Below are 72089 nucleotides of genomic sequence, written 5' to 3'. Positions count from 1 at the left end.
ATAAATTAGTTATTATTATATTTCTTAGTTCATGATAATCGTTTATTATCCATGCTATAATTGTATTGATTGGAAACACAATACTTGTGTGGATACATAGACAAAACACTGTCCCTAGTAAGCCTCTAGTTGACTAGCTCGTTGATCAAAGATGGTCAAGGTTTCCTGGCCATAGGCAAGTGTTGTCACTTGATAACGGGATCACATCATTAGGAGAATCATGTGATGGACTAGACCCAAACTAATAGACGTAGCATGTTGATCGTGTCATTTTGTTGCTACTGTTTTCTGTGTGTCAAGTATTTGTTCCTATGACCATGAGATCATATAACTCACGGACACCGGAGGAATGCTTTGTGTGTATCAAACGTCGCAACGTAACTGGGTGACTATAAAGATGCTCTACAGGTATCTCCAAAGGTGTTCGTTGAGTTAGTATGGATCGAGACTGGGATTTGTCACTCCGTGTGACGGAGAGGTATCTCGGGGCCCACTCGGTAATACAACATCACACACAAGCCTTGCAAGCAATGTGACTTAGTGTAAGTTGCAGGATCTTGTATTACGGAACGAGTAAAGAGACTTGCCGGTAAACGAGATTGAAATAGGTATGCGGATACTAACGATCGAATGTCGGGCAAGTAACATACCGAAGGACAAAAGGAATGACATACAGGATTATATGAATCCTTGGCACTGAGGTTCAAACGATAAGATCTTCGTAGAATATGTAGGATCCAATATGGGCATCCAGGTCCCGCTATTGGATATTGACCAAGGAGTCTCTCGGGTCATGTCTACATAGTTCTCGAACCCACAGGGTCTGCACACTTAAGGTTAGACGTTGTTTTATGCATATTTGAGTTATATGGTTGGTTACCGAATGTTGTTTGGAGTCCCGGATGAGATCACGGACGTCACGAGGGTTTCCGGAATGGTCCGGAAACGAAGATTGATATATATGATGACCTCATTTGATTACCGGAAGGTTTTCGGAGTTACCGGGAATGTACCGGGAATGACGAATGGGTTCCGGGAGTTCACCGGGGGGGCCCACCCACCCCGGGGAAGCCCATAGGTGTTTGGGGTGCCGCACCAGCCCTTAGTGGGCTGGTGGGACAGCCCAAGAGAGGCCTATGCGCATTGGGAAGAAAATCAAAGAGGAAAGGAAAAAAAAAGAAGGAGGTGGGAAAGGGAAGAAGGACTCCACCTTCCAAACCAAGTGGATTTCGGTTTGGGAGGGGGAGACCTTCCCCCTTAGGTTCGGCCGACCCCTTGGGAGTCCTTGGACCCCAAGGCAAGGCTTCCCCCTCCTTCTCCTATATATAGTGGGGTTTTAGGGCTGATTTGAGACAACTTTTGCCACGGCAGCCCGACCACATATCTCCACGGTTTCACCTCTAGATCGCGTTTCTACGGAGCTCGGGCGGAGCCCTGCTGAGACAAGATCATCACCAACCTCTGGAGCGCCGTCACGCTGCCGGAGAACTCTTCTACCTCTCCGTCTCTCTTGCTGGATCAAGAAGGCCGAGATCATCGTCGAGCTGTACGTGTGCGGAACGCGGAGGTGCCGTCCGTTCGGCACTAGATCGTGGGACTGTTCGCGGGATAGTTCACGGGGCGGATCGAGGGACGTGAGGACGTTCCACTACATCAACCGCGTTCACTAACGCTTCTTCTGTACGGTCTACAAGGGTACGTAGATCATACATCCCCTCTCGTAGATGGACATCACCATGATAGGTCTTCGTGCGCGTAGGAACATTTTTGTTTCCCATGCGACGTTCCCCAACAGTGGCATCATGAGCTAGGTTCATGCGTAGATGTCTTCTCGAGTAGAACACAAAAGTTTTTGTGGGCGGTGATGTGCGTTTTGCTGCCGTCCTTAGTCTTTTCTTGATTCCGCGGTATTGTTGGATCGAAGCGGCTCGGACCGACATTACTCGTACGCTTACGAGAGACTGGTTTCATCGCTACGAGTAGCTCCGTTGCTCAAAGATGACTGGCGGGTGTCAGTTTCTCCAACTTTAGTTTAATCGGAATTGACCGAGGAGGTCCTTGGATGAGGTTAAATAGCAATTCATATATCTCCGTTGTGGTGTTTGCGTAAGTAAGATGCGATCCTACTAGATACCCATGGTCACCACGTAAAACATGCAACAACAAAATTAGAGGACGTCTAACTTGTTTTTGCAGGGTATGCTTGTGATGTGATATGACCAACGATGTGATGTGATATATTGGATGTATGAGATGATCATGTTGTAATAGTTAATATCGACTTGCACGTCGATGGTACGGCAACCGGCAGGAGCCATAGGGTTGTCTTTATAACTAACGTTTGTGCTTGCAGATGCGTTTACTATTTTGCTAGGACGTAGCTTTAGTAGTAATAGCATGAGTAGCACGACAACCCCGATGGCAACACGTTGATGGAGATTATGGCGTGACGCCGGTGACAAGAAGATCGTGCCGGTGCTTTGGTGATGGAGATCAAGAAGCACGTGATGATGGCCATATCATGTCACTTATGAATTGCATGTGATGTTAATCCTTTTTGCACCTTATCTTGCTTAGAACGACGGTAGCATTATGAGGTGATCTCTCACTAAAATTTCAAGACGAAATTGTGTTCTCCCCGACTGTGCACCGTTGCTACAGTTCGTCGTTTCGAGACACCACGTGATGATCGGGTGTGATAGACTCAACGTTCACATACAACGGGTGCAAAACAGTTGCGCATGCGGAACACTCGGGTTAAGCTTGACGAGCCTAGCATGTGCAGACATGGCCTCGGAACACATGAGACCGAAAGGTCGAGCATGAATCATATAGTTGATATGATTAGCATAGAGATGCTTACCACTGAAACTATTCTCGACTCACGTGATGATCGGACTTGAGATAGTGGATTTGGATCATGTACCACTCAAATGACTAGAGAGATGTACTTTTTGAGTGGGAGTTCTTAAGTAATATGATTAATTGAACTAATTATCATGAACATAGTCTAATGGTCATTGCGAATTACGATGTAGCTTGCGCTATAGCTCTACTGTTTTTATATGTTCCTAGAGAAAATTTAGTTGAAAATTGATAGTAGCAAACTTTGCAGACTAAGTCTGTAAAACCGAGGATTGTCCTCGTTGCTGCGTAGAAGGCTTATGTCCTTAATGCACCACTCGGTGTGCTGCACCTCGAGCGTCATCTGTGGATGCTGTGAACATCCGACATATATGTTTCTGATGACTACACGATAGTTTAGTGCAAAATACTTAATGGCTTAGAAGCAAGGCACCGAAAACGTTTTGAAACGTCGCGGAACATAAGTGATGTTCTAAAGAGATGAAATTGTGATTTCATGCTTGTGCCCTTGTTAAGAGGTACAAGACCTCCGACAAGATTCTTTGTCCACAAAGTAAAGGAGAAAGACTCAATCGTTGAGCATGTGCTCAGATTGTGTGAGTACGACAATCACTTGAATCAAGTGGGAGTTAATCTTCCAGATGAGATAGTGATGGTTCTCCAAAGTCACTGCCACCAAGCTGTGAGAGCTTCGTGATGAACTATAACATATCAAGGATAGATACAATGATCCTTGAGCGATTCGCGATGTTTTACACTGCGAAAGTGGAAATCAAGAAGGAGCATCAATAGTTGATGGTTAGTAAAACCACTAAGTTTCAAGAAAGGCGAGGGCTAGAAGGGATACTTCGTGAAACGGCAAAACAGTTGCTGCGCTAATGAAGAGACCCAAGATTAAACCCAAACCCGAGACTAAGTGCTTCTGTAATGAGGGGAACAGTCACTAAGGCGGAGCAACTCTAGATACTTGGTAGATAAGTGGGCTGGCAAAAGTCGAAAGAAGTATATTTGATATACATGATGTTGATGTGTACTTTACTAGTACTCCTAGTAGCATAAGGGTATTGGATACCGGTTCGGTTGCTAAGTGATTAGTAACACGAAATGAAAGCTACGACATAAATGGAGACTAGCTAAAGGCGAGGTGACGATACGTGTTGGAAGTGTTTCCAAGGTTGATATGATCAAACGTCGCACACTCCCTCTACCATCGGGATTGGTGTTAAACCTAAATAATCGTTATTTGGTGCTTGCGTTAAGCATGAACATGATTGGATTGTGTTTATTGCAATACGATTATTCATTTAAAGAGAATAATGGTTACTCTATTTGCTTGAATAATCACCTTCAATGGTTTATTGAATCTCGATCATAGTGTTACACATGTTCATGATATTGGTGCCAAAAGATACGAGTTAATGATGATAGTACCACTTACTTGTGGCACTGCCGCTTGAGTCATGTTAGTATAAATTGCATGAAGAGGCTCCATGCTGATGGATCTTTGTACTCACCTGATTTCGAATCACTAGTGACATGCAAATCATACCACATGAGCAAGGCCTTGTTTTCATTGAGATGAAACAAGATAGTAACTTGTTGGAAGTGATACATTTTGATGTATGCAGTCCAATGGGTGCTGAGGCACGCAGTGGATATCATTATGTTCTTACTTCAATGATGATTTGAGTAGATACTAGAGTATTTACTTAATGAATCACAAGTCTGAAATATTGAAAAGTTCAATTCTGTTTCGGAGTGAAGTTCGTCGTAACAAGAGGATAAACTGTCTACGATATGATCATAGAAATGAATATCTGAGTTACGAGTTTTGGTACGCAGTTAAGACAATGTGGAAATTGTTTCGCAGTTCATGCCTCCTGGAACATCATAGTGTGATGATGTGTCTGAACATCATAGCCACGCACTATTTGGTACGGTGCACACTAAGATGTCTCTTATCGAATTACCACTATCGTTTATGGGTTATGCATTAGAGACAACCGCATTCACTTTAAATAGGGCACCACGTATTTCCGTTGAGATGACACAGTATAGACTGAGGTTTAGAGAAATCTAAACTGTCGTTTCTTGAAAGTTTGGGGCTTCAACACTTATGTGAAAAAGTTTCAGTCTGATAAGCTCGAACCCAAAGCGGATAAATGCATCTTCATAGGATATCCAAAACAGTTGGGTACATCTCCTATCTCAGATCCGAATGCAAAGTGTTTGTTTCTAGAAACGGATCCTTTCTCGAGGAAAGGTTTCTCTCGAAAGAATTGAGTGGGAGGGTAGTAGAATTTGATGAGGTTATTGAACCATCACTTCAACTAGTGTGTAGCAGGGCGCAGGAAGTTGTTCCTGTGGTGCCTACACCAATTGAAGTGGAAGCTGATGATGGTGATCATCGAGCATCGGATCAAGTTACTACAAGTCTCGTAGGTTGACAAGGTCGCGTACTACTACAGAGTGGTACGGTAACCCTGTCTTGGAGGTCATGTTGTTGAGCAACAGTGAACCTACGAGTTATGGAGAAAGCGATGGTGGGCCCGGATTCCGACAAATGGCTGGAAGCCATGAAATCCGAGAGAGGATCCATGTATGAAAACAAAGTGTAGACTTTGGAAGAACTACTTGATGGTCAGAGGACTATTGAGTAAAGATGGATCTTTAAAGGAAGACAGACGATGATGGTGATAAATCACTATTAAGAAAAGCTCGACTTGTCGCAAAGATGTTTTCGACAAGATCAAACAGTTGACTATGATGAGACTTTCTCACTCGTAGCGATGCTAAAGGTCTGTTAGAATTATGTTAGTTGTTGATGCATTATTTATGAAATATTGCACGTAGGATGTCAAAACATTGTTTTCTCGACGGTTTCCTTGAGCAAACATTGTATGTGATACAACCAGAAGGTTTTGTCGATCCTAAAGATACTAGCAAGTATGCAAGCTCCAGTGATCCTTCAATGGACTGGTGCAAGCATCTCGGAGTTGGAATATACACTTTGATGAGATGATCAAAGATTTTGGGTTTGTACAAGGTTTATGAGAAACTTGTATTTCCAAAGAAGTGAGTGGGAGCACTATAGAATTTCTGATAAGTATATGTGGTTGACATATTGTGGATCAGAAGTAATGTAGAATTTCTATAAAGCATACAAGGTTGTTTGAAAGGAGTTTTTAAAGGAATACCTGGATTGAGCTACTTGAACGTTGAGCATCAAAGATCTATGGAGATAGATTGAAAGCGCTTAATGGAAGTTTCAACAAGATGCATGCCTTGACAAGTTTTTGAAGGAGTTCAAAATAGATCAGCAAAAAAAAGAGTTCTTGGTTGCGTTGTGAGGTGTGAATTTGAGTAAGACTCAAAACCCGACCCCGGCAGAATAAAGAGAATAGACGAAGGTCGTCTTCTATGCCTTAGCCATAGAATCTAAAGTATGCCATGCTGTGTACCGCACCTGATGTGTGCCTTGACTCAAAGTATGTTGAGAGGTACAGAGAGTGATCCATGATTGAATCAGTAGCAGCGGTCAAAATTTATCCTTAGTAACTAATGGACTAAGGAATTTTTCTCGATTATGGAGGTGGTTAAAGAGTTCGTCGTAAAGGGTTACGTCGATGCAAGCTTTGACACTAATCCGAATAACTACGAGTAGTGAAAAGGATTCTTATAGTAGAGTAGATATTTGGAGCATTTCCAAATAGCACGTAGTAGCAGCATCTATAAGATGACATAAAGATTTGTAAAGAACAGACGGATCTGAAAGTTTCAGAACCGTTGACTAAAACCTCTCTCACGAGCAAGACGTGATCAGACCCCATAACTATAAGGGTGTTGGATTCGTTGGAATCAAATGGTGATGTGAACTAGATTATTGACTCTAGTGCAAGTGGGAGACTGTTGGAAATATGCCCTAGAGGCAATAATAAATTAGTTATTATTATATTTCTTAGTTCATGATAATCGTTTATTATCCATGCTATAATTGTATTGATTGGAAACACAATACTTGTGTGGATACATAGACAAAACACTGTCCCTAGTAAGCCTCTAGTTGACTAGCTCGTTGATCAAAGATGGTCAAGGTTTCCTGGCCATAGGCAAGTGTTGTCACTTGATAACGGGATCACATCATTAGGAGAATCATGTGATGGACTAGACCCAAACTAATAGACGTAGCATGTTGATCGTGTCATTTTGTTGCTACTGTTTTCTATGTGTCAAGTATTTGTTCCTATGACCATGAGATCATATAACTCACGGACACCGGAGGAATGCTTTGTGTGTATCAAACGTCGCAACGTAACTGGGTGACTATAAAGATGCTCTACAGGTATCTCCAAAGGTGTTCGTTGAGTTAGTATGGATCGAGACTAGGATTTGTCACTCCATGTGACGGAGAGGTATCTCGGGGCCCACTCGGTAATACAACATCACACACAAGCCTTGCAAGCAATGTGACTTAGTGTAAGTTGCAGGATCTTGTATTACGGAACGAGTAAAGAGACTTGCCGGTAAACGAGATTGAAATAGGTATGCGGATACTAACGATCGAATCTCGGGCAAGTAACATACCGAAGGACAAAAGGAATGACATACAGGATTATATGAATCCTTGGCACTGAGGTTCAAACGATAAGATCTTCGTAGAATATGTAGGATACAATATGGGCATCCAGGTCCCGCTATTGGATATTGACCGAGGAGTCTCTCGGGTCATGTCTACATAGTTCTCGAACCCGCAGGGTCTGCACACTTAAGGTTAGACGTTGTTTTATGCGTATTTGAGTTATGTGGTTGGTTAGCGAATGTTGTTCGGAGTCCCGGATGAGATCACGGACGTCACGAGGGTTTACAGAATGGTCTGGAAATGAAGATTGATCTATAGGATGACCTCATTTGATTACCGGAAGGTTTTCGGAGTTACCGGGAATGTACCGGGAATGACGAATGGGTTCCGGGAGTTCACCGGGGGGGGGGGGGCACCCACCCCGGGGAAGCCCATAGGTGTTTGGGGTGCCGCACCAGCCCTTAGTGGGCTGGTGGGAGAGCCCAAGAGAGGCCTATGCGCATTGGGAAGAAAATCAAAGAGGAAAGGAAAAAAAAGAAGGTGGTGGGAAAGGGAAGAAGGACTCCACCTTCCAAACCAAGTGGATTTCGGTTTGGGAGGGGGAGACCTTCCCCCTTAGGTTCGGCCGACCCCTTGGGAGTCCTTGGACCCCAAGGCAAGGCTCCCTCCTCCTCCTCCTATATATAGTGGGGTTTTAGGGCTGATTTGAGACAACTTTTGCCACGGCAGCCCGACCACATATCTCCACGGTTTCACCTCTAGATCGCGTTTCTACGGAGCTCGGGCGGAGCCCTGCTGAGACAAGATCATCACCAACCTTCGGAGCGCCGTCACGCTGCCGGAGAACTCTTCTACCTCTCCGTCTCTCTTGCTGGATCAAGAAGGCCGAGATCATCGTCGAGCTGTAGGTGTGCAGAACGCGGAGGTGCCGTCCGTTCGGCACTAGATCGTGGGACTGTTCGCGGGATAGTTCGCGGGGCGGATCGAGGGACGTGAGCACGTTCCACTACATCAACCGCGTTCACTAACGCTTCTGCTGTACGGTCTACAAGGGTACGTAGATCACACATCCCCTCTCGTAGATGGACATCACCATGATAGGTCTTCGTGCGCGTAGGAAAATTTTTGTTTCCCATGCGACGTTCCCCAACACATAAGGGGGCAACGGCCCCGGGAGGCTAGATGGGCCAAGTGCGGGAGGGAACCAGCCCCTAGGTAGGCTTGTGCGCCCCCACACTCAGCCCAAGGCGCAGGAAGTGGAGAGTGGGGGGGGGGGGGAAACCCTAGGCGCTGGTGGGCCTAAGGCCCACCTAGGGGTGCGCCACCCCTCCCCCTTGCCTTGTCCGCCGCACCTCCCATCTGGGGGGGCTGCCGCACCACCTAGGGTGGGAACCCTAGGGGTGGCACCCCCTGTCCCCTCCTCCTATATATAGTGGGCACTTTTGGGCTTTTGGAGACACAATTTTCCCTCTCCCTCGGCGCAGCCCTGCTCTTCTTTCTCCTCCTCTCTGCCGGTGCTTGGCGAAGCCCTGCCGGGAGACCTCGTTTCTCCATCGACACCACGCCGTCGTGCTGCTGGAGATCTTCGCCAATCTCTCCCTCCTCCTTGCTGGATCAAGGTGCGGGAGATGTCACCGGGATGCACGTGTGTTGAACGCGGAGGTGCCGTAGTTCGACACTAGATCGGAATCACACCGCGATTTGAATCGCCACGAGTACGACTCCATCAACCGCGTTCTAGTAACGCTTCCGCTTAGCGATCTTCAAAGGTATGAAGATGCACTCACCCCTCTCTCGTTGCTGGTCTCTCCATAGGAAGATCTGAATATGCGTAGGAATTTTTTTTGAATTTATGCTACGTTACCCAACACACTATGGCCCCGCGGTCTACTCCACACCATATTTTCAGCCTTACACTTTTTACTTCCTTGCACTTTCCACCTTCACATCTCACTTTGCAATCAATCTTTAAGGGATTTGTAAGTGCATATAGTGCCCCTTAGTGATTTTGGTGGTTTGAAGACTTATAGGTTAAGTATCTAATGTGTTCTTGAGTGTACACAGGATCTATAAGTCACTGAGGAGTTTGAAATATTTGATGAATATCGACCCCTAAAAATGTATATCTTCGATTGAAGAATTTGGTCTGAAGCTGAAGAATTGAATCGCGAAGAATCTGCGATGAAATTGATATTCCTCATGAAGATATTGAAATTGAGGAATTCGGGGTGTCCTGAAGAAAATCATTTTGAAGACTTTGAAGCGTGAAGATTTACTCTTTCTGTTTTATTTTCTTCACACTTGAGTAATAGGAACGCCGTACTGTTAAAGGGGGTCGAAGTTACACTTTGGAATGAATTTCCTCATGATGCTCAACCCAAGCCTAATCCTACCAAAAGTCTCAAGTGAGGAATACGAGTGACATGAGGACTCTCACAGTTGAGGGTTCCAACCGTTTCGATAGCCACGCCACATCATTGGTCTTATCCACACCAACGGTCATATTATTTGAGGGCATTAGTGTCAAATCATGTCGGGATGCTCCCAGGCTATAAATAGCCGCCCCCACAACTATTAGCCGGTTGGCTGCTCCGTTAGAAACTGACACTTGTCATAAGAGCAACCCAATTCCTCAGAGTCTTCGAGAGTAATTCATCAGTGAGGAAATACCCCAAACACCAAACCACAAACATAGAACCAAGTGATTGAGCATCACTGAAGAAGTTGTTCCTGTGTGGGACTGAAGCCTTTTACCTTTGAGGACTGTGCATCCTCCAGGCGGTTAGGCGTCATGGTCTAGAGCAATCCAGGAGTCAATTGTGGATCGCCGGGTGACCAAGTTTGTGAGGGTTTGGAAGTCTGCCCTGAAGACTTACCACGAGTGTTGGGCGAGGACTGTGTGTTCTTAGCCCAAGGAGAATACGGTGGGGACTGTGTGTCCCGGGACTGTGTGTCCTTTGGTTTCAATACCAAGCCGCTCCAAACCAGATGTACAACTGTCACAGCAGTAGGAACTGGTTCATCAACTACTGTCTTCGCTGTGAAACGGGTTCTAATTCCTCAACTCCTTACTTTCCTCAGATTATGTGTTGATGACTTTCACTCTTACTGTTTGAAAAATTTGCTGAAGACTTTCTCTGAAATTCCTCAACCCCAAATTCTTCACGCTAGTTAATCCTCGTTTGTTTTCTGCGTGCCTGCTCACTGTGCAATCTGTTTTCACATTCCTCACACTGAAAAACTACTGTTGTGCAACGTTGCACTTCTGATCCTTTACTGTTTCCGCTGTAAGTTAGTCATCAGTGAGGAAATTCCTCAAAAGGAATTTCCTCAATGATGAAATTCTAAAAATCTCCTATTCACCCCCTCTAGTCGATATAACGCACTTGCAGGATTGACAACCCCTTTATAGCGTTGGGTGCAAGCTCTTTTGTGTTTGTGCAGGTACTCTGGATTTGACGAGATTCTCCTACTGGATTGATACCTTGGTTCTCAAACTGAGGGAAATACTTACTGCTCTTGTGCTGCATCGCCCTTTCCTCTTCAAGGGAAAAACCAACACAAGCTCAACACACGATAGAAGGATTTCTGGCACCATTGCTGGGGAAGAACTTTTGTTGCCGTAGCAGAATAATTTTTGGCGCCATTGCCGGGGAAGAACTTTTGTTGCCGTAGCAGAAGAATTTCTGGCACCGTTGCCGGGGAGGATCAAGTCAAGAACTCATCCAAGTAAGTGTCGCAAACTCAACTCTTGCATTTACTTTTTTTGCCTCTCGTTTTCCTCTCCCCCACTTCTGAAAAACAAAAAATTACAATTTTTTTTTGCCTTTTTTCGTTCGCCCTTTATTTCGCTCGCCTTTCCTTTGCTTGTGTGCTATGTGCCTTCAATATGCTTGCATCTTTGCTTGCTGAAAATCTAGTGATATGGATCCTCACCCACTTGCTAATCTCTTTAAGAGATCCAATTATGTTGATCCAATTGCTAGTGAGTTGAGTGCACTTGACTTTCTCTATGGAGTTTTGCTTGAGATGCATGAATTTGAAAATCGTGATGAAGAAATTCATGAAGTGATTCATGAGGGCTCCTTGAATGGAAAGCATGATTGCAATGGTTTCACTATAAATTCTATTAGTGACAATCATGCTAAAAATATGCAAAACCCTAAGCTTGGGGATGCTAGTTTCGCTATGTCCCCTACTTGTTGCAATAATCATGATTGGGGTGATGATATTTCTTATGATCTTGAAAATTTGTTTAAGCCTCATGATGAATATGATATTTGCAATAATATTGAAAGTGGGTTTGGAGAAGTCATGACTTTAGTTGATGATAATACCACTATTTTTGAAGAGCGTCAACTTAGCATGCATGTGGATCATGAAAAGAATATCCTTTGTGATAGCTATTTTGTTGAATTTGATTATGATCCCACATGTAATTGCTATGGGAGAGGAAAATATTGTGGTAGAAACTTTGATGTTACCAAATTACCTCTCGTTATGTGGAGATTGCTATTGTCTCTTTCTTCTTCCTTGCATATGGAAACTATTGGTTGTCTTGACAATCTGTTTTCCTATAAAATGCCTATGCATAGGAAGTATGTTAGACTTAGATGTGATTTTCACAAGCTTTATGATGCTCTCGTTGTGCTTCAATTCTTGTCTTTTGTGTGAGCATCATTGATTTATCAATGCCTAGCTAAGGGCGTTAAACAATAGCGCTTGTTGGGAGGCAACCCAATGAATTTATCCTTTTCTTTCTATTTTGTTGCGTCCACACCATCATAATTCTGTTGTGATTGTGTTTTTGTGTTTCTTTTTGTGTTTGAGCCAAGCAAAACCATTGTGACTAGTCTTGGTGATGGTTGTTTAATCCTGGTGGAAAAAGACAGAAACGTTTCGCTCACGAGATGATTTTTCATTTTTATTCAGAAAGAGATTTTGAGTTGATTCTTTTTGCTGCTGGTTGATATGCCTTTTTCCGGGCAGTCGTAAGTTTTCAGAATTATTGAGGTACCAGAAGTATACGAAGTATACAGATTGCTACAGACTGGTCTGTTTTTGACAGATTCTGTTTTTGTTGAGTTGGTTGCTTGTTTTGATGAAACTATGGATAGTATAGGGGGGGTACTAGCCATGGAAAAGTGAGAATACAGTAGCGCAACACCAATATAAATAGAAATCAAGATTGCCATAGTACCTAAAGTGGTGGTAGTTTGTTTTCTTGTGCTAATGTTATCACGAGTTTCTGTTTAAGTTTTGTGTTGTGAAGTTTTCAAGTTTTGGGTGATGTTCTCATGGACAAAGAGATAAGGAGTGGAAAGAGCTCAAGATTGGGGATGCCCAAGGCATCCCCAGCCAAATTCAAGGATACCAAAAAGCCTAAGCTTGGGGATGCCCCAGGAAGGCATCCCCTCTTTTGTCTTCAATCCATCGGTAACATTACTTGGAGCTATATTTTTATTCCCCACATGATATGTGTTTTTCTTGGAGCGTCTTGTATCTTAGGAGTCTTTTCTTTTTGTTGTGTCACAATCATCCTTGCTGCAGACCTTTAGAGAGAGACATGCACTCATCGTGATTTTGCTAGAATGCTCATCGTGCTTCACTTATATCTTTTGAGCTACATATTTTGCTCTATGTGCTTCACTTAGATCTTTTAGAGCACGGCGGTGCGTGACTTGCTAGTTGGCTTATGCTATGAAAGTAGTCCCAAAGGTGATAGGTACCCAAAGAGGATACAAAAACATCCATCTTCATGTGCATTGAGTAGAAAGAGAAGTTTTGATTCCTCTCAATTAGTTTTGAGACGTGGATTTGGTGATATTAAGAGCTATGTTAGTAGGGTGTTGTGAATCTAGAAATACTTGTGTTCAAGTTAGTGATTCCCGTAGCATGCACGTATGGTGAACCGCTATGTTAGGAAGTCGGAGCATAATTGATCTATTGATTGTCATCCTTTGTGTTGAGGTCGGGATCGCGCGATGGTTAACACCTACCAGCCCTTCCCCTAGGAGTATGCGTTTAACACTTTGTTTCGGTTACTAATAAAAACTTTCGCAACAAGTATGTGAGTTCTTCATGACTAATGTGAGTCCATGGTATAGACGCACTTTCACCTTCCACCATTGCTAGCCTCTCTAGTGCCGCGCAATTCTCGCCGGTACACAAACCCACCATATGCCTTCCTCAAAACAGCCACCATACCTACCTACTTTGGCATTTTCATAGCCATTCCGAGATATATTTCCATGCAACTCCCACCGTTCCGTCTCATGACTTGTGCCATCACTCTCATATTGCCATTGCATGATTGTAAGATAGCTAGCGAGATGTTTCAACGTCATACGCCAAGCTGGATCGTTGCACATCCCGGTACACTACCGGAGGCATTTCCTATAGAGTCATCATCATTTTGAGCTTTGAGCTGTGAGTAAATAAAAGTGTGATGATCATCATTATTAGAGCATTGTCCCATGTGAGGAAATAAAAAAAGAGGCCAAAGAGCCCAAATAATAAAAAAGAGAGCCCAAGAGCCCAAATAAAAAGAAGAGAGAAAAAGAGAGAAGGGACAATGCTACTATCTTTTTCCACACTTGTGCTTCATAATAGCACCATGTTCTTCATGATTGAGAGCTTCTTGCTTTGTCACTACCATATGCTAGTGGGAATCTTCATTATATAACTTGGCTTATATATTCCAATGATGGGCTTCTTCAAATTTCCCTAGGTCTTCGTGAGCAAGCAAGTTGGATGCACACCCACTAGTTCTCCTTTTGAGCTTTCACATACTTATAGCTCTAGTGCATCCCTTGTATGGCAATCCCTACTCATTCACATTGATATCTATTTATGGGCATCTCCATAGCCCTTTGATATGCCAAGTCAATGTGACCATCTCCTCCTTTTTGTCTCACAACCACCACCATACTCTATTCCACCTATAGTGTTATATCCATGGCTCACGCTCATGTATTGCGTGATAGTTAAAAAATGTTTGAGAAAGTAAGAGTGCAAAAAAAATTACTTGGCCAATACCGGGGTTGTGCATGATTTATATTAGTTGTGTGAGGATGATGGAGCATAGCCAGACTATATGATTTTGTAGGGATAACTTTCTTTGGCCTTGTTATTTTGAAAGTTCATGATTACCTTGCTAGTTTGCTTGAAGTATTATTGTTTTCATGTCAATAGCAAACTATTGTTTTGAATCTTACGGATCTGAACATCCATGTCTCATGAAAGAAGTTACAAAGGACAAATATGCTAGGTAGCATTCCACATCAAAAATTCAGTCTTTATCACTTCCCTACTCGAGGACGAGCAGGAGTTAAGCTTGGGGATGCTTGATACGTCTCCAACGTATCTATAATTTTTGATGGTTTCATGCTATTATCTTGTCAAACTTTGGATGTTTTATATTCCTTTTATATCTTTTTTGGGACTAACTTATTAACTCAGTGCCAAGTGCCAGTTCCTGTTTTTTCCGTGTTTTTGACCCTTTTCAGAGGAAGATTTGAAACGAGGTCCAAACGGAATAAAATCCACGAAAAGATTTTTTCCGAAACAGAAGAAGATCGGGAGACTTGAGAACCAAGGCAGGGGTCCCAAGGGACACCACATGCCCCCTAGCCCCGACCAGGGGGGAGGCCGGGCCTCCCAAGCTTGTGGCCCCCCTGGACCTCCTCTGCCCTAGGTTTTGCGCCTATATATTCCCTAAAATCCCAGAAACAATTAGGAGATCATCGAAAATACTTTTCCGCCGCCACAAGCTTATGTCTCCGCAAGATCCCTGTCACATCCCTAACCCTTAACCAAGATAGCATTGTGCTCATGTCTTCTTTGCATTTGCATCCAAGAAGTTTCAACAAAAACAACAAAGTGGCAAAGGAAAAACTCAAAAACCCTAGCCACCATTTCAATTAAAGGAAATTTCAACTAGTTCAAAATCAATGAACCCAAAATGGCCTCAAGAAATGTTCAAACTTTCGGATAAATCATGAAAGTAAATGAGCGTTGGAGAAAACTATTTTCTTGACACTTTAAGCATTTTAAATAAATGCAAAAGCCACTGGTTTCAAATTTAAATTTTTTTGAAATCAGAAACTATAATTTTCCAAAAATGTTGAAAGTCTTGGAAATGAGTGGGGATATTATAACAAATATTTCAGGAGGTCAAAATTAGTTTTTACTTTTTGTTTTGGAGCTGAAATAATTAGCAAAGCAATAAATAGCAAAACAGAAAAACCAAAAAAGAGAAAATGGGAAAAAGCTTACCTGTCGCCCAAGCCAGGCCCGGCCCATCTCGCCGCTCGTCCCCTTCCCCGCGCCAGTAGGCAGCAGGAGGTGGCCGCCGCCTCCTCCGGCGCGGCCACGCACCTGCGTGCCTGCCTGGTCGCCGGTTCGCGCTGGCGATGACGGGGATAAGCTCCCCAAAGCTTCCCCTATCCATTCCTCGCCTCGGTTCTTCCCCTCCTCCCGGATCCCCTCCTTCTCCCTGCTGCCGCCATTAGAGCCGAGCTCGAGCTCGAGCTGGCCGTGCCCCTGGCCACAGGAACCCCTCCCCGAGCACGCCATTAGATCCGCCTCGTCGCCCTGGTCGTCTCTGCAGAAGGCGAAGCCCCCTCGAGCCCTGCAACCCCCGCAACACCGTCGTCTTCCTCCTCCGGCCGCCGGACCTCTTCCGTCGATTCGTCGCCCTCAGGCCTTCCCCGAGCCGTCTGAGCTCTTCTCTGCACCCCCTGTGAGCATGCGGTGGTTTTCTCTAAGCTTTCCCCGTCGATCCCCTCCTCTAGCCCTAGTTTCACCGGAGCCCGACGAGCACCGCCGCTGCCGCTCGTCGCCGGTAGCCCTCCGATGTCCAGCTCGTCCTCCCGAGAGCACCAGCAGCTCCAGGACGATGCGTAGATGCCGTAGCAGGTAAGAACTAAGCGTGGATCCCTCTGATTCAAAGCCCCCGACGACGCCCGAGCTTCGGCCTCTGCTCCGGCTCGTCGCCGACGCCTCTTCCGGCGACCCTAGCCTCCCCAGTTGGTCCTGCCAGATCGGCCACTTCGCGAGCTTGCTGTAGCTGCCAACCGCGTGCGTTTTCGTGCTGTGCAGCGCCGTCTAGGTCGCCTCCGGCGAGCCCTCCGCCGCGGGTTTGGTCGCGGCGACCACCCTCCGGTGGCCGTCGACGTGGCCGACCATTAGGGCGTAATCGCCCTCCCCTCAGTCGCTGACAGAGGGCCCCACGCCTGGTCAAACCCCAATTAGGGGCTGGTCAGCGCGGGATTAGCCCCAGAGAGGCTGACCAGTGGGGCCCCCCTGTCAGGTTTGACCTGAACAGGTCGGCTGACCTGCTGACGTCAGCCTGATGCAATAAATGGAATTTCCAGTATAAAAATAATTCAGGAAATTGCTAAAAATTGCAAAAATCATAGAAATTAATCTGTAACTCCAATGAAAATAATTTATATATGAAAAAGTATCAGAAAAATTCAAGGATTCTGATTATGCTATTTTCAGCTATGTTTGAAAAAGTTACAGAACCCTAAATTGTGGAATAAGGAATAATTCAATTCTTTTAATCACTTTATAAATGGAATTTGCAAAAATATCCAAATTTCATTATAAATACAATGATCACACACTGCCCTAGAGGTAAATCAGTACCATAACATGACATTTCATGCATGTTAACATTAGGTTGATCTGAGCATCAGGTCGAATCAATTAAACCGGTATCCGAGAATACCCGTTTGAATTGCTATTCGAATGTGATTCAAATCAACTCTAAACCTAAAACATCTGGATTATAATAACTTATCACTTGCATTCTCATGCCATGCTCATGCATCATTATGATTGCATATGATTGTTATTGAATGTTGCCATTCATTTCGGTAGGCTCCGCACCCCCGGATTCCACCGAATATCCGTCCGACGGATATCGTTCCTCCTCTGAGAAACAAGGCAAGCAACCCTTTTGATCATCCGGATAACTCCTATGTTCTTGCTCCTGCACCTATTCATTGCATTAGGATCAAATGCTTCAACTGCTTTTGCCACGATAGTTGGACCCACTTCCTTGCATGACTTAACCTTGTCACAGTAAATAGCCGAACCTTGCAACCTAGCATACCTCGTAGTTGCTTGAGCTATGATGTGCCTTATCCTGCTATGCATGCTATGCTTAGAGTTGTGTATGGTCTGTCATCTGGGAGATGAACAGAAATGTGGAATGTGTTCGGTAAGCAAAGGTCGTGTGTTGAACTTGATTTGGTAAAGGTACCGGTGAAAGGCTGTATAGGAGTACATGGCGGGTTGTTTCATTGGAACCATTCTTAGGAACTGAGTTCCGTGTATGTAATACAAGACTAGATACTACCACATGCTGGGCCGTGAAATATGACCCCGCTCGGCCTATTAATCGCGTAGTACTCGGTCCAGGAATTGCAAGTAGTTTCTGGTGTTTATAGTAATGCTGGAGGCCGTGCATGGTGCTGACCTGAGAGGTGGACCGTGATGCGGTAGGCAGTGGCACGGTGTACCAAGTGGCACCCGGATGGTGGGCTTGGGAACCCTGCGCACATCGTTTGAGGCCGTGGCGGAAACCTCGGCCGGACTTCCGTACGGGTTACTCTCAGATAGGCGATAAACCTGGACTAGGTACTAGTGTGGTTAACGGTCGTGGCCGACTCCCTCGCTGGGGTTCTGCTTGAAGGTTGCCGAGGTGCATGACGTGCACATGGCGATAAGTGGCGGGAGTGTGTGTGACGAAGTACACCCCTGCAGGGTTATGATCTATTCGAATAGCCGCGTCCGCGGATATGGACTACTTGGAGACATATGTTGTTCATAGATAACTTCAATGGCTACTCATAAAATTGTCAAGGTAAGCGTGAGTGTCGTGGACAGCATTTCCGTATGGAGACGGAATGATTCCACGATAGTGTATTGTTGTGGTGTTAGTGGACTCGTGTGCGAGAAATCAAGTTGTCAAAACTAATTTCAAAAAGCAAGTTGTCTAGCCACGAGTCAAATGCTGGCTTTCCGCATGAAACCCCACAACACCTTCTTGATACCTTGCATGAGTAGTTAGTCATCCTAAAGTCTTGCTGAGTACCTTCGTACTCATGTTTGCTTAATAAATGTTGCAGAGGTTGCTAATGACCCTAATGGAGGGTTCTTCGTAGACATCGACGACGACAAGTAGCTGGTGTCCCAGCTATGATCTGGCCCTACGTCGGCTCTGTAGTATAGTCAGGCCATGTGCCTTCTAGTTGCTCTGTCTGTACCCAGACAGTTTATAACTCTTCCGCTGGTTTGTATTTGTATGACTGCTATTATGGGTCGAGAGAGCCTTAATGTGTAATATTATGTGTGTGTGGCTCTTCCGAGCCTCTTAAATAAAGCTTGTATGTTTATGGTTATGTTGTGATGCCATCGATGTATCTATACATATCGGTATGCCATGCGTACGTGTGTCTTACTTGATATGTATGGGGTTCGAATACCTAGTCGTGAACTTTAGTAGTACTCCTTACAAGGAAATGCCCCTTTGTGATCCAACGAGCCTTGGTAGTTCGCTACTGCTCCGGACACATTGGTTGACCGGCATGTGTCCTTCTTAGCTGTTGTGTCTGTCCCCTTTGGGGAAATGTCACGCGACGTAATGGAGTCCTTGTAGCTTGCTACGACTCGTCTACGTTCGTTGATGACCGACACCTGCTTTGTTGGGTCATGTATGCCTGTCCTTGTGCGGAACTGCCACTTTGGTTTATGACTAGACATGTCGATCCGGGTTCTTTGACATTGGATTGCTAGCGACACTATCACATACGTGAGTCGAAAGACGCAAATGGTCCCGGCTAAGGTAAGGCTGCAGCCGTGGAGTTAACCGTGCGTGAGACCACAAAGGGATGCGATGTGTTACAGGCTGGATTCCTATGGCTTAGGATCGGGGTCCCGACAGCGTTGGTATCAGAGCCTGACTGACTGTAGGATTACTAAGCCAAACTGGTCGAAGTTGAGTCTAGAATTGCTTTAGTTATATATAAGGGAATTGTTTGTGGAAGGGAACGTAACACTCTTGATCTCTTCTCAAGATATTCTATTCTGGTCATCCTCGTCTTTTCTGCGGGAATTAAGGACTAGGTTACTCATCTTCTCCTAGGCTCGGATTTTTGATCGGTAGATTATAGGACTACGGGTCGAGAGATATTGGGTTTCTTTTATTCCTAGGAAGCAGGAAGTAAGTTTGATGATCAGAGAGTTGAACTTGATAGTTGAGTGGTGACGCTATTTCATTTTGGGTTGTCTCAAAATTTGTTTTGAGCATTTACAGCCGTTATGCTGCCCAATTTTGCATTCAGAGCTCTAATGCTTTTTTGCATTACTCTCTATTTACAGATGCCTGGCCGTCCTTCTCGTCAGGTGGTACGTCTGACCAGGTGCATTGATGTACCGGGTCATACGGCCATGCTGGTCAGGATGATGTCGGTGTGCGGTTACCGCTGGTACCCCGAGTACACAGTGGAGGAACAGTACCGAGACTTCAACCAGAGCCAGTACATCTGCACTGTTAGGGTATTTCCAGACCACCCTGGAGCGGAGAAGCCAATCCATTGGTCCTATGGGTTGGGAGTCACTGTTGACATGGCAGTACAAGATGCTGCCTATTCAATGCTGACTATTATGAGAGCGAGACATGCACTGCTGCAGAATTCAGAGTTCTCTATGTTCCGGCCTCTCAGTCCGGTGAAGAGGGATACCTCAGTGGAGTCTATTTTGATTCTTCCATGGAGGATCCACTTCTGCAGTCCACTGTTGAGATGCTAGAGAACAGAGACAAGGATGCTCGTGCTCTCCGCATGAAGCTTTATGCTACCCGTGCCCGTCTGTGGACAGCTTTGACGCAGCTGGCACCGGTAGTCCAGACAGGGTATGGAGAGATGGAGATGCTGAACCCTGTTAGGACCCATCTTCCGGCCCACGTTGACTGGCCAGCTATAGGAGGAGTCACACCTCTTCGGGGACCCCTCTTACCACCAGTCAGGGGACCAAGGCCACATCCATGTCCTTATGGATCCCAGGAATCTCAGGCTAGAGTGTTTCCTGATCCGCAGGTTGAGCTTCCAGGTCATGGAGGTAATCTCTATGAGATGTTCTATGCGGCTGCCTGAGCTGTGTGCGGAAGGATAGTATGGTAGTAGCAGTACGTTCACAGTCCTGTGTGACTTGTGCAGTATGGTAGTAATGTGAAACGAATTCCGGAGGCCTAGATAAATAATGTATAGGAAGCTTGTAAGCCTCTGATGAGTAGTTCCACCATTTCAGTAGTTTGCTCTTCAGGTAAGTTTGTACTAAACTATGTAAGGGTGTGTATGAACCATGGTGTATAATAGCAGTTGCTTGTTACCATGTTATTCGGATATTCATTTCCGCATTCCGTGTGTTCAGTACATTCTTAATCCATAGTTAGTATTGATATGATATTGGTCTAAGCTATGAGTTTGTTTGTCAGGATGGTGTTCACCAGGTTGAACCGTGCCCCTGCTCATGAGCAAGGTGAGGGTAGTCAAGCGTCGCAGGAAGACCTGCCTCACCCACCTTCTCTGGTAGAAGTGATGCTTGAGGCAGAAAGAAACAAAAGGGAGACCAACCGACTGCTAGAGCGTATTGAGCAGAATACGGCTCGACAGCCTAGGAATGCTGCAGTGTCCCTCAATGATTTTGTGAAGCTGAATCCTCCAAAGTTTCATCATTCCGTCGATCCCCTCGACGCTGATGACTGGCTGTGCAGCATTTCACGCAAGATTCGCTCTGCGAATGTGTCTGAGGCCGACAAGGTGACCTTTGCGGCGTATTTCCTGGAGGGACCCGCCAATCTGTGGTGGGAGAATTTTGAAGCTATGCGTCCCGCTGAACCAGTGGCCACATGGGCAGACTTCAGTGCAGCTTTTCGTCTGCACCATATTCCAGAGGGCCTGATGGACAGAAAGAGAGAGGAGTTTTGTGCCTTCACTCAGGGAAAGTTGTCTGTGGATGCCTATAGCCGCGAGTTCGGTAATCTCGCCCGCTATGCAGCAGAGGAGGTGTCTACTGACGCCAAGAAGCAAGCAAGATTCCGTAAGGGTCTGAGCCCTGAGCTCCGTCGTGATCTGCGCCTCCATGAGTGTGCAAGTTTTCAAGCACTAGTCAACAAAGCGATCAGTGCGGAGACTGGTCATTCTGACTTCGAAGCCACAAGGAAGCATTCCCGTGAATTTGGCTCGTCTTCTGGTTCCGCGTTTCCAAAACGCAGGCTGTGGGTTCCAAACAGTTCTCTGCCGCCAAGATACACTCCGAGGCCATCCTACGTGGCGCCTCAGACGAATCAGGCCAACCCTCTTCCGGAACTTGAAGACATTCCAGTAGTCCGTGACTTCCCGGATGTTTTTCCAGAGGAACTGCCAGGAATTCCACCTGACAGAGATGTAGAGTTTGTGATAGATCTTGTTCCGGGAACTGTCCCAATAGCCAGAAGACCTTATAAGATGGCACCCCTGGAGCTAGCCGAACTTAAGAAGCAATTAGATGAGGCCTTGAACAAGGGTTTCATTCGTCCTAGCTCTTCTCCTTGGGCTTGTCCCGTCCTCTTCGTCAAGAAGAAAGACGGAACGGATCGGATGGTTGTAGATTACCGACCAGTTAACCTGGTCACCATAAAGAACAAGTATCCGCTCCCCAGGATCAACGATCTGTACGATCAGCTCGCTGGATCCTCAGTCTTCTCCAAAATGGATGAAAAAGTTACAGAACCCTAAATTGTGAAATAAGGAATAATTCAATTCTTTTAATCACTTTATAAATGGAATTTGCAAAAATATCCAAATTTCATTATAAATACAATGATCACACACTGCCCTAGAGGTAAATCAGTACCATAACATGACATTTCATGCATGTTAACATTAGGTTGATCTGAGCATCAGGTCGAATCAATTAAACCGGTATCCGAGAATACCCGTTTGAATTGCTATTCGAATGTGATTCAAATCAACTCTAAACCTAAAACATCTTGATTATAATAACTTATCACTTGCATTCTCATGCCATGCTCATGCATCATTCTGATTGCATATGATTGTTATTGAATGTTGCCATTCATTTCGGTAGGCTCCGCACCCCCGGATTCCACCGAATATCCGTCCGACGGATATCGTTCCTCCTCTGAGCAACAAGGCAAGCAACCCTTTTGATCATCCCGATAACTCCTATGTTCTTGCTCCTGCACCTATTCATTGCATTAGGATCAAATGCTTCAACTGCTTTTGCCACGATAGTTGGACCCACTTCCTTGCATGACTTAACCTTGTCACAGTAAATAGCCGAACCTTGCAACCTAGCATACCTGGTAGTTGCTTGAGCTATGATGTGCCTTATCCTGCTATGCATGCTATGCTTAGAGTTGTGTATGGTCTGTCATCTGGGAGATGAACAGAAATGTGGAATGTGTTCGGTGAGCAAAGGTCGTGTGTTGAACTTGATTTGGTAAAGGTACCGGTGAAAGGCTGTGTAGGAGTACATGGCGGGTTGTTTCATTGGAACCATCCTTAGGAACTGAGTTCCGTGTATGTAATCCAAGACTAGATACTACCACATGCTGGGCCATGAAATATGACCCCGCTCGGCCTATTAATCGCGTAGTACTCGGTCCAGGAATTGCAAGTAGTTTCTGGTGTTTATAGTAATGCTGGAGGCCGTGCATGGTGCTGACCTGAGAGGTGGACCGTGATGCGGTAGGCAGTGGCACGGTGTACCAAGTGGCACCCGGATGGTGGGCTTGGGAACCCTGCGCACATCGTTTGAGGCCGTGGCGGAAACCTCGGCCGGACTTCCGTATGGGTTACTCTCAGATAGGCGATAAACCTGGACTAGGTACTAGTGTGGTTAACGGTCGTGGCCGACTCCCTCGCTGGGCTTCTGCTTGAAGGTTGCCGAGGTGCATGACGTGCACATGGCGATAAGTGGCGGGAGCGTGTGTGACGAAGTACACCCCTGCAGGGTTATGATCTATTCGAATAGCCGCGTCCGCGGATATGGACTACTTGGAGACATATGTTGTTCATAGATAACTTCAATGGCTACTCATAAAATTGTCAAGGTAAGCGTGAGTGTCATGGACGGCATTTCCGTATGGAGATGGAATGATTCCACGATAGTGTATTGTTGTGGTGTTAGTGGACTCGTGTGCGAGAAATCAAGTTGTCAAAACTAATTTCAAAAAGCAAGTTGTCTAGCCATGAGTCAAATGCTGGCTTTCTGCATGAAACCCCACAACACCTTCTTGATACCTTGCATGAGTAGTTAGTCATCCTAAAGTCTTGCTGAGTACCTTCGTACTCATGTTTGCTTAATAAATGTTGCAGAGGTTGCTAATGACCCTAATGGAGGGTTCTTCGTAGACATCGACGACGATGAGTAGCTGGTGTCCCAGCTACGATCTGGCCCTACGTCAGCTCTGTAGTATAGTCAGGCCATGTGCCTTCTAGTTGCTCTGTCTGTACCCAGACAGTTTATAACTCTTCCGCTGGTTTGTATTTGTATGACTGCTATTATGGGTCGAGAGACCCTTAATGTGTAATATTATGTGTGTGGCTCTTCCGAGCCTCTTAAATAAAGCTTGTATGTTTATGGTTATGTTGTGATGCCATTGATGTATCTATACATATCGGTATGCCATGCGTACGTGTGTCTTACTTGATATGTATGGGGTTCGAATACCTAGTCGTGAACTTCAGTAGTACTCCTTACAAGGAAATGCCCCTTTGTGATCCAACGAGCCTTGGTAGTTCGCTACTGCTCCGGACACATTGGTTGACCGGCATGTGTCCTTCTTAGCTGCTGTGTCTGTCCCCTTTGGGGAAATGTCACGCGACGTAATGGAGTCCTTGTAGCTTGCTACGACTCGTCTACGTTCGTTGATGACCGACACCTGCTTTGTTGGGTCATGTATGCCTGTCCTTGTGCGGAACTGCCACTTTGGTTTATGACTAGACATGTCGATCCGGGTTCTTTGACATTGGATTGCTAGCGACACTATCGCATACGTGAGTCAAAAGACGCAAACGGTCCCGGCTAAGGTAAGGCTGCAGCCGTGGAGTTAACCGTGCGTGAGACCACAAAGGGATGCGATGTGTTACAGGCTGGATTCCTATGGCTTAGGATCGGGGTCCCGACAATCCCATTTGGGGCACGTTCTGGTGCCCTACCGGAGGGGGGATTCGGATACAAAGGGCTTCTTCATTAACACCATGACCTCTCCGATGATGCGTGAGTAGTTCACCATAGACCTACGGGTCCATAGCTAGTAGCTAGATGGCTTCTTCTCTCTCTTGGATCTTCAATACAAAGTTCTCCATGATCTTCATGGAGATCTATCCGATGTAATATTCTTTTGCGGTGTGTTTGTCGAGATCCGATGAATTGTGGATTTATGATCAGATTATCTATGAATCTTATTTGAGTTTCTTCTGATCTCTCTTATGCATGATTTCATATCCTTGTAATTCTCTTCGAGTTGTGGGTTTTGTTTGGCCACCTAGAGCTATGATTCTTGAAATGGGAGAAGTGCTTGGTTTTGGGTACATACCGTGTGGTGACCTCACCCAGTGACAGAAGGGGTAGCGAGGAACGCTTCATGTTGTTGCCATCAAGGGTAAAAAGATGGGGTTTTCATCATTGGTTTGAGATTATCCCTCTACATCATGTCATCTTTCTTAAGGCGTTACTCTGTTCGTCATGAACTCAATACACTAGATGCATGCTGGATAGCGGTCGATGTGTTGAGTAATAGTAGTAGATGCAGAAAGTATCAGTCTACTTGTCTCGGACGTGATGCCTATATGTATGATCATTGGCTTAGATATCGTCATGACTTTGCGCGGTTCTATCAATTTCTCGACAGTAATTTGTTCACCCACCGTAATACTTGCTATTTTGAGAGAAGCCTCTAGTGAACACTATGGCCCCCGGGTCTACTCCACACCATATTTTCAGCCTTACACTTTTTACTTCCTTGCACTTTCCGCCTTCACATCTCACTTTGCAATCAATCTTGAAGGGATTGACAACCCCTTTATAGTGTTGGGTGCAAGCTCTTGTGTGTTTGCGCAGGTACACTGGACTTGACGAGATTCTCCTATTGGATTGATACCTTGGTTCTCAAACTGAGGGAAATACTTAATGCTCCTGTGCTGCATCGCCCTTTCCTCTTCAAGGGAAAAACCAACGCAAGCTCAAGAGACGACAGAAGGATTTCTAGCTCCATTGCCGTGGAAGAACTTTTGTTGTCGTAATAGTCATCATCATCTTCATCTTCATCTTCTTCTGGGTCTTCAAACATAGAAGTCTTTCTGCCAATAAGATGGATAGTTCTCTTCCTGGGCCTCTTTACAGCAGCCTTTTTTGCAGGTGCTTCCTTGGCAGTAGCTTTGCCCGTCATGACATACTTAGGTGCTCTCTGTTCAGCAGCACTGGTAGATACCTTCCTGACAGCTTTCCTTGGAGGAGCCTTAGGAGGGGATGAAATTTCTTCACGCATAAAATCTACATCTTCCTCATCAGAAATTGTCTTCCTCCTTTGCCTGGTGGCTGCCTTGGCTAAGCCATGGGAACTGGAAGAACTAGGATCTGAAGCAGACCTCTCTGGACTAGTGCCAGCTTCCAAGTCAACACTCTGCTCTCTGAAATCATTCTGACTGTCATCTGATCCTGACATACTCACAGACAAGCACAACAACAAACAACAGAACCCGTGAAGTGGATGTAGGAGAGACAGAATGGATGAGCATCACAAAATTCAGATATTTTTGAAAATTTGAAGTCTAAAACTCAGAATATGATCTTCTACACGATGTAAATTGGTGGCACCGAGTTGGCATTTTTGGAGTCACCGAGAAAACAGACTCGCTTAATAGAAACTTGGCAGTCATTTTTGGCGGCACCGAAAATAGGTGCTCAGTATCACCGAGTTGCTTCTCAGGAACCCTAAAACAGAAATCGGGGGAACCGATTTTACAAACTCGGTATCACCGAGTTGCATTCTGCGACAGATCAGATCCGAAATTTCCTACTTCTTCTACTCTACGAGATTTATCTGGTGGGCAGGAGGTTTGCACAAAGTGGAAAGAAGAAAAAAATATGTCCCAATGCATAAGAATCAGATGGGGAACGCAAGGGATATCGAACCATACCCTAGCTTGGTGGCGGTTCGGCTACGGCGACGATGGCGGGGCACATTGCGTCGATGGCGGTGAATCCCAGCGGCGGCGGTGCTCAGGGAGTCAAGGCGATGACCTGGGGTCTCTAGGGCAGCGAGGGTTTGAGGAACGAACCGTTTTGAAGTAGGGAAATCAAAAGGTCCGGTCCGCAGGTATATATACCCGTGCGCTGTCGGTGTCACCGAGATGGCAAAATCAGTGTCACCGAGATGGCAAAATCAGTGTCACCGAGTTCCTCAACTACCAGTAGACACGGAAACTCGATGGAATCGAGTTGGCGATTCAGGTGGTACCGAGATGAGAAAACCTAATCTACTTTGGAAAATCGGTGGCTCCGAGTTTGTGGAGTTGGTCACACCGAGTTTTTCAAAGAGGTTTTGGAAGGCAGCCTTTAACGATACTGAACTCCGGTGCACCTTCACACAGAGGGATCGACAAGTGCTTGTTCAAGTTTTGTGATGAAGCATGAATATAACTTGAGATGAGATAGCATAGATAGCTAGAGAAGGGTCCTAGGCATTCTTGTCCATCCAATTGGCAAAAGATAAAACAAAAGCCAAATAACAACAATTGGATGTCCTCGGATGATTAAATTCATGCAGACCAACATGCTCACACAATAAGAATGATGATACAAACATTGTGAACATGCACAAACATCCCAGCAGCTATCAAGCACTTGGGCGATGACAAAGTCATCTATATATGAGTATATTGACATAGGAGCCAAGTAAGAATACTTGATCATAGGTCATTGTGACGCCCTCGATTTGATCGTACGCTAAGCATACACGCAAATGCGTACGACCAAGATCAAGGACTCACGGGAAGATATCACAACACAACACTAGACACAAATAAAACAAACAAGCTTCATATTACAAGCCAGGGGCCTCGAGGGCTAGAATACAGAAGCTCGAGAAACACACAAGTCAGCGGAAGCAACAATATATGACTACAGACATTAAACATGGGGTGCCTTTGAGAAGGCTAGCACAAAGATACAATGATCAAACGAGGCGAGGCCTCCTACCTGGGAACCTCCTAAATACTACTGATCTTCAGCGGCCTCCACATAGTAGTAGGCACCGTCGGGGTAGCAGTCGTCATCGGCGGGATACTCCATCTCATGGGCTCCATCACGTGGTTGCATCAATGAATCAGGGGGAAAAGGGGGAGCAAAGCAACGGTGAGTACTCATCCAAAGTACTGGCAAGACTTATATCAGAACTATGCTAAGTATGCATCAGTATCAAAGGAAGGGGTTCATGTGGACTGACTACAGCAATGCGTGAAATGGAGAGAGAAGGCTAGTTCTATCGAAGACTAGCATCTTCAGGGGGTCTTGCAGCAACAGACGAGAGTAGAACAGGGGGTAACACAATTAATAGTCATATTGTTGCAGCAATATTAAAATGAGGTCACGCCCAGAGATTCTTCCTCGACTCCCTACGAGGAAGAAATCCCGGAGCAACATTGCAGTTAAGTAACAGTTGTAGTTGTATAAGATCAAGGCACAACTCCAAGTCGTCCTGTAACCGTGGGCACGACTATCCGAATAGTTAATTTTCCTCCATGCAGGGGTGCACCAAGTTTCCTATCACGCTCGATAAAATCTAGCAGGACACACTTTGCTGGGTCATGCCCGGTCTCGGAACATCGACACGTCGCAGCCCCACCTAGACTCAACAGAGAGGCTAGCCCGCCGGTCTAAATACTAAGCGCGCAGGGGTCATGGGCCCATCACCCTTTGCACTCCTGCATGATGCGTGGGCGGCCGATGTCAGTCCTAGCACCCCTTATTACAAGCGCGATGCCTATCGAGACCACTCGGGCGCGTGCTGCTCCATTGCTGACGTCTGAAGAGCTTCGGGTGATACCACGACGCCGAGTACCCATAACTTCTCCGGCATAGCCGGTTAGTGTGAAAAGGTCTCCGACCAACACAGATCAAATACCCAAATCCATTAACATTTATTTAACTCATCGACACATCCACGCGGGAATCCACCCACCTAACATTTATTCATCAATGTTCCCAGTAACACGGTCAAGTAACTATGTGGTTGTAACATCAGGGGGATCCGAGGCATCACCCTTGTTGGATTCCGAATGATGTAACCATCAAGGCGGACTTAGAGGAATCACCCTCAATGGTCTCACACTTGAGGGGTTGTACGACAGAGTCATCGCCGAGAGTGGTGAAGGAGGAATCACCCTCGATAACCACGACCGACTAGCTGCACTACAGAGATAGCATCATGGGTACTTCGCAAGGTGTCATCCTCGGTACTCGATAGTAGCTCTGCAGCGTCGTACAACTAAGAGCGGTGTAATTCCCGTGTCGGATCTTGGCTCATCGATCAGAGATCGAGACTCAACAATAAAGCGGGGCAACTGGACTATAGGGTCAGAGGGGATGACTGCTCCACCTATACTAAGTAGTTTAAAGGTGCGGTACTGAAAGTAGCTATTAGTCAAAATCAGGCTATGCATCAGATATAGGAGCTAACTACGACAGTAGCAAAAAATTCTAATGCAAGCAGGAGGGAGAAAGAAATGGGCGATATAGGGATGATCAAGGGGGGTTTGCTTGCCTTGTTGCTCTACGGCAAAGGGCTGGTCGTCAGGAGGGTAGATGTACCCGGCAGCAGCGTCAGTCTCGGGGTCTACCAGTTAGAAGAAGGGGAAGAAACAATAAATACAAACACATATGCAAACACTAAGCATGACATGTCAAAGCAGGGGTTAGGCATGAGGTAACGCAGTGCTATCCGTCATAGACAGGTCAGAAGAATATCTGACGATATTTCCCGGGTCTGTGTCTACTACCGGTCAGACAAAAACGGTGGGAAAGTTCCACGTTTGCTATGCTTGGGACGCGTGACAAATGAATGTACCGTGTATCCCGGTTCATCTCGTTTTGCACAAGAACTTTCATGTTCAAAATATTTTCATCTGACTTATGGTTTATTTTATATTAATTTTTAAAGTTTTATTAATTATTTAGGAATTTACTGATTTAATTATATTAGATAATTAAATATGACATCGTAGTGATGTCAGCATGACATCATCAGTCAACAGGGGTTGACTGGTCAATATGACAAGTGTCAAAGGCATATTTATTTTTAGAGTTTAAGCAACTATTTAACCAAGTTAATTAGTGGGGTGGGACCCACGTGTCATTACTATCTAAAACAAATAATTAACCAAATTAATTATCCGTTTCACTAATTAATCTATTAATCTTAATCGTCATATTAACTAATGAGTTCACTAATTAATTAATTAACTAATTAAATATTTAACTAATTAAACTATTTATTAATTATTATTTAAATGTTTTTATTTCAACATGGGGTGTGTGGGGCTCTTGTCAGTGGGGGTAGGGGGGGGGGGCTTGGCCCCACATGCCAGTGGCCAACCGGCCACACACACCTACACAACACACACACACACACATTTTGTACACAAGTTTTATACATACACACATATACATGCCTACATATACATACATATCCACATACACCTGCATACATACATTTTTTATATATCCATTTTCTTTTTCTTTTTCTTTTCTTTTCTCTAAACAACTACAGGGCTAATCCTCTCCTAACAGGAAGGGCCAGGGGCGCGGTGGAGGCCGCCGGCCACGTTGCGGAGCGAGTAGCAGGCGCGGCTGAAGCCGGGGGTTCGCCGGAGTTGCGGGGGAAACGGAGTGGAGGGGGGAGCCCGAGGGCTCATCACGGATGTAGTGGAAGCAGCGGCTTGGGGAAGGTCGGGGAGGCCGACGGGGTGGTCCGTCGTCGTCGTGGCCAGCACGGGGGAGCTCTGGTGATGAAGGTGGCGCGGGGTTGGTGCGGGCTGTGGATCCGGCAAGGAGGAGGCGCAGGGGTGCCGGATCCGGTGCGGAGAGGTAGCCGGCGAGGCGGTGAAGATGGACGGTGAGGTAGGTGACGTTGAAGGAGGCCGGTGCTGGCGCAGGAGGCTCGACCGGATGCAAGGGAGGCGCCGGAGGAAGGCTGCCGGTGGTGTCTGGCCGGTAGTGGCCGGTGCCGGAGTGGGGGGAGGGGGACCTAGCGCGAGGGCGAGGGAACCGGCGAGGGAGCTGGGGGCGACGTGGGAAGGAGAGGCCGAGCGGGGGGAGGCGCTAGGACGATCTGGCGATGGGGTGACGAGCGCTCGCGAGCGGAGGGTGGGGCGAGGTGGAGCAAGGTCCAGGGGCGTGCGAGAGGCTGCTGGCGAGGCAGCGAGCGTGGGCTGGCGATGGGGTGAGCGCTGGCTGGCTCGCTGGGGGGAGAGAGAGAACGAGGGAGCAGGGGGCGATGGGGTGGGGTGTTGGGAGAACAATGAGTGGGCGACGGGGTGGGGGACGAGGGGCTCGTTCCCCTCGTGGAAAGAGTGGCGGCGCAAGTGGGAGGGAGGAGTGGTGAGGCTAGGGTTTGGGGTTTTATACCCCCCCCAAATTAGATGGGCTAGTGGGTTGGGCTGGCTGGGCCAATTGGCCCAGTTTGGCGAGGGAGGTTTTTTTCCTTTTTTTAAATTCTTTCCAATTTATTTTTTATGTTTTATTTTATTTTAGTGAACTTAAATACTTCTAAACTAAAGATTCCTAAATGACAATTCTCCTAGGTAATATTTGACACACCCGAACATTTTTATTTTGACACTGAAAAAGTTTTATTGTTTGAATTTATTTCAAGTTTGAATTTGAAATGGTATTCGAACTAACGCGAGATTATCAATAGTAATCACGGTGACATGGCATCATTAGCATAGGATAATTGTAGTTTAATTACAGAGATCACTATAGCAAAAGCTGAGGATGTCACAGTCATACTCATCGTTAAGCACAAGTGGGGTTACCACTTTTACATAAGCATTAATGTGTTCATATCCTTAGGAGATGCTTATACTCAAGTCTTAGAGTAAAGCTCCCCCTTGATATGATATCCCCACAAAGAGGGATCAACTAACCTTGGGTTTTGTCGTGGAAGACTGCAAGTAGGTGAAGTAGTGGTGGATGCTCAAATTTGATGAAGATCATCTTGAGTTGGGAGCAATCCTTGTTGTTTTCATACTCTTCTCACCTACATGGGTTAGTCCCAAAGCAAAAAAGGAACACATGCAAGTATATCTATGGACATAGAGTGAAGCACGAATGGGATGATGTCCAAAGATGCATTGATTACCTAGTTCCTTGCTTACCTTTGAGGGAATGTGTGACTCATTGAACTAATGCATAAGGTTGAGGTTGATTGCATATAGTTCTTATCAAAATGAATACGAGTGAATTTCATTGGCAGAGTCACCCCTAAAGAACTTCTAGTTCTTCCTCTTGGGAATCCACACCAAATTGATGGGGATCCTGGGAGTTGTTGTAGCACTTGTTGAGGTAGAGCTAGTAGTATCCTTGGGAACCCACTTGACCTTGGCTTGGGGTTCTTCTTCAAGTAGGTCAATGTCATCTTGAAGCTTTCCCTTGCCTTTGTGGTCTTGTGGTGGAAGGTCATCCTGTGAGCTTGTTCCTTCGGAAAGAGTGGACTTCTCCTCTTGGGGAACAAACTTGGGAGTGGGATATGGACCTTCTTCTCAAACATCTCCATTGACGTTGAAATAGCCAATACCTTGTTCCTTCCGATGTCCTCCTTGGTTGCGCACAATTTCCTCGAATTGCTTACTTCCGAGAAGACTCTTTAAGATACCTCTGTCTATAACCCCTTTCAATAAATCATTTTATTGCTCAAGTGTAACTTGGCTGAAACAATCGTTAGTGGAATCAATAGAGTTACTAGCAACAACATTATTGGATTTAGCTTTAGCATTGTTGTTACTCGATGAAGAAACCTTCTTACCTTTGTTACTAGTGTTCTTAGGCTTAACTTGTGGAAGAAAATTAGACAAGAGCAATCGTTTGGCTAGATAAGAAGAACTCTTCTTTCGAAGATCATCATTGATTGCTTTTAAGAACTGATGCTCTTGCTCCAACTTGAGCTTCTTGAAGCATAGCTTCTCATGGGTTCTTGCAAGCTCTCTATGATCTTCTAGAGTGATCTCATGAGCTATATTAAGAGTTTTTAATTCTTGAGTTAGTCGTTCAATCTCTTTCTTATCGTCATCATTCGACTTCTCTTGACTAGCATGATAAATAGCAAGTTCATTTTCAGTGCATTCACTAGCTTTATCTAGAAGCAAGTCATCTTCTCCTAACAAGTCATCCTCATAACTATTGAAATCAAGATACTCGGGGTGTGATACCTTGGGGCCTTTAGCCATGAAGAAGTTTCCGACTCCCCTCATTTGGTGAATCAAATAAGTCATAGGAGTTGGAGGAAATAAGTTGAATGTCGGCAACACCTTCATCTTGACTATAGTCGGAGTGGGAGTGATAGCTTCTCTCAGACTGGTGATCAGACTCGGAGCCTTCATCTTTAGGGTATTTGTCCTTCTTCTCCGATTCCTTGCCTCTCCATGAGTGTTTTTGTTCATAGTAATCTTATCTACTCCTTATCTCCCTGCGAGTTGACTCATCTCTTGAGCTTCGTCTTCGAGGTGACTCTTCTCTTCTTTTGTAGGGAGGCGAGCACTCATTTGAGTAGTGTCCGGGTTTCCCATAATTGTAGCAATTTTGGTCATGACTGGACGAACGCTTCTCATCATGTCTTAAACTTGAGCTTCTATCTTTGCTTCTACTCTTGTAGAACTTGTTGAATTTTCTGACCATGAGGCTTATCTCTTCATCAATGACAAGATTGTATTTTGAAGTAGCGGGAGCAGCGCATGAAGCTTTATAAGCACAGCTTGACTTGTTGTGCAACTCATCTTTGTCTTTGAGTGACATCTCACGAGCAACATTCCTACGAATGACTTCAGTTGGCTTGAGATCTTTGTAATTTGGCATCATTTGGATCAATGTGCACACTGCGTCATACTTGCCATCAAGAGCTCTAAGTATCCTCTTGATGATGAATTTGTCGGTAATCTCTTCGGTTCCTAAGCCAGCAATCTCATTGGTGATGAGATCTAGCCTAGAGTACATTTCAGCAACTCCTTCACCATCCTTCATCTTGAACTTGTCAAGATGACTTTGAAGCACATCCAACTAAGATTCTCTGACAGAATCAGTACCTTCGTGCATATCAACCAAAGTATCCCAAATCTCTTTTGCATTCTCAAGACGACTGATTTTGTTGAATTCTTCGGGGAAAAGGCAGTTTAAGATGATATCGCGGGCTTGAGCATTAAGTTGCAACATTTTAGTTCATCAGCTATCGCTTCACGATCAGGTTCATGCCCTTCTCCAAAGAAGTTACCTTGCACACCAATACGAATGACAGCCCAAACATGAGGATTAAAGCCAAGTATATGCATTTTGATTTTATGCTTCCAACAAGCAAAATTAGTACCATCAAAGTAAGGACACCTACGATGATAATTTCCCTCACTACATGCCGTACTCTCCTAGGTTGCTAAACCAATGAAATGGAGACCAAAGCTTTGATACCACTTGTAGGATCAAAAGTATGTCTAGAGGGGGGTGATTACACTACTTGACAAGATAACTTTTTTTGCCTTTCCCAATTTTACTTGAGAGATAGCTATGAAAGTTATAACAGGTCAAGTACACCCTACACATGTAGTTCTAATAGTATTACTGCGGAAAGTTAAACATGCAAGTGTAAAGTAGAGGAGTAAGGTAGGGAGCTCAAACGCATGAGGTTGAGATGGCGATTTTTGGCATGGTTCCGATAGGTGGCGCTATCATACGTCCATGTTAGTGGAGACTTCAACCCACGGAGGGTAACGACTGCGAGAGTCCAGGAAGGGCTCCACCCACGGAGGGTCGACAAATAAGCAGCCTTGTCTATCCCACCACGGCTTACGTCCACGGAGGACTAGCCTTACTCACGGTATATCTTCACGAAGTAGGCAATCTCCTTGCCCTTACAAACATCTTGCTTCAACTCCACAACACGAAGTAGGAGGATCCCAAGCGATGCCTAACCAATCTAGCAGGCACCACCCTCCGAAAGGTAATAGATGGGGTAGATCAATGAACTCCTTGCTCTTGTGCTTCTAAAGATAGTCTCCTCAACACAAATCTCTCTCTCATAGAATATGCATGGGTAGGAGAGGTTGATCTGGTGGAAAGCAGTTTGGGGAGGCTAGAGGTCAAGTTTCAAATGATTGGATTGGAATATCTTGGTGTGAATACATGAGTAGGTGGTTCCCTCTGAGAAAATGGATCTCGAAATGAACTCTGTGTTCCGAGTGCTTCTCCCATGAATGAGTGCTGGGTGAAGGGGTATATATAGGCAGCAGCCAAAATCCAACCGTTACACACAAAAGTGCAAACTCGGTGGTACCGATTAGCTCAAAGGTGTAAACTTTTGAATCTCGGTGAGACCGATATATAGAACTTGGTGGCACCGAAAAGGTGACTAACGTCAGATGACCAAACTCGGTGGCACCGATACACAAACTCAGAAATTCCGATTTTGTTTATCTTGGCAACGGAATGTTCGTCACCCAAACTCGGTAGCACAGATGCAGTTTCGGTTGCATCGATTTGGTGGGAATGGCTAGGGTTCTGTCTTAGGTTCAAACTCGGTGGGTCCGATGTGGCAATGTTGGTGACACCAAATTTTTATATGTGGAACTTGGCAGAGTGGATATGTGGGAAAAAATTACTGAGTGTTTTGGTGTCTAACTTTGAGCATTTGAGCAACCAGTTCATTTTACTACCTCACCCCTTTTGATAGCATTGTCTTTCCTATGGACTAAAAAGTGATTTCTCACAAATATAAAATGAAGAGTCTTCTAGCTTGAAGCTTGAGCCAATATTATTCCTTTCTTGCATCCAGGGGCATCTCCACATAAACCTTAAGCCATATCAGCTTTTGAACTTTTCTGAAATAAACATGGAAAACACATTAGTCCAATGATGCATATGTTGTGATCAATTATCAAAACCACCTTAGGGAGAAATTGTGCTTTCAGTATCTATTGTAAATTTTGCATTGTATAGTTAAAATGTTATAGAATTTGTATTGCTTTATAGAGGGTATCCTTTTAGTGAACCAAGGGCAACAACAAATCTAGCTACATATGGTGTCAGGACATGGGAGGCCTGCTGCTTGGGTAACGTGAAATGGCCTTGCTGCTCCCCCCTCACGGTCGACCCGAAAGACATGAACGCGGACGTGGCCCTAGCCCTGCCAGTGAAGGATCAATCCATGGGCAGTACTCTGATATGTCTTCAATGTATTGATATTTTTTGATTGTTCCATGCTATTATACTATCAATCCTGGATGCTTTATATGCACTTATATGCTATTTTGTATCATTTTGGGAACTAACCTATTAACCTAGTGCTAAGTGCCAGTTGTTGTTTTTGTTTTCTAGGAAATGAGTACCAAATGAAGTACAAACACTATGAAACCTTTTGACAAAAAATCCCTTGACAAAAGAGGACCTCGAAGCTTCGAATGGAGGCCAAAAGACACACGAGGAGGCGACAAGGCAATAGGGCGTGCCCAGGGAGGGGGTAGGCATGCCTTGATGCCTTGTGGGCCCCTCATGGCTCTGTCTGACCTAATTCCACCTTCATAAATTCTCTAAAATTGGGAAACCAACACAGAGCCACTTGAAACACTTTTTCTACTGTTGTAAGTTTCTGTTCCGACTGGAGGCTACCTCGAGACCTTTTCTGGTGCCCTATGAGAGCGGGGATCGATCATGGAGGCCATATACATCGACCTTCCTTCCTCCATGATGATGCGTGAGTAGTCCAGCACAATCCAATGGGTTCATAGCTAGTACCTAGATGTCTTCTTCCTTATTTTTGGTCTTCAATACAAAGTTCACCGTGATTCCCATGGTGATCTATCCGATGTAATCCTCTTTTGCGGCATGTTCGTTGGGATCCGATGAATTGTGGGTTTATGATCAGATTATTCATGAATATTGATCGAGTTATCTCTAAATTCTTTATGCATAATTGTTATAGCTTCATATTTCTCTCTGATTTATCGGCTTGGTTTGACCAACTAGATTGATTTATCTTCAGTGGGAGTGGTGTGTTGTGATGGGTTCAATCTTGCGTTGCTCAATCCCAATGACAGAAAGGGGCATGCCACGTATGTTATTGTTGCCATTAAGGATAAAATGACGGGGTCTGAACATATTGCTTGTATTACTTTGTCTACATCATCTCATCTTGCTCCAAGCATTACTCTGTTTCGTACTTAATACTCTAGATGCATGCTGGATAATGGTCGATGAGTCGAGTAATATTGGTAGATGCAGCCAGGAACCGGTCTAATTGTTTATGGAAGTGATTCCGATATACATGATCATTGTTGTGAGTAACATCTAATAACTATGCGCTATTCTATCAATTGCCCAACAATAATTTTTTTACCCACCGTATGCTATGTTAGAGAGAGAAGACTTTAGCGAAAACTATGGCCACTGGGTCTACTTAAACATATTTACAAAAACTCCAAAAATACTTTGATGTAATTTATCTATCTACTAGTATTTAATCCTTGCAAGTAACGAGTTCAAGGGGCGACAACCCTATTGCACGCGTTGGGTGCAAGTGTTTGGCTCTGTGTGTTTAGGAGTTGCCAAAGGGGGTTCGTGTGATTCTCCTATTAGTTCAATAACCTTGGTTATCGGTGAAGGAATTACTTATCTCTACTATGATGCATCTCCCCTCCTCTTCGATGAAAAATCCAACATCGTTTAAATAGCAGGAAGAATTTCTTGCGCCGTTGCTCGGGAGACATCATCAAATTCTTGCGAAGTTCCTCCATAAAAATTAACATTCACTTGTTCTACTCTTTATTTGCTTACTTTAAAATATCAAAAACACAAAAATGTTTATCTTTGCGAGTTTTCTTGTTTCGCTTGTTAGTTTGCTTGCTTTGTAACTATGTCTCAAGAAAATACCAAACTGTGCGATTTCTCACATGCTAATAATAATGATTTAATTAGTACTCCGATTCCACTCGCCACTAGTGCAGAGTTTTATGATATTAATGTTGCATTGCTAAATCTTGTTATGAAAGAACAATTTGTTGGAAGTCCTAATGAGGATCCTGCTACCTCACTTCATAATACCTTTGTTGATTTTTGTGATATGCAAAAGTAAAAGGATATGTATAATGATGTGGTTAAGTCGAAATTATTTCCCTTCTCACTAAGAGATAAAGCTAAAGCATGGTTTTTATCCTTACCTCGTAATAGTATTGGAAAATGGGATAAGTGTAAGGATGCTTTTATTGCTAAGTATATTCCTCCTGCTAAGATTATTTTTCTCACAAATCAAATTACGAATTTTAAACAACATGAGTAAGAAAATGTTGCACAAGCATGAGAGATAATGAAATTGATGATTATAAATTGTCCCACCCATGGCCTAAGTTTATGGATGATAACACAAAATTTGTGTGCGGGACTAAACTTTGTGTCTAGAAATCTTCTAGATTCTGCTACAGGTGGTACATTCATGGAAGTTACATTGGAAGAAGCTACAAAACTTCTATATAATATCATGACAAATTATTCTCAACGGCATACAAAGCAAGATCGAACCGGTAAGAAGGTAAATTTTGTCAAAGAAATCGCTAGAGCGAGTAATATGATGGATGCTCTTATGAATATGTTTGATAATAAAAAAAATCTCATGTTGATCCCAATGATGTGCCAATATCCACGTTGCTTTAACAAAAGAATGCTGCTATTGATGTGAATTTCATCTCTCAAAATCATTTCAAGAGAAATGCTAATAATAATAAAAGTATGCCCTCTAATATATAGAATACCATTAAATAATTTATTAATTCTCAAAAGATTTTCAACACTATGGTAGAGGAAAAACTATATAAAGATGACAATATTGCTAGATACATGGATATGATTGCTCTTGATGCGGATACTATTAAAAGTAAAGTTTTTACACCTAAACATGATATTAATGAGTCAATCAAATATATTCAAATATCTATTGATGAAATTAAGGAGATGACCACTAAGTTTGAGAGCTAAGAGATAATTCCTAGAAAAGGCCCTTCCACCGAGTTTTTACCGTAATCATGTTGAAGATGGTAAAATGATTGGTTTTTGTCCTACTGAATCTTTATTTTAATCTTAAAATTGATGAAAAAGTGGACAAGATATGAGTCAACTTTAGCTAGAAGACGCCCCGCTTGTTTAGAGGGTGATGATCCTAATGATGAAAAAAAGTGGGAGGTCATAACTTTAGCTAGTAATGTGCCCACTATTCTGGATTACAATGACTTTAATTAGGAAAGTTATTCCTTAGTTTAATGTATTTCCTTGTTGCAATCCATAATTAGATCACCTAATGCTTATGAAAAAACAAGGCTTTTACTAAACATATCGTAGAAGCTATGATAAAAGCTCATGAGGAGAAACTTAAACTAGAGGTTTCAATACCTAGAAATTTGCATGAGGAATGGGAACCTACTATTAAAATTAAGCTTAAAGATTTTTAATGTAATGCTTTATGTGATCTTATTGCTAGTGTTTCTACTATACCTAAATCTCTTTATGATGTGCTAGGTCTCACCAATATACATGAATGTTCCCTTAATTTGCATCTTGCGGATTCCACTATTAAGAAACCTTTGGGTATAATAAATGATGTGCATATTATTGATAATATAAATTATGTTATTGTAGATTTAATTGTGCTTTATATTTAATGAAATCCATCTTATCCAATAATACTTGGTAGGCCTTTGTTATGAACTATAGGTGCTATTATTGATATGAAGGAAGGAACCATAAGATTCCAATTCCCATTAAATAAAGGGATGGAGCACTCTTCTAGTAACAAAATTAATCCATGTTATGAATCAACCATGAGGGCCACCTATGGACTAAACATTAAGGATGACAACACTTGACACTATGCATTATGCCTAGCTAGGGGCATAAAAGAATAGCGTTTGTGGGAGGCAACCGAATAGTTATCTTAATTTTTTTTTTGTTTTACTTTCTTTTTGTTGTGTTGGCATGATTATTTCTACTATAATAATTGTGTTTTTATTTCTAATTAGTGCTTCTACCAAGTAAAGATTATGGGATGATTTGGATGATAGTAGAATTGATCCTGTGCAAAAACAGAAACTTCTACGTCCAGTGCAGAATTTTTGTGATTTTACTGGAATGTCGTTTTGACCTGAATTCCGTACATGGTATTGGTATACAAATTTACTAGGATATACTATTTTTTCATAAGTAAGTATGGTTTTAGTGCTGATCACCATAGAATGTTCTATTTTAGACATATTCTGCTTTTGCTTGCATAGTATGCTTGTTTTGATGATGTTATGTATTACACCGGGGGTTATAAGTCATGCAGAAGTTAGAATATAGTTCCTTATGTAATAATTAAACTTGAATCACTTTATAACAATTTATAAAGTTTGTGATTTTCCTATTATACTAACGGATCTCACGAGGTTTCTGTTGAGTTTTGTGTGCTGAAGTTTTCTAGTTTTGGGTGAGACAACGATGTATGAAGGAATAAGGAGAGGCAAGACCCTAAGCTTGGGGATGCGAAATACACCCCAAGGTAATATGCAATGAATACCCAAGCTTCTAAGCTTGGGGATGCCCTGGAAGGCATCCCCTCTTTCATCTCCATTATATCGATATGTCACTTGGAGCTATATTTTTACTCATCACATCATATGTGTTTTGCTTGGAGAGTCCTCTATTATAGTTTGCTTTTATTTTAGTTTTCCATAATCATTGTTTTATGGACACACATTTATGAGATATGCACATGTTCATCATAATTTGTTAGAATACTCTATATGCTTCACTTATATCTTTTGAGCTAGGTAGTTGCTCTAGTGCTTCACTTATAGCTTTTAGAGCACGACAATGTTCAAATTTTATAGAAATAATTGTACTCTCGTGATCCAATTAAATGATTTTGAGAGTCTAAGAAATACTCCCTCTGTCCCAGAATAAGTGACGTAAATTTTGTAGTAAGTTAGTATAAATTTTGTACTAAAGCAGCGACACTTATTTTAGGACAGAGGGAGTAGTATTTTAATATGCACGTGTTATAATATTAGTCCAAAAAGGACAGGTATGCAAGAAGGATATAATAAAAACTTTCATGTAGCACATCATAAAAGAAACATGGGTTAATTATATTGAGTACATGATTATTTTTTAGTAGAAATATTGGTGTTAAATCATGTTATTAGTTACTTATCTAAATATTGGTTAGGGCATGATGATGATTTCTGATCATTCTTATACCTAATTGAAATCCTATCGTGTTGTTCAGGTCGGAGATGCACGATGGTTAACTCCTACCAATCTCCTCCCTAGGGGTATGCGATAGTACTTTTCTTCAACAAAGCTAATAGGCTTTGCAATAAATTTATGAGTTCTTTATGACTAATGTGAATCTATGGATATACGAACTCCCACCTTTCCATAATTGCAAGCCTCCTGGGTACCATGCATTGCCCATTCTCACCTCGAGGATTGGTACAACCTTCACCCGTGCATCCAAAGCCTATGATATAATACACTCTATCACACATAATCCACCCTATATCTTCCTCAAAACAGCCACCATAACTACCCGCCATGGCATTTCCATAGCCATTCTGAGATATATAGCACGCAACTACCACTGTTCCATCACATGACTTGTGTGTTCATCATCATATTGCTTTGCATGATCATGTAGATGACATAGTATTTGTGGCTCTCATGTAGATGTTCATCATTACCTACATGTTATTCTAGATCATTGCAAATCCTGATACACTGTTAGAGGCATTCATATAGAGTCATATTGTATAGTAGTTTTTCATATCGAGTTGTAAATAAATAAAATGCGATGATCATCATTATTAGAGCACTATCCCAGTGAGGAAAGGATGATGGGAACTATGATTTCCCCACAAGTCGGGATGAGACTCCACATGATTTTTAAAGATGAAAGGAAAAATAAAAAATAAAAAAATAAAAAATAAAAAAAGGAAAAATAAAAAGAAAATAAAATGAGAGAAAAGAGAGAATAAACAGTGCTACTATGTTTTTCCACACTTGTGCATAGAGGGAGTACCATGTTCTTCATATAGAGAGTCTCCTAAGTTGTCATTTGCATATGCGAGTGGAATTTTTTCATTATAGAACTTGGCCTGTATATTCGGATGATGGGCTTCCTCAAATGCTGGAGGTCTTCATGAGAAAGATAGTTGCATGCACACCCACTTAGCTTCCGTTGATCTTTCATACACTTATAGCTCTAGTACATCCGTTGCATGTCAATCCCTACTCCTTGGGCATCTCCATAGCCTGCTGGTCCGCCTAGTTATTGCGAGACTTTCTTTCCACCTTGAATCCATTTGATTTCTACCACCATATTCTATTCCACCCATATGCCATATTCATGGTTCACACTCATGTATTGAGTAAGGTTGAAAATGCTGAAAGCACATTAGAAGTACGATCAAATTTCGTGACTTGACAGTGAGGTGCTCATGATTTATACTTATGCGGTGAAGACACAGTAGGGAATAACATTCTTTAAGGATCATATTTTTCAATATGATTTATTATGCTTCTTATGTTTATGGATATTATTATGTTGATATCAATTAGTTCATCGTTTCTCAAGATCATACCTAAAAGAGATTACACGTTGGGTAGCATGTTGCAACAAAATTCTATTTTTATTATTTACCTACTCGAGGACGAGCAGGAATTAAGCTTGGGTATGCTCATACGTCTCCAATGTATCGATAATTTTTTATTGTTCCATGCTACTATATTATCAATCTTGGATGCTTTTTATGCACTTATATGCTATTTTATACCATTTTTGGAAACTAAACTATTAACCTAGTGCAAAGTGCTAGTTGCTATTTTTTTCTTGTTTCTGGTTTTCCAAAAAATCAGTACCAAATGAAGTCCAAATGCTATGAAACTTTTTGAAGATTTTTTTCTAGACAAAAGAGTACGTGGAAGCTTCGGAAGGAGGCACACAAGGAGATGGAAAGGCAATAGGGCACACCAAGGGGGGGGGGGTAGGCGCACCCTTATGTCTTGTGAGCCCCTCGTGGCTTTATCTGACCTAATTCCACCTCCATAAATTCTCTAAAATCAGGAAACCAATAGAGAGACACCTAAAACACTTTTTCTGCCACCGCTAGTTTCTATTCCGACGAGAGGTCATGTGGAGACCTTTTTCGGTGCCCTGTTGCAGGGGGAATCAATCGTGGAGGCCATCTACATCAACCTTGCTGCCTCCACGATGGTGTGTAGTAGTCCACTACAGACCTACGAGTTCATAGCTAGTACCTAGATGGCTTCTTCCTTTTCTTTGATCTTCAATACAGAGTTCACCATGATTCCATGGTGATCTATCAGATGTAATCCTCTTTTGCGGTGTGTATGTTGGATCTGATGTATTATGGGTTTATGATCACATCATTCTTGAATATTAATTGTGTCTTCTCTGAATTCCTTTATGCATGATTTTTTTAGCTTCTTATTTCTCTCCGATCTATTGGTTTGATTTGGCAAACTAGATTGGTTTATCTTTAGTGGGAGTGGTGTGTTGTGATGGGTTCAATCTTGCGTTTCTGAACCCAGTGACATAAAGGGACATGACACATATTGTATTCTTGCCATTAAGGATAAAACGATATGGTATGAACATATTGCTTGTCTTAGTTTATCTACATCATGTCATCTTGCTCAAAGCATTACTCTGTTTCATACTTAATACTTTAGATGTATGCTGGATAGCGGTCGATGAGTGGGGTAATAGTAGTAGATGAAGGCAGGAGTCGGTCTACTTGTGTATGGATGTGATGGATATATACATGATCATTGCCGTGAATAACATGTCATAACTATGCGCTATTCTGTCAATTTCCCAACAGTAATTTGTTTACCCATCATATACTATGTTTGAGAGAGAAGCATGTAGCAAAAACTATGGCCCCCAGGTCTACCCAAACATAATTAGAAAAACTCAAAAAATACTTTGCTGCTACATATTTAACTTTATTTATTTTTGTTATCTATCTACCAGTATTTAATCCTTGCAAGTAACGAGTTCAATATTCTTGACAACCGTCTTGCCCATGTTGGGTGGAAGTGTTTGGTTCTGTGTGTGTAAGTGTCGTCGAAGGGGGTTTGCGTGATTCTCCTATTGGTTCGATAACCTTGGTTCTCACCGAGGGAAATACTTATCTCTATTGTGCTGCATCTTCCCTCCTCTATGGGGAAAACCCAATGCAATTTACAAGTAGCATATTACTCCCCCGAAGTAAGTTGCAAATTGCACAAATTCACACAGACAATTATCAGTTAGACTCAGACAACGTGTAGCGACCAGACTCAAGACGAGTCAAGCCTCTGTGTTTCTGTGCCATCCCTGGATCAGTATGCTGGCACACACAGTACATCAATGTATATATCAAAGTGCAATGACATGTAAATAGCGTAAAACTGATATATACCTTAATTATTTCAGCGGAAGCAGTCAAGGGAGTGGAGTCCCAATAAACACCAACGGCAAGTTGAGTGTAGACCGTAACCCTGAATCGTACTCTTACTCGTCGAAGAAAAATATCTGCAACACAAGATGTTGCAGCCGTGTAGGTCAGCATATTGAATATGTCGGCAAGTCACATAAGGGAGGGGTGAAAAGTAATCATCTATACTATATGCATATATGGCACGTGGGGCTATAAGTTTTTTTAGCGAAAAGCAAGTTTTCTCCTACATCAAGAGAGGGCTAAAAGCAAAATGTTACTACATTGTTGGTTGTTAACGAGATGGTTCCGCCAACCAATTCTCGTACCCGAGTTGTCAATAATTCCCACATCAATATTATTATTTGTGTTGAGAATTTCAGATAACTTCAGTTCCTTTGGCTCAAGTTGTCCATGACCGTGGACACGGCTAATCGATTAGGTTTGAGTACTCTGCAGAGTTTTGCACACATTCCCCACAAGATTTGATCGCCTGCGTGTATGTCCTCGCACTTCAGGTTGTTTGAAGACCGGATGATCAAAACATGGTCTTTCAACGGGTCCCTCTGAATCCCTGTCGGTGCCCATCCATTCCTACCGTTCTTCTACATCTGCTAGCATCGCCTGTCCAGAGTCGCCGCGTTGTCCAACCAAGCCAGAGCCCATAATGACTTGTGGCTGTCCAGGTAAGCCTTGGGTCTTGAAAATATCCGTCCATCCCTTTGAGCCTGGGTGAAGCTTTCCGCAGGATGTCATGGCCTCTCCAGCATCCCGGGTCATCCACTGGGTTCTCCAGGGAGCCGATCAACCGTCCTTCACCCAGAGTTGCATTGCGTCCGAGGTCTTGAAAATCTTGTCTTAACCGGTCTTGATTATTTAATCAACCTCGCATCACTCGTGTTATGCACTCAACCGAAATCCCGTCTACTCAAGCATAGCAATATGAAATTTGTCGTCCCGGGGCCAAGTATCGGGGTTGTTGTGTGCCTACCACATGATACTACAATCTATACTAAATTTCCAAGTACCTACTCAGCATGCAATTGGGCATAGGATGGTAGAACTACGATGCATAAAACATAGGTGATAGTATGATCAAAGTGACTTGCCTCGTGATGTTGACGAAGAAGAATTTCTCGAGAAATAACTTGATAGACTACTCATCACTCTCCGATGAAATATATATAACAAACATATCATTCACATAAGCACTCCTACTAGCAATCATTCTAGCAATCAAAACAAAAGAGAGAGCGAATAGGAATCCGAAAGAAACTTCAAATAAGACTAGGGGGTCTTCTACTACGTCAAACACTAAATAGTTTCTGTCTAACAGAAATAATAACAAGGAACTAAGATATAAGTTTAACTAAGATAAAATAAAATATTTTTCACAAAACTATTTGAAAGTACTTCCAAACGAGATTTGAAACAGTGGGGAAACCAATTGCAAGTTACTAAGGAACTAGAATTGATTTCGTGAAAACAAATAAAAATAAAATAAAAAATTGTTGCAAAACTACTGTTAACTAACATAAACAAAACAATAATATTTCTGAAATAATAAAGAAAATATTTTAAAACAAAAATAGAAAAGGAATTATCCGAAATCCTAAAAGAGGTGAAACATAAATTGTTTCACAAGAAACAGTGAGCTAAAATACTCAAACAAATCTGAAATTTTTTCCACTGATAAATAAGATCACTAGTGATCAGTACCAAAAGGAATCAAATTAAAAGCTATTTTTAAACTCCTGGAATAGGCAAAACAAGGTTTAAACTAAATCTGATCTAATTCAAATTTGAAAATTTCAAACATAGACAAATTATATGTTTTTAAAAACTACAGGAAATTTGTGAGCTACTGGGAAAAGAATCAACATCATTGGACTTATGGATCATAAGTTATGGGCTAAACAATATTGGAACTTTTCTATTTTTGAACTAAATCTGAAAAAATAAAACAAACAGGGAATCCATGTGGCGGCTTCTGATTGGCTGATGGGTGTGCGTGGCATAGGCTAAACAGCGGATGGCCGCTAAATAGGAAAAACCCTTTTGGTTTAAAATTACTAACAGGGAACCAGTATGGTTTTATAACTAAAAACGAAGGGGTAAGTTACTCTAATCTACACCGTTGAAAATAGATCTCAGGGTAAACCAAAAAAAGAAAAAAAAAACAGGAGGAGGAGTCTTACCGTGGCTGGGAGTAGCTCCCGTGCTGGCCATGGTGGCCGATGGTGGCTGGGGTCGGGGTGGAGCTCCGGCGAGGGTGGGGAAGGGGCTGGTGGAGGAGGGGGTGCGGTGCCGGTGGAGGAGGGGTGGGGCAGCGAGGCGGAGGGAGGGTGGTGACGTGGAGGGGCCTACCGGTGGGGGGGGCGACGGGAGGAGTTCTCCCTGGTCGTGGCGATGTGGGGGAGCAGGGGGGGTGGCCGACGGGGTGGGGTGGTGGAGGGGGAGGGGGGCGAAGGGGTTGGGAGGCGCGGCAAGGGTGGGATGGGGTGCAGCGAGGTAGGGGAGGGGGTGCAGCGGCGATGTGGAGGAGCACGGCGAGCCTCTGGTGACCGACTCCGGCGATGGTGCAGGGGGAGGAGGAGGTCGGGAGAGGCGGCGGTTTCAACGGGAATGGAACGAGGAGGACCGGGGCCTTCTTATAGGGGCGACGGGAGGTGCTGGGAGGGAAAGAGCTTCGCGAATCCCGGAGGTGAAGATCTCCCTGTCCATGGCTAAGGAAAGCTCGTGTGACGTGGGGAAGAGACAGAGGAGGAATAAGATCCTCTATTGGGCCAGCAGGTGTTTCCAAATAAAAGTGATTCCTTTCCTATTTTTAAAACTAGGAAACTAAAACGATAAAAGGGGATTCAAATCAATTCGGAATAAAGAGTTTCTATATACTAAAATTATCAGAAAAATAAAATCTAAATGATGGGCATTTTTCCACGGCCAAAATAAAAACCTTAAAAAATGTTTTTCCAAAAAATCCCTAAAAGCATTATTTCTTTTTGCAATTATTTTCTCAAATTAAATTTTGGTTTTTTTCTTGGCTCAAAATATTTCAATGAATGCCCCTGGTTTTTTTGGAGGGTCATTTTCCTCCGCTCTTTCTTGCGTGCAAGAATTTTGTCGGGGCATTTTTCTCGGGGAAGAAAAATATAGAAGCAAGGGCAAATATTTTGAAAGGATTCAAATGCAAACTCTGTTCAAATTCTTTATAGTTGAAGAAGTCATGTCATCTTCTCTCTTTGCTTTTAAAAGGTTGAATTTGAATTCATCGGAGATGGGGAAAGTCATTTTATTTCCTCTCATTCAGAAGTTTTTGAAAAGTTTCAAATTTCACACAAGTTTCAATCACTCAAGCAAAGAAACAAACAATCTAATAATTATTTTAACATTCCAAAATTTGGGATGTCACAAACCTACCACACTTAAAATGAATGTCGTCCTCGAGATTCAAAGAGGCTAGAAAGAAAGGTTAGGGTTTGGGGCTCTTCTAACAAATCCAACTTCCGGCAAAGTGGGATGCTACCACACTTAAAATGAGTGCTACCGGTCCCTTAAGATTTTAACAAACCTCTGGGGTTTTTCGCATCTGACTCCTCACAGTCTTCATGTCTTCTGCTATATTCATAACGTTTCCATTAAAACGAGGGTCCTTCTGTTGATATAAGATTCTTCCTTTACTGGGTCTTCTTAACTGACAGTCTCGTGATCAATTCTAAATAACCTATCGATGATTCTCATGGTGGTCTACCATTTGTGGTTATCCTGCAGAGAGAGGGGTCTTGGTTTCATTCTCACCGTAAAATTTCCTATGCGTGACAACAAATTCCATGTACATGGGGCTTTCATCATACCATTCTAAGGCTTAAACAAAAACTTCAAAGAACGTCGTCTCTCACTATGGGTAAGTCTCTCAGATTTACCATTCCGAATAGCGAGAGAATGATAATAGTAATTCGTCATGGTGGCCAAGCCATGTCGCACTAAAATGATTACCTTGTATAAGGCTTAGTGAATCTCGTATTCTAACACTTGGGCATCCTCACAAGTGTTGCAGAATTTTTCTTGTCCACGAACGAAGTTCTGATAATCCATTGGTTCTGCAAGCTGAACAAAACATCTATCGTATCTTCACAACTCTCTGGCTTTCGTATGTTCCTAAGAAAACATTTGCTGATCCATCATAGCTTCTTCCATAAATCATATTCATTTCGTAATCAATCCTTTATTGCATCCTTGCTTCCTTCAAAATTCTAACTCAAAAGTAATTTATTACAAATGCTGCCAGCCACATGGTTCGGTATGGTCGAGCATTTCTGCCAACTTTATTCAACGGCCTCTCTTGGAGGTACTTTAGTTCCACTCGAACTTTCCGAGTTGCTCCCTGAAAGCATCCATCTTTCGCTTCATCATGGTGGTCATGAGCTTCATCTCCATCATCTCCACACGTACCTTACTCAGGTATTCCTAGGTATGACAGAGTCTTGCTTCAAGTATTTCTCCGATCTGACGTATGGCTTCCATGGCAGCTTCACGAACAACATCAAAGAAGGCTGCTCGTGGTACACGTGAAATGAAAAAGTATTGCCCCTTAGTCTTTGGACAAACTCCTTTCACATGGTGGAGGTGTACTTCCACATACCAAAGTTCTACTCCACTTTCCATGAATGGGTAGCCTTTGTAGACTGCATCTCCTTCAAGATGAATGTGCTTCATCATGTCCTTCAGGATTTTCGGGTAATCATGGTCACTGGTCAGGGTCATGATCGTTTCTGGGCCCTTGAGGAATGACTTGTAGAGAGTTGCCATCTGCAGGTGTCAGTAAATAGGTACCCAGAGGAATGTATATGTCTCCTTGGTAGTTATGGCACATTCCTACTCAGTGGATCCTGTGGGTTTACCGATTACTACCACACTTAAAATGAATTATACTCATGCCTGCGTAGACCATATTTTCTCATATCCTCATAATGTTCAGAGATATTTGCTCGTAGAGATACAACGCATACATTTTCAACATAGGCAATCATGAGAGAATAAATTCCATTTATTCATGATGTTATTACAATCTCAGGGACTTCTGTTACAAAAATTTCACTCCATGATCTCATGAAAAACAAGAGTTCTTCAGATTACACTAATTGCCATGGTCAAAGCTTAACTACTCCATTCTAGCTTTCTTCCTTTGTGGACAATCGCTGGCAAAATGTCCTGCTTCCTCGCAACAAAAGCAAATGAGTTCTGACAAGTCTCGAGGCGTCTTAGTGTTTGGCTTTGCTCCTTGGGTTCCCGGCTTCCTTCCTGAGCACATGTATTTGTGGTGGCCAAATTTCATACACTTGTAACATCTGACATGACTCAGGTCTATGTCTGCAGAGATTTGGTTCTTCCGAGGGTACTTTTTCTTCTTTCCGGACTCCTTTATTTTGGCCAGTTCTTCTATTTCAAGTGGATCAAACTCCACTTCTTCCGTCGGGAATTTTCCCAGATACTCTTGGCTTCTCTTCGTGAAGTCCTGTGAATAATGTCCTTCTTCTCCACATGAGTAACATGCATTGGAGAAAAATCTGGTCAGACCTTGTCCATCAGGGTCTTCAATATATTCGTTCATCACCGGTTCTTCTAGAATCTTCTTCTTGAGGGTTTCCTTCACTGCATCTTTCTGCTGCTTGACAACTTGTTGCACCTTGGGGTAAATGTGACACTGAGCTGGGTACTGGGTGGTTCCATCACAAAGGAAACAAGTCACCTGACTGCTAGGGCACTCCTCAGCTGGGTGATTTTCTTCACAATGAGTGCATCCATCCTTGGGTTTTTCCTGGGTGTGTCCTATTTCTCCACAGATCTTGCATGCACAAGTCTTCTCCTTGGGATTATCATAGCACTTCTGAATAAGTCGGGATCTTAACAGAGTGTACTTGAATTCGTCCCAAGTTTCTGCTCCACTAGATCCTTGTATGGCATGGTGCATTTTCCACCAGATTGCAACACTTTGTGTAAAGTACTGAAGAGCGTGTTCCACTTCATACTTCCTTGAGATCAAGTTGCTCCCGAAGTGGTTCTCCATGTTCTGAATCCATATCTCAGCTTCCAGCTGGGTCATTGGTCCAGAGACTACAAGTCCAGCTTCATACTCCATCTGGTAGGGTTGAGGTTTTGGGGATGAGACGGGTAAGAGAGGGAGGGAGATACACACAATATATTTGAGAATAGGTTTTATTTGTGGCCATCGGAAAACACACACCAATGACGGCTCACAAATCATCGCATCTAATGTGGGTATACAACAGGGGTTTGGACTTCTAATGGTCATATAAATATTCGAACGTTTCAGGGTCTTTGAATGCTTCGGGTCTTGAGAGTCTTCAATTTGTGTAGCTTCAACTCCATGATGAAATCCTCGTTACTTTGAAGTCGGAGTCAGTTGATCCTTCACGAGGTCAAAGGGGTAAGGGTATTGGGTAACTATTTGAGGTGAGAGAGAACATTTGATGAAGTCAGAAGAGATGAGAGGTAAAGAATGTTCTTGGAAATAAAATTTTAGAGAGATCCTTTCCTAAGAGATTTCCAGTTTCTAGGGTCACGTCCTACAGTCAACATGTGCTGTGATACCATTTCGGTAGCAAACCGACTCAAGACGAGTTGAGCCTCTGTGTTTCTGTGCCATCCCTGGATCAGTATGCTGGCACACACAGTACATCAATGTATATATCAAAGTGCAATCACATGTAAATAGCGTAAAACTGATATATACCTTAATTATTTCAGCGGAAGCAGTCAAGGGAGTGGAGTCCCAATAAACACCAACGGCAAGTTGAGTGTAGACCGTAACCCTGAATCCTACTCTTACTCGTCCAAGAAAAATATCTGCAACATAAGACGTTGCAGCCGTGTAGGTGAGCATATTGAATATGCCGGCAAGTCACATAAGGGAGGGGTGAAAAGTAATCATCTATACTATATGCATATATGGCAGGTGGGGCTATAAGTTTTTTTTAGCGAAAAGCAAGTTTTCTCCTACATCAAGAGAGGGCTAAAAGCAAAATGTTACTACATTGTTGGTTGTTAACGAGATGGTTCCGCCAACCAATTCTCGTACCCGAGTTATCAATAATTCCCACATCAATATTATTATATGTGTTGAGAATTTCAGATAACTTCAGTTCCTTTGCCTCAAGTTGTCCATGACCGTGGACACGGCTAATCGATTAGGTTTGAGTACTCTGCAGAGTTTTGCACACGTTCCCCACAAGATTTGATCGCCTTCGTGTATGTCCTCGCACTTCAGGATGTTTGAAGACCGGATGATCAAAACATGGTCTTTCAACGGGTCCCTCTGAATCCCTGTCGGTGCCCATCCATTCCTACTGTTCTTCTACATCTGCTAGCACCGCCTGTCCAGAGTCGCCGCGTTGTCCAACCAAGCCAGAGCCCATAATGACTTGTGGCTGTGCAGGTAAGCCTTGGGTCTTGAAAATATCCGTCCGTCTCTTTGAGCCTGGGTGAAGCTTTCTGCAGGATGTCATGGCCTCTCCAGCATCCCGGGTCATCCACTGGGTTCTCCAGGGAGCCGATCAACCGTCCTTCACCCAGAGTTGCATTGCGTCCGAGGTCTTGAAAATCTTTTCTTAACCGGTCTTGATTATTTAATCAACCTCGCATCACTCGTGTTATGCACTCAACCGAAATCCCGTCTACTCAAGCATAGCAATATGAAATTTGTCGTCCCGGGGCCAAGTATCGGGGTTGTTGTGTGCCTACCACATGATACTACAATCTATACTAAAATTTCCAAGTACCTACTCAGCATGCAATTGGGCATAGGATGGTAGAACTACGATGCATAAAACATAGGTGATAGTATGATCAAAGTGACTTGCCTGGTGATCTTGACGAAGAAGAATTTCTCGAGAAATAACTTGATAGACTACTCGTCACTCTCCGATGAAATCTATATAACAAACATATCATTTACATAAGCACTCATACTAGCAATCATTCTAGCAATCAAAACAAAAGAGAGAGCGAATAGGAATCCGAAAGAAACTTCAAATAAGATTAGGAGGTCTTCTACTACGTCAAACACTAAATAGTTTCTGTCTAACAGAAAATAATAACAAGGAACTAAGATATAAGTTTAACTAAGATAAAATAAAATATTTTTCACAAAACTATTTGAAAGTACTTCCAAACGGGATTTGAAACAATGGGGAAACCAATTGCAAGTTACTAAGGAACTAGAATTGATTTCGTGAAAACAAATAAAAATAAAATAAAAACTTGTTGCAAAACTACTGTTAACTAACATAAAGAAAACAATAATATTTCTGAAATAATAAAGAAAATATTTTGAAACAAAAATAGAAAAGGAATTAGCCGAAATCCTAAAAGAGGTGAAACAGAATTTTTTTCACAAGAAACAGTGAGCTAAAATACTCCAACAAATCTGACATTTTTACCACTGATAAATAAGATCACTAGTGATCAGTAGCAAAAGGAATCAAATTAAAAGCTATTTTTAAACTCCTGGAATAGGCAAAACAAGGTTTAAACTAAATCTGATCTAATTCAAATTTGAAAATTTCAAACATAGACAAATTATATGTTTTTAAAAACTACAGGAAAGTTGTGAGCTACTGGAAAAGGAATCGACATCATTGGACTTATGGATCAAATTTTATGGGCTAAACAAGATTGGAACTTTTCTGTTTTTGAACTAAATCTGAAAAAATAAAACAAACAGGGAATCCATGTGGCGGCTTCTGATTGGCTGATGGGTGTGCGTGGCATAGGCTAAACAGCGGATGGCCGCTAAATAAGAAAAACCCTTTCGGTTTAAAATTACTAACAGGGAACCGGTATGGTTTTATAACTAATAACGAAGGGGTAAGTTACTCTAATCTACACCGTTGAAAATAGATCTCAGGGTAAACCAAAAAAAAGAAAAAAAATTTAAAAACAGGAGGAGGAGTCTTACCGTGGGTGGGAGTAGCTCCCGTGCTGGCCATGGTGGCCGATGGTGGCTGGGGTCGGGGTGGAGCTCCGACGAGGGTGGGGAAGGGGTTGGTGGAGGAGGGGGTGCGGTGCCGAGGCGGAGGGAGGGCGGCGAGGTGGAGGGGCCTGCAGGTGGGGGGGCCGACGGGAGGAGTTCTCCCTGGTCGTGGCGATGTGGGGGAGCAGGGGGGTGGCCGACGGGGTGGGGTGGTGGTGGAGGGGGGGCGAAGGGGTGGGGAGGCGCGGCAAGGGTGGGATGGGGTGCAGCGAGGTAGGGGAGGGGGTGCAACGGCGATGTGGAGGAGCACGGCGAGTCTCTGGTGACCGACTCCGGCGATGGTGCAGGGGGAGGAGGAGGTGGGGAGAGGCGGCGGTTTCAACGGGAATGGAACGAGGAGGACTGGGGCCTTCTTATAGGGGCGACGGGAGGTGCTGGGAGGGAAAGAGCTTCGCGAATCCCGGAGGTGAAGATCTCCCTGTCCATGGCTAAGGAAAGCTCCTGTGACGTGGGGAAGAGACACAGGAGGAAGAAGTTCCTCTGTTGGGCCAAAATAGGAAAACTCTTGATGGGCCAGCAGGTGTTTCCAAATAAAAGTGATTCCTTTCCTATTTCTAAAACTAGGAAACTAAAACGATAAAAGGGGATTCAAATCAATTCGGAATAAAGAGTTTCTATATACTAAAATTATCAGAAAAATAAAATCTAAATGGTGGGCATTTTTCCACGGCCAAAATAAAAACTTAAAAAAATGTTTTTCCAAAAAATCCCTAAAAGCATTATTTCTTTTTGCAATTATTTTCTCAAATTAAAATTTGGTTTTTTTCTTGGCTGAAAATATTTCAATGAATGCCCCTGGTTTTTTTGGAGGGTCATTTTCCTCCGCTCTTTCTTGCGTGCAAGAATTTTGTCGGGGCATTTTTCTCGGGGAAGAAAAATATAGAAGCAAGGGCAAATATTTTGAAAGGATTCAAATGCAAACTCCGTTCAAATTCTTTATAGTTGAAGAAGTCATGTCATCTTCTCTCTTTGCTTTTAAAAGGTTGAACTTGAATTCATCGGAGATGGGGAAAGTCATTTTATTCCCTCTCATTCAAAAGTTTTTGAAAAGTTTCAAATTTCACACAAGTTTCAATCACTCAAGCAAACAAACAAACAATCTAATAATTATTTTAACATTCCAAAATTTGGGATGTTACACAACGTTGTACATATAGGTGGACAGATGCACATGAATCGATATAAGCATGGTTCCATTAAACTTCCCCATCCCGACAGCGAGATGGATGCTAATTGAAACCAGGAAAGCAACATGCATGGGCACATGAAAGATTTGACGTGTCTCTCCCTCCCTAGAGCCATAACCATTGCTTCCTCGAGGCGCTAACCCTCACCATCCGTGGCAAGGAAGCCACCAAAAATATTTTGGCACCCAATACCTAAGGCGTTCACTTCATTCCTAAAGAAATAATGCAGAGGAACATGAGAAGGGAAGATAATGAAAAATGAAAAAGAATTGAACCCGCCTCCACCAACGAATGAATCAGGATGCTAGACACGACATCATGGTGGTGGCACGACTGCGAGATCTAGGAATGAACATAGTAGGAAAAACAACTCGCATGCGAGGGCATGATCGTGATCTCATGGAAATCCCAAGATTCTTTATGGCAAACTTGCCGAACATGCCCAAATTGAGAAATGGGAGGAGGGCAAGGGAAGTAAGGAGCATACTTGATTCCTTTCTCGTGGCGTCATACTCGGCGGCGACACGGTGGCGCTCGAGCGACTGCTCGTGGCCTATGCGCCTTGGAAGTCCCTGCATCCAACCAACTCCGGGAAGGAGGAGCATAAGTGAGGAGAAACCATGTTCGCGGTCTTTGGTGCCATCAACTGACGGAGGAAGATGAGGGACATGAAATGGAGGTCCCATGCGCTGCACGATGGAATGAGAGTGTGATACTATAGAACCTGCAATAGTCTTAGGAGGCGCAACAACTGATTTTGATGGCAAAATGTAAACTTACCATGAGTACACAAAAATAGTTTTGGATTAACATATTTTACATCTGCAACAAAAGTCATGTCCATCCATCATCCTAATGTCCATACTAAAAACATGATAAGAAGTACCACAAGATGGGTAGAATAAGGAATCTCAAGCATCAACTACCAATATCAACCTCATAGAAGAAAAGAAAACAATAGTCAATAATTATCCTTGATAAATGTAGAAAGAAAATATTAAAAAGGGCAATGCTACACCTACAGAATGGTTGCTATGTAACCTATGTATAGTTTGGTTTGGCATATTTTTATTGGCCATTAATTAGGGGCGTGGGCCCACCCTTGCAATCAGAGGGGCGAGTATAGTTAGTGGGGAAGGAAATTTCTTAGGTTACACAGAAGTAGTACGTAGTTGTAGCATTATTGTTAAAAAAGTACATACTATTAAATGCATCATCATCACATAGCAGATAAACTACAACTGTGACCTTGCAAATACATCTTTCCGGCTAGGAGTGCCTCTCGTGCCACCAACTTCAAACATGGTAGCTTTTGTGAGTTTGTGTCACCAATTTTCTATCAGAATTGCACGCATGGAATTTATTTTCAAGACAAATGGGAAACTCATATACTATGTTGTAAAACCATTTACTAAATCTTTGATAAGATATAGTTCAAGGGAGCGACAAGATTAGCCCAGATCCTGCACGATGAACTAACACATTTCAGTGTTCTTTGTCATCGGAGAGGAGTATGGTAGGAGTCACCGCCCGTCATCGTCGCATTTGGGAAGGAGCAAGGGCGGTCATCGTGATTGGGTTGTGTTCGCCGCGACGCCGCCTTGTGGTCGTCCACATATCATGATGTCCAACAACATTGTCGTGAGAATGTCTACCGTCGAGACGGTGGCACATCTAGAGAAAGAATGGGAGGAGGGAATGTGTGAATAGGGGTGGGCACCTGTCCCCTCTACTTGTCGCATTGGCTCCTTTCATGTGAACCAGGCAGACTAGCGGGGAGGGACGAACGTGAAGGAAAGATAATAGAGTTCGAAGTGGGGACAAGAGGGACAGGAGAAGAAAAGGAAAGTTATGATTCTTCTCATAAGTATTGATTGAATTATATTTGGAGAAGGAAGGTTCAAATACATAGCTATCGATTAGTAAATCAGATTTTTTCTTAAACTATGTTATTTGTTTCCTAAAATAAATTGCATTGATGGGAGATTAACTGTATGTTAGGGAAGTGTTGGTTTACAAGGAAATAGTGGAGATGATTTCTTTTGCTTAAAATATGTTATTTGTTTCCTAAAACAAATTGCATTGATGGGAGATATTTTGTATGTTAGGAAAGTGTTGGTTTTAGGAAACATGCAAGAAATTGGATTTTATTATATGGCAACATGCTATTGTTGCTTGCTTTTTTGTAACGTGTCTTGATAAAAAAGTTTAAATTTTTTAGGAAAGTTTTAATGGGATAACCAATTTAAGGAGAGGATGGTTGGACGTGCGCCAAAAATAAACCATAGAGGCTAGCCTACCAAGTGAGACTTTAAAAGTAGAGTTTATTAGTTCTTGAGGGAACTTACTAATTTTGGATCGCACACATATATAAGTTGATAGAATAGGGTGTAAGGGAGCGATGGTATACTGTTCAGTAGGTAAATGAATCATCTATTGTGTGAAAAAACATGAGTTAGTTCAATTGGATGTACCATTTAGTATTGCTTGACACAAGGGGGTTCGAGACCCTCATATCAGTGTGCGGCTAGGTGGGCCAAACCGGGCTAGCTATATCGAACCGTTATTTAATTTATGCGGTTGGAAGTATCTTTACCTAATAATAAAGCAAATAGTGTTTCTGTCTGTTCACCGTTGTGGCAATTTTGCAAAAACATCCTTGTGTTTAAGAGAAATCAACCCGCGATCCTCCAAATAATGCAACAAACCGGTACGTGGGAGAGAAAAAAACATCCACTGTCATTACCCTCATGGCCACTCGGGCAACGGCGCATCTCGCGTGCGATAGCGCCCCTGTCACCGCCCGCACCTTTTCCCGCCGCCCTTTTGGGTCCACCGGGCAAATCCCTGAGCGGATCCGGCAGCGACAGGGCCTCTGGCGCGCTGGAGCAGCTCGGCTGCGAGCGGGGCTCGTGCGGTAGCGGCACGACGCTCCTCCACACACGTCGTTCGTGCTCTTGGGAAGGGTGGCGGTTCTCGCGGCGAGAGGTGGCAGATCCCGTGATCCGGCCATCTGTGTCCGCGCGTGGATGGTGCGCCAGTACCTATCCCTAGTGGCCAAGGCGATGGCGAGGAGGGCCGGAATCCGGGCGGCGAGGAAGAGGACGATCGCTTGGAAGAACGTCCAATGGTAACTCGTGCGTGCCACCCTGAGCTGCGACGACCTGCACAAATGGAGCCCGTGCGAAGGAGGAGGAGGTGCTTGGCAATAGTAAGATCTACTCATAATTAAATCTGCTCAATTCTCATGCTAATTAGGGAATGAGATTAGCACCCTAGCATTTTGTTTTCCTACTCGATTAGACGGTGCTCCTTGATCCGAATGATAGGGGTGGTTGCTACTGCAACAAAAGACCTTCCAACGGCGCCAGAAATAGGCACGTTGTCGGGAGAATATTCTTGACGATCCTCCTTCCCCGGCAACGGCGCCAGGAATCCTTCAGCTGCGGCTATGCCTTAAGGGACTTCCTAGGCAAGTATGCAAAGGATTTCCCCCGTGGCCTTGGAGCCTTGCGTTGGTGTTCCCTCGAAGCGGAAAGGGTGATGTAGCGTAGCGGTGGTAAGTACTTCCCTCATTTTGAGAACCAAGGTATCAATCCGGCGGAAGAGTATCTCAAGATCCCGCACAAACACAAAAGCATGCACCCAACGCTATGAAGGGGTTGTCAATCCCTTATAGATTGTTTGCCAAGTGAGAACTGAAAGCAACAAAGTAACAAAGCAAAGTAAAAGCGGAGATGTAAACGATGGATGTGAATAGACCCGGGGGCCGTAGTGTTTACTAGTGGCTTCTCTCATGAAAGCAAGTAGACGTGGGTGAACAAATTACTGTCGAGCAATTGATAGAACTGTGCAGAGTCGTGACGATATCTATGCAATGATTATTTCTATAGGCATCACGTCCGAAACAAGTAGACCGATACTTTCTGCATCTACTACTATTACTCCACACGTCGACCGCTATCCAGCATGCATCTAGTGTATTAAGTCCATAAGAACCGAGTAACGCCTTAAGCAAGATGACATGATGTAGAGGTATAATCTCAAACCAATGATAAAACCCCCATCTTTTTACCCTTGATGGCAACTGCTTGATGTGTGCCTTGCTGCCCCTACTGTCACTGGGAAAGATCACCACATGGCAGAACCCAAAACCAAGCACTTCTCCCATTGCAAGAATCATAGATCTAGTTGGCCAAACAAAACCCAAGACTCAGAGAGACTTACAAGGATATCAAATCATGCATATAAGAAATCAGCAAAGACTCAAATATATATCATAGATAATCTGATCACAAGTCCACAATTCATCGGATCTCGACAAACACACCGCCAAAGAAGATTACATCGGATAGATCTCCATGAAGATCATGGAGAACTTTGTATTGAAGATCCAAGAGAGAGAATAAGCCATCTAACTACTAACTATGGATCCGTAGGTCTGAAGTGAACTACTCACGAGTCATTGGAGGGGCGATGATGACGATGAAGAAGCCCTCCACCTCCAAAGTCCCCTCCGACAGGGTGCTGGGAAGGGTCTCCAGATGAGATCTCGCGGAAACGGAAGCTTGCGGTGGCGGAAAAGTATTTTCGAGGCTCCGATTTTTTTGCAGAATATTTGGGAATATATAGGCGCAAGATCTAGGTCAAGGGGCGGCCAGGGTGGCCACAAGCTTGCCCACTGCCGCCTCCCCCTGGTGGCGTGGTGGGAGCTTGTGGGCTCCCTGGGGCCCACCTAGCTTGGCCCAAAGTCTCCCTGGTCTTCTTTCGTTCGGGAAAAAATCATTTCGGGGTTTTTATTCCGTTTGGACTCCGTTGCAAAATCAGATCTGAAAAGAGTCAAAAACACGGAAAAAACAGGAACTGGCACTTGGCACTGAATTAATAAGTTAGTCCCAAAAAGATATAAAAGGTACATAAAACATACAAATAAGGCAAGATAACAGTGTGAAACCATCAAAAATTATAGATACGTTTGAGACGTATCAGTGGTCAGCTCGATTTGGTTGGTCTTTCGTGATTTTATCCAATTGTGTGTAGAAATCCCATCTTTATGTAGTGAAAAACTTACTACTCACACTCTAAAGACACAGTATACATTAGTGTTCTAAAGTTATATTGCACTTGAGAATTTGTGCTCTAAGTTGATTTACCACATGACAACATCAGTCTCGGCTGATTTTGCAACTTCATTCATCTCATCCATTGGGCATTGACCTGTCTATATTCTCCACTGCATTTCACTAGTAGCAGTTTTGGCCTTGTGAGGTCTGAGCTATCAAATTTTCGAATGCCTTAACTTTTCTGGCTAATCCAATAGCCTACGAGTATCACCTTGTTTACACATTTAGAAGATTTTTGCAATTAGAAGATTCCCGAGAGAGCAAAGCGTGAGTTGAGAGAGATGGAGAGAGAGCACGGGAGGAAAGGAGAAAGTACGAGGAAGGCTTGTTGGTGGTTGGTTCTCCGGCGGCACTGGATCGGGGCACACACGCACAGGCCCTGCTCGGGGACGCAAGGATCTAGGGAGGCACTCTCCTATTCAGTTACCCTTACTATCGGTTCCTAGGTGCAGCCCCGGCCACCATCACATGAACAGTGCGGACGCGTGCCTCTCCAGGGAGGGCCATGCCAACACAGGTGAAAGTGAATCCCCTTCCGGGCCAGCGGACACAACATGGTAAGAACGTTGACACAAACACTCCAGGGAGGGCCATGCCAACACAGGTGAAAGTGAATCCCCTTCCGGGCCAGCTGACACAACATGGTAAGAACGTTGACACAAACATTCAGTTTTGTTTGGCTAGGTAGGGTGTGTTCGTTGTATGGACGGCTATTCTTATTATTCTATCTGTTTTCCTCTTATGGCTTCGTCATTCGGTTTGGTTTTCATGGGACTGACTCGCGTTGATGGCCGAAAGCACAAGTCTTTGTGTTGAGGATAGTTGACGTGGCTCGTAAATTAAACAATTACTCGTGTAATAGGCTATGCTTATCGCGTGTGATAATTTTTCTTCTTCCGGTACAACGCACGGGCATTTTTGCTAGCACCCCTAAAAAAGTAATGGACCACGGATTGATAAAACAAAATGTCAAGCTTTTTCCCATAAATTTTAATGACAGACCAAGCATATCACATCCTTTCATTAGTAAGTATAGATGTAACCCAGATACATAATAGTAAAGGAATAAAAATTATAGTTTTGGCTTGAAAGATTCATAGAAATTTGGCAGATTTGAACCCTAAGTATTTCATTCCTATGCAAGTACTTTGTATTATAGGATTTAGCGTACCAAATCCCTAGGAAATACATTCCTTTGCCCCCAATTCCATTGGAATTTTAACATGACTCAAACCTTTTTTCCTTTTCCTTTGAGAAGTACTATGCACCTCACTCGATATCTCTCTACTCTCTCTTCTCAAATGTTTTAGAATTCACATATTCCTTTCTTGTGCACCATCCAAAAGACACTAATTGCAAAATTTCTATGTTTTAAAATCTGATAGAATTTAACTATACATGACATCTCAATCCTGCATTTTCCTATTCCTGCAATCCAAAGAATACCTAAAAGATATTGTATATAGGACCTACTCTATTTCCCAGGGTAAAGAGCTCTTTTATATGTAGCTCAGGTTTTACATTTTCTACATGAAAGCATACTAAGTTCCTCAAAAAAATTAAAGTTGTGGTAATAAAATGAAGTTATGCTTGCTAAAATTTTACTCGGCCACACCACATGGCCTTGTGCACCTCACAGGGGCCTCCTTAGCCCCATGCATGTTTTGTTTGTGTGGGTCTTTTTTCTTGGCGATTTATTGTGACCCGGAAAATTTCTTTCTTGAGTGTCATATTTTTCTCTTGTTTTTCAGTGTTCTAGTAAATTCCATTTTGATGTGTTTCATGCAAACTGAAGGAAAACAACATTTGATTTGAGATATAATGTGTAAAATATTAATGAAAAAAGGAAGTTATTATAAGAAACAATGATGCAAATGGATGTATCGTCCTCCTCTCAAGGATATATAGTGATCTCGCTCACTGGCGAATCTCCGAGAGACATATAAGCATGGACCCATGCTCATTTCTACTAGCTTCTTCCTCGCATTAGCCCAGGTGAGCCCCACAACATGGATATGAGTCTCTCGCACCAATCTCTACATCATTCACAAATCCTCACTCTCCTCCTATGCTGACAAATGGTTTGGCAGCAGCTCGAGTGTCTCCGCCTGCGATGAGAGCATGGTTAATAATATAGCCAACAATCGGTTATAAGGAGTTGCCATGTTATCTAGAGCCAACCTAATAGACGACATGTACAATAATAAGTTTTAAATGTGTACTATTTTATTAGTAGTTGGCCGACCTTACAACCTCACAAAGTGTCTTGGGTCTTATGCTGCAGCTGGCTACTAATCAAGAGCCCGCTTCTCTTCTCTCTCCTTTTCTCTCTCTTCCACATAAGCAAGGATATACTATTCTAATCCTTATAGCCCGCTTATGTCATCTTATTGTACTTGCTCTAAAGGTGGTGGATGAGGCGGCGACAACAAGGGTCAGGGACCACATCGGAAAAGTAGAAACATGGCAAATATTATAATAAGGTGTAAGGAAAAAAATTCTAGGGAAGAACATGAAGTGGATGACAAGACGTAAAGCACTAGACAATTCAAAGAAGAGTAGGGGTGTAGACAGATCTTTGGTTAATGGTTGGGCACAACTCCCACAATTAGCATTATTAGGTGCCGCTTTCCACAAGAACAAAGCAACATTTATGCTTCTTCATCATTGATGCAATGCCTCTTCTCCCATGCCAATGAGCTGGCGCATGTGTGGCTATGTTAACCCATCAAGAAAAGAGGCATCTTTTTAGTCTTGCCCTCTTGAGTCCATCGCTCGATGTCAAAGCTAATATGTCTTAAATGTATCTATAACTTTTGATTTTTTCATGATATCATAATATCACTTAAATATTTTTACAACATTATTATTATTTTTCTAGGTTGTCTTATTAATTCAATGACCAAAGCTTGTTGTTGTTCGGTGCATGTCTTTGATTCTCAGAAAATCAATATCCACGGATCTGAAAATACCATGGGGATTTGCGGTGTTTCTTTTCCAAAGTATGAAGATTCCAGAAATTTTCGGGAGGGGCTAGGGGTCCAACCATGGCCTCCAGGCGGGAAGCCCATGCGACCATGGGCCCACCCACGCGGGGCATTGTGTGGCCCCCCTGGCACCGCCTTACACTGATTCTTTTGCCTACAAATCTTATTTTTAAAAACCCTCTATGCCATTCTTTCATTAATTTTTTTGCTCCACAAATTCCTTTTCTCGGGAGATCCAATGTGGAGGCCTATCCCGGCACCCTTCTAGAGGGGAATCCATTATCAGATCCATCTTATTGATGACCCACAAGTATAGGGGATCAATCGTAGTCTTTTTGATAATTAAGTTTCAAACCCAACAAGGAGCAAAGGAATTGACAAGTAGTTTTCAGCAAGGTTTCACTCCAAGTGTTGTAAAGGTAGTTTTGATAGATAGCTTGATAGCAAGGCAAGTCATAATAAGGAAAACAATAACAAAACTAAATAGGTGCAACAAGTGGCCCAATCCTTACTATGCTAAGGATAGTCAGGATGTGTTTCTTATAATGGCCAAAATGCCCTTGAGGACACATATGAATCTTATAAGTCACTTTCAGCACAATTCATTAAGTTAACATACATTCATTTGACAAGTGTTATGTGGGTGGACCGGAGCTAAGGTATTATCCTAAATGAAAAATAATCTAATTATGATTATAATCTCCATGCAAGCACCCACAACTACAAGAGAAGTAATAAGAATAAACCTAACCATAGCATTAAATAGTTGGATAAAAAACAACACCTCACAAACTAATTCATAAACAAAGGTTTAGGTTTCTATCATTCCCACAACCCATCATCCACAAACTAATATTCCACAATGCAGCCCCTAGGCCCAAAAGGCAAAGTGTCATGTAGTCAACATTCACATAAGACCATTGGAGAAAGAACAACACAACATATCATCAAAACATTAAACAATAACCAACTTCACATGATTACTAGCAATAATAATTCTCCCATGTCCTCAAGAACTAATGGAACTACTCACAACGCATCATATGGATTATGATCAGTGGGTATAAATATGTGATTAACAATCTAAACATAGCATCTTCCAACAATAAAACCCCTAAGCATCAACTACAAGATGCAATCAATGCATACAAGTACTCCCAGTTACCAATATGAGGTTTGATACAATGATTGAACAAAAATGAAGAACTAGGGTTTGGAGATGAGATGGTGTTGGTGAAGACATTGATGATGATACCCATGATGATTGGAGTGTTGGTGATGATGAAGGATTTAATTTCCCCCTCTGAGAGGGAAGTTTTCCTAATAGAATCTCTGAGTTGGAGAGCAAAAGTACTCTACCTAAGTTCCGCCCCGTAGTAGGAGGTGGAAAATCCCAAGGATTATATTATTTTCTAAGGCAAAATGTAAATTATAGCCAAAGAACATTAGGAGATGAGCCACCAAAGCCCCACATGGCTAGGTGGCACGTCCAAGGGGTGGTCGCGCCACAAGGTCTTGTGGGATCCTAGTGGGTCCCCTATGGTACTTCTTCATGCCATAATTCTTCATATATTCGATAATAATTCTCCAAAACTCCACGCTGCATTTTGAGCTCCGGAGAATTGCATTTTCTTATTTTGCATTTTATGTCTAGATTTCTAGATGTCCGATAGTCCCCCTCTCTTTATATTACTTGCATTTTAAGAGAGAAAATAATTAGAATTCCATCATATTGTGAAATAAATGATTAGAATAGGATACATTATATTACAAAATAGCCATGCAAATAGACGTTCATTCATCAGCCTTGCTGCCACCATGGACATGTGTGAGTATTATCCTTAGGATCTTGGGCCCCATAGTTGTAGCTAGATGGCATCCTCTCTCCCTTATGATTCAATACAAAGTCCTTGTGAGCTGCCTCACATGACCGGATTAATATAATGTGATGAATTGTCACTCTATGATCAGATTGTTGAATTATATTAAATCTTATGAAGTTTCTTGGGTGCATAATTAAGTAGCTATCTATGCTTTCAGAGCTATTTGTCGTCTCTAGCCAAGATTTATAGGTAGTTCTTGAGAGGGAGTTGTGCATTCTAGTGGGTTCAATCTTGTGATGAATTTGATCCAAGTGACAATAAGCAATTGGACACGTATTATATTGTATTGTATTGTATTTTTGCAACAAAGGATAAAACAATATTTTATTTATCACACGTAGATGATAGCTTTACTATCTATATTTTGTGAGCATGCTTATTGCAATGCTTTGTTTATTGTAAACTGAATACTTCGAGATGCATGCTAGATAGAGGTCTTGTTGTGGAGTATTAATTGTGGGTGTAGTTGTGTAAGGTACACATATCACAAACGTAATGTATATGCACGATTATGCCATGAACAATCGTGATCATAAATAGAAATATTGCAATTTAATCGCTGCCTAAATGTAATATGTTCACCACAACATAAATATCTGTCTGTAGAGATCCCACTAGTGAACCTACGACCCCTGGGTCTAATTTCCATTACTCAAACATCAACAAAAAGGCTTACTTTGATGTACCTTTTTATTTACTTTATCCATCTGTCAATTCTTATCATACCGTGCAATTTAACCTTGTAACTAGCAGGACAATAAGCTGACAACCTTCTTGAAGCATTGTGGGGGGGGGGAATGTATTCTGTATTGTGTGGAGGTACCTGTGATTTTGTTTGGTGGAAGAACTCCTTATGGTTCGATAAACCTTGGTTCTCAAATGTGGGGAAATATTTATTACAAGGTTAATTCACCCTAACACTTGGGGGTTACCCAACTACTCTTATGAGAGAGCAAACAAGGGTCGAATGCTACTATCACTGCTACATTAAACATGGTCCCAACGGCCTCTTGAAATGGGTCAGAATCATTTCCATATGTCCTAAGTGAAAGTGCTTTATATCGACTAGAGGGGGGGGGGTGTGAATAGGTGGTTTTTATAAATTCGTCACTGAGGAAATTCCTTGTGAGGAAAGTCCTCAGTCACGAACTACATGCAGCGGAATAGGTATTGAGGCACGCGTGCAAAATATCAATAACATAGTCTTCACAGTGAAATGAAACATTCAATTTGCACAAGTAGCGTGTTCATGATATGCAGGTGAAGAACAAGTTAAGTGAAGAATTTGGGGTGAGGAAATTGTGAAAGTCTTCAATCTAATTCTTCAAACAGTAACAATCGAAGTCATCAACATACAACTGAGGAAATGAAAGGGTTGAGGAAATAGAACCAGGTGCTCGATGAAGATAATGGTTTGATGACCCAGTTCCAACTGCTGTGATAGTCGTACGTCTGGTTTGGAGAAGCTTGGTATTTAAACCAAAAGACACACGGTCCCGGGACACACAGTCCTTACCGTATTCTTCTTGAGCTAATGACACACAGTCCTCGCCCAACACTCGTGGTAAGTCTTCAGGGCAGACTTTCAAACCCTCACAAACTCGGTCACCCGGTGATCCACAATTTACTGTTGGATGTTATAGACCATGACGCATAACCGTCTGGAGGATGCACAATCCTCAAAGGTAACAAGCGTCGGTTCCACAAAGCAACAATCTCCTCAGTGATGCTCAATCACGTTGGGGTTTTTGGGTTTTGGTTTGGGTGTTTGGGGTTTTCCTCACTGATGAATTTCTCTCAAAGTCTTTGAGGAAAGAGTTGCTCTCAAATGACAAGTGTCAGTTTCTCTCGCGGATCAGCCAACCAACTAGTGGTTATGGGGGGCGGCTATTTATAGCCGGGGAGCAATTCCGACATGATTTGACATAAATGCCCCAATGATATGATCATTATGTGGATAAGGTTAGGGACAGCTGGCGCGCGACACAGCAATGGTCAGAGCGTTTCAACTATGAAAATCCTCATGTCACTCATATTCCTCACTGGTAGGTAATTCACACTTGCGAAAACCTAACTCCTGAGTTATAGCAAATTGCACAAAGACCAGGAGATCTTTGTTTCTGTCACTCTAGAATTTGACTAAGTTGTTGAAGATTTTCAAAGGCTTCACTCGAAGGCTTTGTATGTGTAGGCTTTAAGATGAGCACCACGTGGAAAATTTTCCTTTGTTTTACCTCGACCCCCTTTAATAGTACGGTGGTCCTATGACACAGAATATAGGAAATGGAACTACGAAAATAGAAGTCTTCACGCTTCAAAGTCCCCGCATGAGTTTCTTCACGGACACACCAATTTCCTCACTTTCAAAGTCTTCGAGGAGATACCAAAGTTTTTAGTCGAGGATGTACCTTTTTAGTGGTCAATATACTTCGAATGACTCAAACTCCTCAGCGGCTTAAAGAGCATGTGTACACTCACAAACACATTAGTCTCTTAACCTATATGTCTTCAATACACCAAAATCACCAAGGGGCACTAGATGCACTTACAATCTCCCCCTTTTTGGTGATTGATGACAAATTGGTTAAGTTTTCAACAAGGATAATAATATGAAGTGTAAGTACAATATTTTAGGATTTTGATTGCAAGATATAGAGAAACTCCCCATGAAGATCTGCATATTTAAGGAATTTGCTTTGGACAAATGCACATTGAGGATTTATACCATGGAAACCCCCCTATATCTTGTAATCTGTGCAAGCATTTGATATATACTATGAGGAAATTGAAATGCATGATGGAAAGTGTTGTCTCATAAATTTCAGCATGCATGCATTAATCAACGTGAGGAATAAGAGTGCAAGGAAAAACGGTTGAATAGTGTCAGACCACCATCGGGCATAATTTTACAAATCATACAACCAAAGACTTCAGAAGAACGAGAGTTGCAACTTAAAGAAAATATAGTTCAAAATCCCATAAAGTAGACCCGCTTGAAGGCTAACTCATATTTCTCTGCCTTTGTCATCAAGTGACGAAAAGGGATGAAACTGAGGACTAATGCCCTTGAAGAATATGAACTTGTTGGTGGAGGAGGAGCTCCAGCGTTGTTGGGGTCATTCATTGCAGCTATGTCGACAAGATCTCCAGCTTCATCAGTTGTTTGTGATGAAGAATATGAACTAGACACCAAGTGAGGAACTGGTACTTTCTTGAACTTCTTCTTGGGTGGCCAGGACCAATCAAAATCTTGTTGGAACTCCATTTCAATGATTTCCTCTTATTTCTTGAGGTGAGAAGGGATGGCCCATGTGCGGTCAAAGATCTCATGAAGATAATAGTGGTTTTTCTTCATAGCATTCTGTGTTGCATTTATATCATGCACAATGGTACCAAACTGACGCTTTACCAGTTGTGGTTGCGATCTACCTGTTGGTGAAGACTAAGCAAGAGCTCACGGTCAGTCATCACACATGGTGCAGATTTGCGAGGGGCTTTACCTCTTGCAGCTTAGTCTTGAGATGCAGTGTCATCATTTGTAGAATAGGACACAACTCTGTGAAGTTGGCCATCAAGGGACCGAGATCCTTCATCAATCACAGATTTTCCTTTGCCTTCAATCAGCTCGAAGGATTTCTTGACGACTTCTAGTGGAGGCAAGTAACTAACGTGATTCTGAAACAGAAATAATTTGCTACCCATGGTGGTAGTTACACATGGTCCCAATTTTTATCTCTAATTAATTTGATAAATTATTTTGAAATATGAAAACTATCACTATAACAAAAATATCGTTGTTTTGGGCCAACGAGGCAAGAGAACATGCAATTATGCCAAAAAGGCAAGGAAACAAGACCGAGAGAAGTGAGAAACGCCCTTTCCACAGAAAAAAAGACACTTGTGTCAAAAAGGTAACAAAAAAGACAAATAAAGTTAAAAAGGTCATTCATATACAACAAAAATACACTTGTGCCAATGCCATTGAAACCCGACACCTCTATATCAAAAAGGCACTTATACCAAAGGGTGTGTAGCTACCACAATGCATAGGAAATCACCTCTAAATTATGAAAATCCGCCTTGTAAAGAATTGAAGATCTGGACTTGATGAATTTCATAATCCACGTCGCATAAGGCTTCAGATCAAAAGGTGACCCATCATTGTTGGCCAAATCCTCATGAAGAAATCATGAAGATTTATTGGAATCCCATGGATGATATTGAAGAGCAAATTCTTCATGATTCCCACAACATCTTCTTCTTGAGAGTTGTGGACTTTCATAGGACCGAGGGTTTTGGTCAATATGCGGTATATTGTCCTCGACACATAAAGCAGCACCTTTACGAGGAATGTGGTTCTTGGCGGCTTTCTAGGAGTCAAAAGCTTCATCAACATTTGCATCCAGTCCAGAACCAAATTGTTCACATGTGACGCTTGTGACGCCCTCGCTTTGATCGTACGCTAATCATACATGCAAATGCGTACGACCAAGCCTAAAGACTCAAGGGAAGATATCACAACCCAACTCTAAACACAAATAAAAACATACAAGCTTCATATTACAAGCCAGGGGGCTCGAGGGCTAGAATACAGAAGCTCGATAAACACATGAGTCAGAGAAGCAACAAATATCAGAGTACACACATGAAACATGACAATGCCTTAGAGAAGGCTAGCACAAACGATACATCGATCAAACGAGGCGAGGCCTCCTGCCTGGGACCCTCCTAAACTACTCCTCGTCATCAGTGGCCTCCACGTAGTACTAGGCACCGTCGGGGTAGCAGTCGTCATCGGCGGGATACAACAACTCCTGGGCTCCATCATGTGGTCACAACAATCGAATCAAGGGGAAAAGGGGGAGCAAAGCAACGGTGATTACTCATCCAAAGTACTCGCAAGACTGACATCAGAACTTTGCTAAGTTATGCATCAGTATCAAAGAATGGGGTTTATATGTAGACTGACTGCAGCAATGCGAGAATAGAGAGAGAAGGACCAGTCCTATGGAAGACTAGCATCTTCAGGGTCTTGCAGCAATAGACGAGAGTAGAGCAAGTAACACATTTATAGTCATATTGTTGCAGCAATTTTAATATGAGGTCACGCCCAAAGCTTCTCCCTTGACTCCTTGCGAGGAAGCAATCTTGGAGAAAACAATCCAGTTAAGTAACAATTCTAGTTGTATAAGATCGGGGTACAACTCCAACTCGTCCTGTCACCGTAGACATGGCTATTCAAATAGTTAGTTTTCATCCGTGCAGGGGTGCACCACAGTACCCAACACGCTTGATAAACACTGGCAGACACACTTTCCTGGGTCATGCCCGTCCTCGGAACATCAACACGTCGCAGCCCCACCTAGGCTCAATAGAGAGGCTTGCCCCTCAGTCTAAATCCTAAGCGCAGAGGGGTCATGGGCCCACCACCCTTTGCGCTCCTGCACTATGCAAGGGCGGGCGTTGCTAGTCCTGGCACCTCTTATACAAGAACGGTGCTTATGTGGGCCACTCGGGCGCGAGCTTCTCCATTGGTGACATCTGAAGAGCTTCGACTGATACCACGACGTGAAGTACCCATAACTTCTCCCACGTGAAGGTTAGTGCGAAAAGGTCTCCGACCAACCCAGATAAAATATCCAAATCTCATTAGCATTTTGATTAACTCATTGCCACATTCACGCGGGAATCCACCCGCAACGCACCATTCATCAACGTTCGTAGTAACAAGGCCAAGTAACTGTGTGGCTATAACATCAGAGGGATCCGATGTATCACCCTCGATGGATTCTGAACGATGTAACCGTCAAGGTGGCCGAGGAGGAATTTACCCTCGCTGGACCAGGCTTGCTAGGTTGTACGACAGAGTCGTTATCGGAGATGGTGAAGGAGGAATCACCCTCCGAGAACCACCGCCGGCTATCTACACCACAAAGCTAACATTGGGAGTATGTATCGAGGTGTCACCCTTGGCACTTGATAGTAGCCATGCAAAGTCGTACAACAAGGGGGTGGAAGTGAAGTGTCCAGTCTTTCCTCGTCGATCAGATGACCGAGACTTGACGATAAAGCGGGGGCAACTAGACTAAGGGGGGGGCAAAGGGGATCATTGCTCCACCTACACTAAACAGTTTAAAGGGCCGTAGAGTAAAGTAGCAGTTCATCAAAAACAAGCTATGCATCAGAATAGGATCTATCTACAACATTAGCAAAATTTGAATGCAAGCATGAGGGAGAAAGAATAGGCGGTATAGGAATGATCAAGCGGGGTTGTGATGACCCACAAGTATAGGGGATCAATCGTAGTCCTTTCGATAAGTAAGAGTGTTGAACCCAACGAGGAGCAGAAGGATCTGACAAGTGGTTTTCAGCAAGGTAAAATCTACTGGCACTGAAATTGTCGGTAACAAGTGATTGTGTGGTGAGATGATTCGTAGCAAGCAACAAGTAACAAAAGTAGAAACGGTGCAGAAAAGTGGCCCAATCCCTTTTGTAGCAAGGGACAAGACTGGACAAAGTCTTATAGGAGGGAAAACGCTCCCGGGGACACACGGGAATTTCTGTCATGCTAGTTTCATCATGTTCATATGATTCGCGTTCGTTGATAGTTTGATATGTGGGTGGACCGGCGCTTCGGTACTGCCCTTACTTGGACAAGCATCCCACTTATGATTAACCCCTCTTGCAACCATCCGCAACTACGAAAGAATAATTAAGACAAAGTCTAACCATAGCATTAAACTAGTGGATCCAAATCAGCCCCTTGCAAAGCAACACATAAACTAGGGTTTAAGCTTCTGTCACTCTAGCAACCCATCATCTATTTACTACTTCCCAATGCCTTCCTCTAGGCCCAAATAATGGTGAAGTGTTATGTAGTCGATGTTCACATAACACCACTAGAGAAAAACAACATAAAACATATCAAATTACCGAACGAATACCAAATTCACATGACTACTATTAGCATGACTTATCCCATGTCCTCAGGAACAAACGTAACTACTCACAAAGCATAATCATATTCATGACCAGAGAGGTAATGAGTAGCATCAAGGATCTGAACATAAACTCTTCCACCAAGTAATCCAACTAGCATCAACTAAAAAGAGTAATCAACACTACTAGCAACCTTACAAGTACCAATTGGAGTCGCGAGACGGAGATTGGTTATGAGTGATGAACTATTGTTTGAATATGAGATGGTGCTGATGAAGATGTTGATGGGGACGAGTCCCTTCCGATGAGAGGAGTGTTGGTGATGACGATGGCGACGATTTCCCCCTCCGGGAGGGATGTTTCCCCGGCAGGATCGTCCTGCCGGAGCCCTAGATTGGTTCTGCTCAAGTTCCGCCTCGTGGCGGCGGCGAAACCATGAAAAATCTCCTCCCTGATTTTTTCTGGATGAAACCCTTCATATAGCAAAAGAGGGGGGCAAGTGGGCCTGCAGGTTGCCCACAAGCCCTCATGGTGTGGCCTGGGGGGTGTCCGTGCATGTAGGCTTGTGGCCACCTGCATGCCCCCTCTGGCACTTCTTCGGCCGAGTATTTTTGATAAATCGGGAAAAATCCTCGTTTATTTTTACGGCGTTTGGAGTTGCGTAGAATAGG

Source organism: Hordeum vulgare, chromosome 4H (assembly GCF_904849725.1).
Source record: "Hordeum vulgare subsp. vulgare chromosome 4H, MorexV3_pseudomolecules_assembly, whole genome shotgun sequence".
NCBI classification, from domain to species: domain Eukaryota; kingdom Viridiplantae; phylum Streptophyta; class Magnoliopsida; order Poales; family Poaceae; genus Hordeum; species Hordeum vulgare.
The sequence above is the reverse complement of the archived record's forward strand: the minus strand, read 5'-3'. Positions refer to the sequence as shown.